This window comes from Protopterus annectens, chromosome 8.part1 (assembly GCF_019279795.1).
Source record: "Protopterus annectens isolate FY-2018-M chromosome 8.part1, PAN1.0, whole genome shotgun sequence".
NCBI lineage: Eukaryota > Metazoa > Chordata > Ceratodontiformes > Protopteridae > Protopterus > Protopterus annectens.
Window position 1 is genome coordinate 437281116 of NC_056742.1, and position 72089 is coordinate 437353204.

Here is a 72089-nt window from a genome sequence, read left to right on the forward strand (position 1 = left end):
CTATGCTGGATTTAAACCAAGTTTCAGTTACAGCAAGAATATCAGGTTTGTGTTTTGCAATCCAGGCATGTAGTTCAACAGTTTTATTTCTTATGCTTCTAACATTTATGTCAGCAAAAGATAGATTCCCATGGTTGGGGGTTCACATTTGTATGATTAGAGTAGTGTGGGAAAGAGAATTGTCCTGATATTCATTGTGATAGGTGGATCCAGGATATGAGTGAATGTCTCTTTCTAGAAGGATTTTAGTTTATCAGGGCACTTTTTCAACTAATTTTGTTTTGGTTTGAGTTGAAATAGAGTTAAAGAGTCTATATTTGGAATAAAGGTGGGGGGTATTAAACAGATTTGGTGTGATGTGTAGAGAGTGTAGGGAGCAATATGAATAGGTGGTTAGGACAGAGTTGGAGAGATGTTTAGAGCTATTATGCAGTCATAGTGGGATGAAAGATGGCCCATTAGCAACCGAAGAATAGACAATGAGTTGAGTAGTGGCACAATTAAGTAACGGGATCTGTATGTTATAAATGGCAGGCAGTGGGGAAGTGAGGATCAAGAAGGAAAATAATAAGTAATAACTAATAACATAATAATAAATAATGACATGATAACAGGTAATATGGTCTGAGAGTAGCTTATGCTGATCTGCATTGGAGTAAATGGAAAATAACTTGTGCCAAATAGGTAAACTGGGTGAATAGTTTTTTGTCTGTGGTGTAGAGGGGAAATGACCTAACTATAACCTGATAAGCCTGGTAAGATTAGTAACACACTACAGGGGCTGAGAGAGGAGAGGGGAGTGAGTGAGTGGTTAGTGCTATCATATATGTGCCCTGTGCAGGAATTGTTGAAAATCATGCAACAAGATGGATATCTGTTCCTTAGAACCACAGTTGTACATTCATACCATGTCTGAAAGAAAAAAGTCATGGAAATATGAGCCAGCCAGGGAGACCATCACTCCACATTCTGTTTCACTCTCTCTCTCAGCATACAAAGTATATGGGACTGTACACCTGAAAAAGTGTTGAATCTACCAGATGGCACCCTGCAACTGCTGGTCTACACAGGAAGGGCTTAGGTCCTGACATCTTACAGGATGAAGGCCCCCTCCCATGCACATAGACCTCAAGCACTGGTAAGTGATGAAAATGAAAGAACCTAGTGGGAGATGAGTACAAATCATTACATGGATCTTGAGGGCCAAAAATACAGTCTTACTGTAGCTGTATAGGTTTGTATTGCACTGTCTATGTTTGTATTATATTTTCTGTGTTTGTTATATTGTTGTTTATTACATCATCTGGTGAGCTATATCTTAATTGTGTTGTATGGAAGTTTTCTTTATAGTCATTGAATATATAAGATAGGCATTATTTTCTTCCCACGTAATCTGAGAGAATTCATTCATTTGCCTGTATAGAAATTACACCTCTGGACAGCACGGTATATTAAGCTGACAAGTATTTAGTGTCTCTCCTTGCTCTCATTGTAAACTATCACCTAAAATTGTTACTTCTGTCGACTTGCATGCTGATACTTTTAATATTATAATACACATTTCTTGTAACTACCTATGGCAAGTGACTGTTATAGTACAAAGAACAGGAGTATATAGGTCTTGGTTTATTAGTTTTATACTGTTATAAAAATACTTTATGTAAGTATTTCAGAAAACAGACTATTTAGTACTGTACCATATATGTCTAATTGTGAGTCATTAATTGCTGCTTAAATTGATAGTAGTGCCAAAGGCATAAGTGTTTTGCAGCTACAAAAATCTGGGTTAAACTGCGTTACTTTCTAAAAGTCTCATTTACTTACTAGCACATTTGTTCACTGTCCTGTACTTTCCGGACATACCCTGATGTCTTTATAAAGGTGTTTCTTAATCATTTCCAAAGGACCTTGGGGAGCAGTGGTGAATGTAGGGGAATATTTGTGTGTATTTTCTTAATCTACACATCTCTTTCCAATATTAATCACAGTTAAAGTTTAACTTTTCCCCTTTTCTCTGCTAACCATGCCTTACACTGCCTATTTTCTTCTCTTTCAGCTGTAGATAGTAAAACTAAATACTTATATAGTGCATCGCCATCCACTTTCCTGAAACATTGACAATAGACTCGGTGAGACCAGTCATCTACAATCAAGAACACCCACACACATACACACACAGTGAAAAACAACATTTAAAGTATGATTAATGCTCAACTCATATAATCATAATCTACTGATGGACTCTCTGTTTAATGGATTTAGCTATCTTACAGTGTGCAAACTACTAGAGGGCTGCAGCCCTTTCCATTAAAACTAAATCAATATAAATTCTCTTCTACCCAGTAGGTACTTAGCTAACAATAGCATATACTGCCAATAAAGATTAGGAAAATATATTGATTAAGCACTCTGTTTCTTACAGTAACACCTCATACCAGGTAGAAAGTCTGAAAAATATCTTGTGTTATAGTCCCTAGAGAAAAAAAAATGTATGTCAGTCTCTTAACTTAAATCAAGCTTAATAATACAGTTCACCTCAATATATTGGCTAAGATAGTCCTGTCTACTGCTTTCTTTACCATCAGAAACATTGGTACAAAATACCCTTTGCTTGTGGTAGGTTAATCTCTGTAATATTGCCTTAAGAAGCTTACCATTCTTCTAAATGCAGATCCACTGATTGTTTCTCTTGAGAATACAATTCTCTGTGAGTGGGCTCCACTATCCTCCCCTACCTTACTCCCATTTCCCACCCACCCCCACTACACCTACATTAATACTTCCCAACCGACTCCCACATTTTACAATTAACCAGTAACAACGTCTATTAACACCTCTCCATCCTCCATATCTAGTAAAACTTCTACCTGTCTAATAGTCTTGCAACCTTCAATAATACACTCTAACCACCCTAACCACCCTAACCACCCTAAGCATACATCACACAACCTAGCAGTACCACACTACAACAAACGCTACTGCCACTATAATGAAGTGCATGACATATCTTACATTCCTTTCAAGATCAAAAGTTTCATTTGAAAAAACCATAACACTACTCACCATTGTCACTTAAATTGATAGTAGTGCCAAAGGCATAAGTGTTTTGCAGCTACAAAAATCTGGGTTAAACTGCGTTACTTTCTAAAAGGTATTACTCATTTACTTACTAGCAAATTTGTTCACTGTCCTGTACATCACAGTCTTCCAGTCCCATTAACATCCACTCAGTTTCTCTCCCACAAATCTACAACCACAACAGTCCTCTAACACACCACATTTCTCAACCATATCTCTCACACTATATCCACACTAACTTCTGAACACACTCCCCTTTAAACACTTAACCTTTAGTAAGTCATCATGCTCCACCTACATACATTCACTTAAAATGGCTAGATATTTCTATATATATGTCTGCATACCAAAAGTGAGCTGGTCCAAGGTGGGGACATCTATTTCAACCCTGGCACAAGCACAAATATAATGTCATAGCCAACCACACCCCTTCAGAACGACACAACTCCTCTCTCAAACCACAACTCATTTCACAGCCTATTTCTAATAAGCAAAAATTTCAAAGCACATGCAATAAGACCCATGATGTCCACACAAGCCTCTCACACTATAACCATGACATACATACAGAAATAACTAATAATAAAATACTCCTCCAGATATAACATAATCAGGTTAAACAAACTAACACAAAGAGGAGGTAGAGTAGGAATATTTTTTTTAAAATACCATAGAAGTAAATCAGCATCCTCAAACTACCCCAAATTTTCAAAACAAAATTCTCACTACCCAACTCAAACTCATTCACAGTAACCCCTCACTTTTCCACATTCCCCTACCAACAACAAAGTACTCTTTAAACTTGATGGTATATCCACTTAAGAAATAAAAAAAATACTGACTATAACTGAAACCGACCACCTTGGCAGCTGACAAATTACCAGCAGAGTACCTCACAGTCTCCATATATAACAATAGATCCATAAAAGAAAAGTATGTACCCACAAAATGGAAAATATCGTACATCATACCCTTACATAAAGGTGGAAATTCTAAAGGCTAACTAACTGCCATCCAATAGCCATACTTCCACTCCTTTCAAGATATTAGAAAAATGTATCAACTCCCAGCTGCTCAAATACCTCACCGACCATAACTTACTCTTCTTGACTCAGCATGGCTTTTGGCCTAATCATACCACCACTATTGCCCTTTTAAACTGTGCAAACACAGTTAATCAACTCTGAAACAACAGTAACCTTGCCTCAACAGTCTTCCTAAATGTATCTAAAACATTTGAAGCTGTCTCGCACCATAAACTAATTGAGGAACTAGCCTCTCTAGGCCTCAATACCCAATCACTAACCTGATTCCAAAGCTACTTACCAAATAGGAAACAAGCCATGAAATGACTACAAGACTATTATGGTTTCTTCTCAGTCACAGTCACTGTCCCTCAGGGACAAGGGCATTATAACCACAGGGTGGGTGGGATGTGAGGACCCCCCCCCAGACTTTAAATAAAGTCATGAACTGTGCCCGCAGATCCTGGCTCTGATTTTTTTTTTTAGTAAAGAATGCTGTGCCTCAGAAAAGGGACATTAAAGGAAAGTGTGTGTGTCCACTTATATGTGTGTGCCCACTTGTCTGCAAGTGTCTGTGAGTGTGTGTATGCAAGTATTTACATGTGCATGTATGTAAGTTTGCAAGTGCATGTATGCGACTGTATGAGTGCATGTGAATATATGGGTGTGTGTGAGTGCATGTGCATATGCAAGTGTGCATGAGTGCATGTATGTGTGGGTTTGCGTGCATGTGAGCATGTATGTGTGGGTATGTATGTGCAAGTATGTGTGTGTAGAGGGTTCAGACTCCTACATAAGGGAGGTTGCTCCAGAGAAATCATGTTTTTTTTTAAACTTTAAAGCATGTGTCCCATACGACTCAACTGTACAGATTTTTGTAGAATGTCCAGATTTTTGCCTCATATTTTTGGTATGTTCCTCATATAGTTTGTGTTTTTATGGCAAATCATTAAGGACTGAAATCCCTAAACAATGACATGCATGTGAGTTTCAGAATTAATTTCCTTCTGAAAATGCACGCTAACACAACACCTGTTATTCTAGCAACTTTTTAAGTTTATAAGAGCAATATTTAAAATTTGTCCCTGCTTTTGGACCTTTGTCCCCTCCATTATTTTAGGCTTTGTCCAGATTTCTTGGACTAAGAGGTTGAGAGGTATTCATAACAATTCAGGGAAAATATTAATTATTAATTTTATTGTTATATTCCTTTTCTAGAGTTAAAGGAAAACTGGCAATGTACAATTCAGCAAATATTACTTAACAAATGCTTAAAATAATACAGTAGAATAGTTCTGACATCACAGAAAAACAAACTAGTCCAATATTCCTATTTCCTAGCTATATCTAAGAGAAAACACAGTTCTAAAATCTTACTTACATCTAGACACAGGCAGTGCTGGTGATGTTGGATATTCTCAAGACAAATGCTCTAATGCTCTCATTCTTCTGTCCTTAAATTGATAACACAGTACCACTGATTCATTTCAGATTACATCATTTCTTTCAGGTTCCCAGGCTAACAGACTCTCTGAGGTTAATAGCCCCTTTGATCTTGCAACTGGTCAGGAACCAAAGCAATAAACAAAATTATACATGCAAATTCTAGCCATAAATCCTGGCCTCAAAACAATAGGCAGAATTCCTTCATCCAGACATATTGGCTATGAGTTTTGCCATCAAAGAATTCACTTGTCAGCTTTGTTACAGCAGAGTGGACTGTTGTTACATTTTTGCAGTTCCACATTTAACACCATTTTTTCCCATTTAAGAAAACAAGCCTTTGGCTTATATTAAAATTTACAAATGACAGAATTATCTGCAAAATTCTATGTGGCTAGGCTGGCAGCCTTCACCTATCTTTAAACACCCCCCCTCCAGGGAACTCAAGTTAGTTTTTCAAGTGACCCTTAAGAAACATTGTTTGAGAGGGTTAGGTCTATCTGAATATACCTTAGCCCATTCCCTGTCTTGAGAGCCCACCTGCATTGGCATTGCTAATCCCACTGTGGTGATGCACTGACATATATGTTTGCAACCCTAGGCTCCATCTTAGCAACTTGGCATTTTGCTGGCTGGCTCTGTGTAACCATGTTAGGGGGTTGTGATCTGTCACTACAGTAAATTTTCTTCTGTACAGATAAGGCTGAAGTTTCTGCAGTACCCACACTATGGTTAGACATTCCTTTTCTACAGCTGCATAGCATTCCTTCCTGGGTTGGAGCCTACAACTGAGATAAACCACTGGGTGCTCTTCTCCTCCTGAAGAATTCTGGTAAGTACAGCCCTCACCCCATGGTTCAAAGCATCCACCTGCACAACAAATGCTTTGCAGTAATCTGGACTGGCTAACACAGGGGGTCCTCCCAAAGCCTCCTTAAGCTCCTGGACTGCCTGCTGACATGCTGGGGTCCATACTACCTTATCTGGCCTGTTCTTCCTCATCAGGTTTGTGAGGGGAACAGCTATGGTACTATAACTGGGGACAGACTTTCTGTAGTACCCTACTGTCCCTAAGAATGCTCTCACCTTATTTTTGGTAACAAGTGCAGGTCATGCCTGAATGTCTTCTACTTTGGCAGGTTCTGGCCTGATCTTACCACTCCTCAATCTATGTCCCAGGTAGGAGACCTCTACCATACCCACCTGACATTTGCTGGGCTTAATGGTCAACCTTGCCCTCTGTATTCTGTCCAGCACCTCCCTGACATGCTGAAGATGCTCTTGCCAGGAATGGCTGTAGATGGCAATATCATCTAGGTAAGCAAGGGCAAACCCTCCTGCTCCTGCTAGGATATGATCTACCAACCTCTGGAAAGTAGATGGGGCATTTTTCATCCCAAAGGGCATCTTTGTGAACTCATACAAGCCAAAAGGAGTCAGAAAGGCTGACTTCTCTGTAGCACTGGCAGTCAGGGGCACCTGCCAGTAACCCTTGGTAAGATCAATGGTGGTAAGATACTTAGCCCCACCCAGCTGCTCTAGGGCCTCATCTGTCCTAGGTATGGGGTAAGCATCTGACTCTGTGTGACTATTTAATTTCCTGTAGTCCACTCAGAACCTGGTGCTGCCATCCTCCTTTATCACCGGCATCACTGGGGAGGTCCAGGGACTGTTGGACTCTTGAATCACCCCTAGTTACAACATCTCCTGTATCTCCTCTCTCAGAGTCTATTTGACTCTCTCAGGCATGCTATAAGGGGACTGCCTAATAGGTCTTTGAGGTCCTGGATCAACCTGGTGCTGCACCAGGTGGGAACACCCTGGTTTCCCAGTGAACATTTCCCCAAATTCCTGTAACACTTCTCAGATTTCTCAAAACCGGGTAGGAGATAGCTGCTGGGACATTGCTAACCCTTCCACTGAGGTGTCAGTCCGAGCCTCACTGATGACATCAGTCACCAGATCTCCCTTAGACGCCTCCTGCAATCCACTGAATATACTCAGCACAAGGGCCTCCCTATCATGGAAAGGTTTCATCATGTTAACATGGTACAATCTGTGCCCCTGCCTTCTGCCTAGCAGTTCCACCATGTAGGCAACATCACTTACCTTTCTTTCCACCTTGTGGGGTCCCTCCCAAGCTGCCTGCAGCTTTTTGTGTCTGCCAGGAATGAGAACCATTACCTGCTACCCTACAGCATACTCGCTAGCTTGAGCATTCCTTTCATACCACACCTTTTTCTGTTGTTGGACTTCTGCCAGGTTCTCCTGGGCCAAGACCATGAGTTCTCTGAGCCTTATCCTGAGGTTTAGGACATATGCCACAACAGAATCCTTGTGAGCTTCATACTCACCTTCCCATTCATCTCAAATTAAATCTAGAGGTGTCTCATCCTATATCAGCAACTCAAAGTGTGAAAAAATCTGTAGATTCCTGGGGAATCTCTCTGTAGGCAAACAACAGATGGGGCAAATATTTGTCCCACTCCCTCTTAAACTGGTCTGCAAATGCCCGTAGCATGGATTTGATTGTAGAGTTTAACCTCTCAATAAGATCATTAATCTGGGGATGGTAGGAGGTGGTCTTCACTTGCTTCACCCCACTTCCACAGACAAGCCAGCAGGTCTGACATGAAATTGGCACCTCTGTCAGTCAGTATTTCATTTGGGAAACCTACCTGCTGAAAATCTCTAACAAAGCATTTTCCACCTTTTCTGCCTCAATGGATGACAGAGCCACTGCCTCAGGGTATCATGTAGCATAATCCACTACCACTAGGATATACTTTTTCCCTGTGAAACTTGGGGTACTCAGAGGCCCCACAATATCCATAGATACCCTCTGAAATGGCTCCTCAATCACAGGCAAAGGCATCAAATGAGCTCTCACCTTGTCTCCTGCCTTGCCTACCTTTTAGCACTGCTCATAGGTCCTGCAGTACCCTGTTACATCTCTGGAGATTCTAGGCCAATAGACATTCTGCATAATACATCTCTTTGTATGTTTTATGCCCATATGACCTGCAAAGGGACTATCATGGGCTATGGCTAGAAGTGCCAGATGGTAGGCTCTAGGCACTACCAACTGCTGTACTCTCTCACCTTCTAGCCTCTCTCAGGGGTTCACTCTCTATACAGTAACCCTTTGTCCCAGTGTACAGAATCCCCCTTCCCTAGAGAATCAGGTGCCTCACCAGCTACCTGCCTCAGGCCTTGCAATGTAGGGTCTGAGAGCTGAGCCTGTCTCAACTCTCTCTTTTTAACCCTTCCCAGCTCCTCTTCCACAAGAAGTCTGGCATCCTCTGACAGTGGTGCCTCACTGTCAGCCTGGGCACTACTACACAGCTCTAATTTTGTAGTCACTTTGTCCAAGGGAACATCAGTATCCACAAAGAGCTATGGCTCACATTCAATCTCACTGCTACAGAGTAGCCCCTTCCTTGAAGTAACCACCTCACCAGTCCTGGTTGCAAGTATGCAGTCTGTCTGGGTCTCCCTCAGGCTACCAGACCCACATGGTTGTCTCCAAGCCTGACTGCATGTAACTGCATAAGCACATGATACTGCCTCATCCAAATCCTTCCCTATCAGGGCATCTGCAGGATAGTAGCTTGGTACCCCTGTTGTCTCAAGACAACCTACTATTGGCCTTTTGTCTTCCCCACTTACTGGCTCCCTCACCTTTTGTTCCTCACCTTGCCTCCATGGACATCTGTATGCCACATGGCCCCACTGGTTGTATTCAAAACATTTAACCCTAAGTCCTGGACATGTACCTGGACTAGTGGCTTCCCCTGCTACTGGCAGATTCTGTTGAGGCAGACTGTGGTGCCCACCATGGGTTCCTTTAGACCCATGAGCAGTACTAGGGGTCTCTTTCTTGTGCGGGAATGCCCTGCTTGCTAGGTGTAGGTCTCCCTTCTTCCCCAACTTATTTGAAGTAGCACATTGTCGATCAGCTAACCAGATCCTCATGTCCTCAGGCAAAATGCTTAGGGCTTTTTCCCTCACCAAAAGGTCTTCCAGCCCTTTAAACGTGATGACCTGACATCCACTCACCCACCTATGGAAATAAGTGCTCCAATTCAGCAACATATTCACACACACTTTCATCAGCCTTACATCTATGCTCACAAAACATTTTCCTATACATTTCAGGTGTTAGCTTAAAACATTCTATCAAGTTATTTTTAAGAGCAGTATAATCAAAATGTTCACAATCAACAAGTTTAGACAACACAGTTACAGCTTTACCATGGAGTAAGGGGGTCAGAAACCATGCCCAGAGCCTTTGGTCAACATCATACTTTTTGCATACCCTCTCAAACATATGAATGAAACTATCAAAATTATCCCACTCTTTAAACTGCGGAAGAAATTTACTGAACTTTTGTGCTTCTGGGGTCCAGTTACTCCCTTCCCCATTACCTCCATGACTCTGATCAAGAGTCAGCATCTCCTTATCATGCTGCCTCTGCCTCCCCTTTTCCTCAGCTTCCAGGCATAGCAGTTTCTCATTCTACTCAGCCTGCAGACATCTCAGTCTCTCAGCTGCTTCTATTTCCAAAATGCCTAGCCTCCAACTTAAGTTTCTTTAGCTCCAGATGGATTTTTAAGTCCTCTGCAAAAAGGTTGAGCTGTCCATTCTCTGAGGGTGGTACATTTCCACTGCCAGTCTGATCGTCCTCCTGGTTGCTGTTTTCTGATGCAGCTATGACCAAAGCTGCAATCATGTCTGCCTTAGTGAGGTTGCCATGCACCAGTCCCCTAGCCTGGCATATCTCAGCCAGCTGGCTGCTTGTCAGCTTTCCATACTCATCTGATGACATGTTGCCTGCTCTCCCTGACTAACTAAGCTAACAAAAGAAATAAAACAATTGTGATCTGAACTCTGAGTATTCACTGCATGGCTGATTTAGAGCACAAAACACCCTCATTGATCACTGTACACAAGCTACATGAATTCACTCTACCCACACCACTACAAGCCAATTAGTATTTGCTAACCAATTAATATGTGGTGTGGATATCCCACCACTGCCAAACAATTAATATGTGACACCCGCACATTGGCACAGCAATCAAAGAGCCTCAATCTTCACCACTAACACCAGTGAGGAGCATTCATATGAGGAAAGGATAATAAATACACACACAGAAAAGTACAATTTTCCTTAAGAGCACACAGAGATCACAGTCAGTTTGTGACTGGTTTCTCCCTTTCTCTCCAGGTCCCCAATAAGACTCCCCACTGGCACAGCTATAGGGTCCAGATCTCAGCCTAGTGGGCAAGCTAAAGCCTCCAGCACCCACTCCGTCCAGCCAGTGCTTTATGTCCCTGCCCAAGTAGCTGATACACACACACGTTGAGATAAGAGTTTATACAACCACACAGACACTCCTGGGAAGGCTGACACAGGTTCTCCAGCTGTGCCCCTTTTACCCAGACTATATGGTATAGATCACTGCCACCACCCAGCTAATATTTATCAGCTACTCAAAGGCCCTTATGAAAGGGTGTCCAATTATTACTGTGCACTATTATTATCCAAATGGTAAGTACAATCTAACAGTCAAGACTTATTTGGAGTGACTTGGCACAGTATCACTATATACATGCAATGTACTCTTAGAGCTTAAATTATCTCTACACAAAACAGCCACAGTTGTAAGTTTTAAATATATTTAATAAATAAAAAACACAACAGAATACTTCTTACTACACAGTGCTAGTCAAGAGTCCAGAGATCACAGGAAAATGCTTAAAGTAATACAGTAGAATAGTTCTGACATCACAGACAAACAAACTAGTCCAATCTTCTTATTTCCTAGCTATATCTAAGAGAAAACACAGTTCTAAAATCTTACTTACATATAGACACAGGCAGTGCTGGTGATGTTGGATGTTCTCAAGACAAATGCTCTAATGCTTTTATTCTTTATTTCCTTAAATTGATAACACAGTACCACTGATTCATTTCAGATTACATAATTTCTTTCTGGTTCCCAGGCTAACAGACTCTCAAAGATTGATAACCCCTTTGATCTTGCAGCTGGTCAGGAACCAGAACAATAAAAGAAATTATACATGCAAATTCTAGCCATTAACTCTGGCCTCAAAACAACAGGCAAAATTCCTTCATCCAGACATATTGGTTCCAAGTTTTGACATCAAAGAATTGACTTGTCAGCTTTGTTAAAGCACAGTGCACTGTTGTTACATTTTTGCAGTTCCACATTTAACACCATTTTTCCCATTTAAGAGAACAAGGCTGTGGCTTATATTAATATTGACAAATGACAGAATTATCTACAAAATTCTATCTGGCTAGGCTGGTAGCCTTCACCTATCTTTACAGAGTAATTGCTAATACATATTTTGTTATATTTCAAAGATCATTAATCATAATTCTTAGCTAGCAGAAGTTGTTCACATGGTTTGCTTTTTTTTATATAAATGTATGTTTGCCTGTGTCTTAAGTGGTAACTCAATAAAGAAGTTTAAATAAGTTAATTAAGCAGCCTTTGGCACCACAGCAGGCAGGCAATTTGCCTCGGATGCAAGCGGGAGACTCTGCTGTGGCCAAGCTGGTTCCTTAGACCACTCTTCTATTTCCTTAGATCCCTATGGTCTGGCAAATACAGTCACTATGTACTGGGAGTTGACAATATTCTCTGCAACTGTTGAGCTTCCCTTAGTGGGCAAGGGAGAACCACTTTTGTTGCTGTTGCAAGAATGGGCAGAGAAAGTGCCCCTGCTTAACTAGAATGGTGTGCCCTTACCTGAGGAAGCTATTGATACTATTAAAAAAATGTGTTTGCCTTAATTTTCCTATCACAAAGAAACAGAAAACTAAACTTGTAGTGTCTCCTGCTCCTTTAGTTTATTAAGTCTTGTACAAACTATTGACCTTTCTTATCACGTGATTTCTGGTAAAAGAAAAAAATGATTCCTCTTTTACTGAAGAGATTCAAGAAATTAAATCCAGACAGGAAAGTGATGGAGCAGATACATTATTTTTCTTCTTAAAATTCTGATTCAGACTCACTGGAGTGCATGTTAACTGAATCTCCCTATCAGTGATTCTCTTTCTCCTAGACAATTTCAAGAATGTACAAGTATATTCAGCGGGAGAACACTGAGGTTTCTCAGACTACCAGAAAATAATATCAGTTGTTACAGAAGGACTTTCAAAAACTTTTACCACTTTCCAGGTTCTGTCATCTCTGGGAGAAGTATGTGTCACTGCCTGCAATTTCTCTGATACTCTACCTGCTACCCCTAGAAGAGGCAAATAGAATGTATAAAGTTCCTCAGTCTTTTCATTTTTTATACAGTCTTCCCAAACACAACCCAGCAGCTATAGCTTTAGTCAATCCAGCTGCTGCCAAACATTTTAACTATAATCTAAGTTTGGGGGAAAGTATTTGCTTCTGCAACTTTAATTCTTAGAATTTTGAATTTTCAGGCTCATATGTTAAAGTTTATTCTGACTAACTGAAAATATGAGGAATGTTTTATCTGCAGTTCCTCTCTGGGAAGAAAACTCTACTTTGTGTATTTTTTCAGGTTTCTACTCAGTTAAAGTGCGTTTATGACTGTAGATACTACATTCAGTGAGGTCGCCACTGGTACTATGTTGGGGGGTTTGCCTGGATTCATTCTCAGAACCTCTTACAGGATGTAAAAATGAGTGTGAATGACCTGAGACATACCTCCATGGACTACATGAAAAGAGACATGGAAGAGCTCTCTGATCATGTAGCCCAGGCTGGTATGACCCTGACCCTGAGTAACATCCTGCCCTCACCAAGAATTATACTGCAGTATAAAGAAAAAATGATCAATTTCAACAATTGGCTAAGCTTCTGGTGTCATTCAAAGGGGATCCAGTGTCTGTCAGCCTGGGACAACATGCTTGACAGGCCTCATTGCTTCACAAGAGACGGCTTGCACCTGTCACCCCTAGGCTTTTGAATATTGGCCAAGGCTCTTGCTGCCCCCATAGTGCCTTTTTTAGGCAAGGCTCAAAAGTCAAACCCACCTCCGTAAACAGCACAAATAAAAAAATGAGGGTTATGCTACTCAGTGCCAGGAGTTTAAATCTCAAAATGCATGCACTCGAAGCATTCCTCAGTATGGAGAACGTCATCTGTGCAGTAACTGAAACCTGGTTCAAGGCTCCACAGAGCACCCCGGCACTACCGGGCTACAACTCATACCATGCATTTCGGCCACAGAACATGGACTGAAATACAAAAGGAGGGGGTGTATCCATATTCATCAAGGATACCTACACCTCCAGGTTAATGGTGCAGCATGATACCTCCAAGATCATCCATGTGCAACTAACATCAGACAAATCTGCAATGCAAATTGTGGCCTGCTACAGATCACCCTCCATGACCCAGGACCACCACTCCACCTTTCTGGAGACACTGGAAAACATGAAGGTCCTACCGAACACCCTGATATTGGGTGATTTCAATTACCCTACCGTTAACTGGGAAAACTGCTCAAGTACAAGCTCCCAGGTCCAGCGCTTCCAGGAATTTATCAACTCAAATGCCCTGGATCAGCTGGTAAACTCCCCTACCAGAGGTGAAAACATACTGGACCTGGTCATCACCAACATGGGCGACAGGTGTTCCACACCAGAGGTCAACCCATCACTGGTTAGATCAGACCATAAACTAATCACTCTGGATGTCCACACCCCACCACCACCCCCAACTAAGGAAACCACAGTAAAAAACTTTTCTAAAGCAAACTTCACCTTACTTAAGACAGAGGTGGTAAGTTTCACAGCACCCACGCTAAAGGATAATGCTGCCCAAGATGCAGAAACCTTTGCAAATGCACTCTATGAGCACCTACAAGGATGCATGGATCATGCCATCCCTAGCAAAACCAAGACTCACTCCCCTAAGAGAAGAAAACCAGGTCTGGTGGACCCATGCCATAAACAGGCAATACAATAGAAGGAAGAAATTAGTTCAGAAAAAAGCAAATCTCAAGAAAGAAAGACATCCCTGATCAGTATCAGTAAGAAACTAAGGTCCCTCATAAAATCCTTCAAGGCTAACTTTGAAAGAAAAATAGCCAAGGATTTGAAAGATAACCACAAAGCCTTCTTTAGCTATGTCAAGAATCTAAATGGCAATTCACAGATATGCTCTGAGCTAGTGCAAAATAGTACAAAATATACTGAACCCACTGATATTGCCAACATCCTGGCAGATAGATTCAGTGCAAACTTCACCCCCCTCTCACCCCCAAATGGGCCCACAACAATACCGGAAAAGTTTAGTGTCCTGGAAATCACAGATGCACAGGTGAAAACAGCCCTTTCAAAAGCCAAAAGCACAGCATCAGTGGGGCCAGATGGTGTCCCAGGCTGCATCTTGCATGAACTACAGAACGAACTAACCCCCCACCTAAACACACTGTTCAACCTCAGCCTCTCCACAGGCTACATGTCCATAGAATGGTGCACAGCAACGGTTATTCCACTCCACAAAGGAGGGGCCACAACTGACCATGGTAACTATCGCCCCATAAGCCTGACTAGCCTGGTCTGCAAGGCTATGGAGCGCATCATCATGGAACTCATTAACAAAGACATTGGGAACCTCCAAACACTTGACCCGACCCAGTTCAGCTTTGTTAAGGGCAGATCATGCCTATTAAACCTGTTTGACTTCTTCGAGACAGTCACCAAGGCCATAGATGAGGGGAAGGTAGTTCACACAGTCTACCTTGACCTCGCCAAGACTTTTGACACCATTCCCCACTCAGGAATTATAGAAAAACTCACCAGGCTGAACATAAACCCCTGCGTCACGAGATGGGTTGCCAACTGGCTTACAGACAGAACTCACACGGTAAGAATAGTGGGCTCCAAGTCCGACTCTAAACCAGTTACAAGTGGTGTCCCACAAGGCTCAGTCCTGGGACCCCTACTGTTTGGCATATACTTCTCAGAAGTACAGGCAAACACAGGAGGACTATGGCTAACCAAGTTCACTGATGACTGCAAACTGGGAGCCATAATTGACTCACTGGCTGACACAGACATTCTCCAAAAGGGCCTTACTGAGACAGACACTTGTTGTCAAAGTCATGGTCTCAAGCTAAATGCCAAAAAATGCATAGTCATCCCGTTTGGGAAAAACAAAACACCCATAAATTACCACATAGGTGGCAGCCCCCTTAATACAGAAGAGGTAATAAGAGATCTGGGGACGCAGGTAGATAGTAATCTCTCCATTGACAATCATATTGCCAAAGTAGTTAGGAAATCCTTCTATATAGCCCATCTAATTACTAAAGGGTTCGCATCTAGAAATAAAAAGGTTATAGTGCCCCTCTACTCATCACTCATCAGACCCATCATAGAGTACAATGCCCCGTTTGGGATGTACCTCACAAGCCACTTCCAACAGCTGGAAAGACCACAAAAGTACCTCACCAAGAGGATTACTGGTCTCAAACATATGTCCTATGCAGCCCGACTGGAAAAACTCTAGCTGTACTCAGTGGCATATCGCTTACTCAGAGGTGATCTCTGCCTGACTTACAAAGCCATATCCAACTCAGAATTAATGGACATGCTCCACCTAAAGAAATCCAAGTCACTGCGAGCCACTCACTCTAATGAGCTAAACCTCGTCACAACAATAAATAGAATATGCTGGAGGGATAGATTCCTGTCACAGAGACTCCCCATGCTTTGGAACAAAATTCCTAACTACATTAGGCAGTCACTACATTAGAGAAACCTTGACTAGTGGATGGGTAACAGAAAATACACCCCTGGGATCACTTCATTGGCTCTTCTTGACAGAGGCTCAGTTAATTAATCAATGGGAGGCAAAAGCTGACACACTCTGGCTAGGCTTATAAATGCACTCAGGCAGATAGCCTAGTACCTACCTATGAACCTATGAACCTATTAATGCTAAAAAAGAATACACAGCTGATGCTTTTCACCTGTACAAACTCATCAAACCAAAAGCAATCTATTCACATTCTATCAGATAACAAAATAAAAATAGAATATGTCACACATGCAGAACTCCTTGGAGTAATGCTCTGTGGTAATCTCAAATACTACCAACACTTACTCCTAACCATCAGTAAAAACAAACTGGAAACTAGGATTCCTCTACACATTAGGAAATTAATGACTAATAACTCCAGAAAAACAATAGCACAGACATATCTGCTTCCATCCCTACCCTTTGCATCACTCATCTTTACAAATCTTAACTTAACCATCAGTAATTAACTATTGGCAGCCTATAACACAATTGCAGAATTTTCTACAAATAATCCTCAAAAAACTCACCATTGCATAGCACTTAGAAAGCCTTAACTGTTTAGAACTTAAAACACACTTCAACTAGCATCACAGCAAATAAACTAAAAACTCCCCAGATAAATGCACAGATCTAAAAGGAATATTATAACTCTATACCAGCAATTGAGCCCTAGGATCCAACAACAAATCTATTCTATCCATCATAAAATCAAATAGAGCAGGAGACTCTTTAACTAGGGAGCAAAAGTCACCAATGAAGAACCAGTGGAGGCAGTTGAGGTTGTTGCAAACAGGACCGTTGAGGTTGCAGAGGAAACTGTGTTGAGGCAATATTCTTAAACAGGAAACTAAGTTGGAGTCAGTATTCCAAGATGTGTTAACTGTACCTGAAAACATCATATTTACAGAAGACAGAATTAGGCAATACAATAGTTGGCTGCAGTCATGAAAAAGGCAAATTTGCATGGGTCCAATATGGGGAGGTGATCTTTTAATGGGACCACTTCTATGCCACGGCCAGATTTTTCTGTAGCCCAGAATGGACAGCAGTGTTAAGAACTAAGCTAGAAAAGTATATCCCAAAATAATCATACAATTAAAATATTATGGAAGGGGGAAGGGAATATCATAAATGCAATGTGGAGGGTAAGTATTCATGCAGTAGACAAAAAATACAGGACACAACAGAAAAACATATGTAGGTTAGTCACAGTAAGACTGTGTAGGGTTATAGTACATTGCAAAAAATATGAGTAGGAAGATTGGAAAGTTGGAAGCAATACTGCAGGAAGAGATGAGAACTTTGCCATTATCATGGAAACATTGGTCATGACAAGAGATAGTGGGGCACATGTAGGGTTTTTGTGTCATTTCAGGAAAGAACGAGGTGGAATAGCAGTCTTCTTAAAGGAGGTCATCAAATGTGGGGTTAGACAGCAGGAGCTTCATCCCATAAATCAGCCAAGAGAGCAGACTGGATCAGAACCAATGCTTTGTGTCCTGGTAGTTAAAGTACAAGAAAATAGCACTAGTATATTAGGTCTTGGATTTATCAAGGGTGGAGGACAAATGACCATACAGGAGGATAAATGAGTGGATGTAGAGGAAGATGGTAATGCTGATGAGGATTTGAACCTACTTGGAGGAGGCTTGGAGATTCTCATTTCCTGAGTAGAGAGAGTGAGAGATAGAAGAGTGACTTAAGAAATAAAGTCTTGGAGTTGCAGCCAACTTGTAAAGGTTGACCAGAAAAAATAAAATTCTCGGTATGATCTTTACCAAGACAGTGAGATTAATGGATGTTCAGGAGAAGACAATATCCCAGGAGGGCTTCTAAATAGGCTGAAACATGAACAATCAGGGCCTCTGGAATTATTATTTAACTGTAGCCTCCAAACAGACTGTTGCCTCATGAATGGAGAAAGGCAACAGTCATCCCTCTGCACAAAGGGCATCTACAGACCCTGGAAACTACAGACCCATAAGTCTCACTAGTCTTATATGTAAAGCCATAGAAAGAATTATCATGGAGATGATCAATAGAGATATAGTAAACCTGCAGACACTGGACCCAACCCAGTTTGGTTTCGTCAAGGGCAGATCATGTCTACTCAACCTGGTGTACTTCTTTGAGAAGGTCATCAAAGCAATGGATTAGGGAAAAATCATTCATACTGCCTATCTTGACCTGGCCAAGGCATTTGACACAATACCCCACTCAGGCATTGTTGAAAAACTCAAGAGGTTAGGTACAAACCCCATATGTTACCTGATGGATAGCCAACTGGCTCACAGACAGGACCCAGCAAGTTAGAATTGGGGAGTCCACCTCTCCAAAGAGGCTAGTCACAAGTGGAGTTCCTCAGGAACCAGTCCTTGGACTGTTCCTTTTTGGCATTTACTTCTCAGAAGTCAAGGCCAATGTCAGTGGTCTATGGCTGACTAAATTTGCAGATAATTGCAAATTAGAAGCTTTCATTGAATCTCACACTGACACAAATGTTCTCCAGGAGGGGCTGACACAGACAAATAACTGATGTCAGAGCCATGGACTAAAACTAAATGCCAAGAAATACATAATAGTATCCTTTGGAAAGTCATCAACCCCTGGTAACTATCATATTGACAACACACCCCTTTAAGTTGACCCAGTAGTCAGGGACTTAGGGACACACATAGATAGTAATCTAGCCCTTGATCATTACAGGTCTACAGTGGTGAGGAAATCATTCTATGTTGCGCAACTTATAAACAAAGGTATGGCATTTAAGTCCAAGGAAGTCATTGTTCCGCTGTATTCGGCATTCATCAAACCTATCATTGAGTACAATGCACCCTTTGGCATGTACCTAACCAGGCATATCCAACAACTGGAATGTCCGCAGATGTTCCTCAATAAAAGAACACAGGGCACAAGTAATATGTCCTATGCAGACCACCTCAAGGCCTTATGCCTGTATTCTGTCTCCTACAGGCTTTTGAGGGGAAATCTATGCCTGGCATACAGGGCATTGTCAGACCCCACTCTGATGGACCTCCTGCATATCCACAAAACAAACAGCACCAGAATTACCCATTCTAAAGACTTAAACCTTGCCTGTGATATAAATAGGACCTGCTGGAGAGATAGGTATGTATCCCAGAGACTACCCCATCTATGGAACAGGTTCCCCATTCATGTGAAGCAGAGTTCCTCTCTAACCTGATTCAAGTGCAACTTGGACTATTGTATGGGAAACCATAAATTCATCCCTGGTTTGGCACTTATGTCTCTAATGCAAACAGATAACCTGTAAATGGTTCATCTCCCAGGGCCATGGTTACACCTATCAAGGGTATCAGAACTTGTCAGAGATTTGGGATGCATGGCTAGGCTTTAAAAGGCCCTTGTGGTCATTAGCCTAGTAAACACCTATGAACCTATGAATCTAATCAATGAGGATAAGGTCACTTTGTGATTTGAAGGAGGTAGTAAAAAGAATCTGGATGATAATGTCTAATTTTAATGGCTTAAACTGTGCTAAACTGAAGGACATAATCAAAGATGAGCTACAAAAGAAGGAATATATTTTTTTCTATGTGCCTTTGTCCCATGCCTTCTAACCAACAAGCCCCCCCTGTGCTGAATATACTCAGCTATTACCTTATCTGGAAATTTCACCTGGATCAGGGTGAAAGCTGTCTGAACTGGTTGTTGGTCACTCAGCCAACCATAAGGTAGTTTATACACTCACTGGTACCCCAGTGGCCTGATCCCATCCCCCAGGCAGAGGAACATGTGAGTCACATCACCACAGAGTCACACAATTTCTCTTTCATGCAAGCGTATTCTTCTACCCAGTCTATTTGAAGGCTACCACCAAGTAGAGCCTTGGATGACCATTTGCATCACCTCCCCTTCTCTGAGAGATTTTGGCAGTGTGCAGCAGGCTCTGTCCTATAATAGATATGCTCAACTTCCTCTGACTACTCCATCAGGCAACTGAGCTACTAATCATTCTGTGGTCACCTGGATGGCCGTCCTGGATTTATCTCTCTGTGACATGAGAACTGGCTAGGGAAAGCAGGGAGTAAACTGAGAGAGTAAATAAACTATAAGAAAAGGTAAAGAGTAGAATACAGGTTTATGGGAAAGAGTTTGAGGGAAAGATAAAAAGGCAAAAAAGTACAATGTGGCTTCATATAAATGTGACTGTAGCAATTAGAGAAAAGGCATAATATGCATAAGCTGGAAAGAAGGATCATAGATGACTTAAGAGTTACAGAACATTTTTTTTTCAGAAGATAGAAAATATGATGGGGACAGCAAACATGCAAAATAAGATGGATATGGCAAAAAGCAGTATGTTTAGTTTTAGACCAAAAACAATGGATGTTTGATCAGTGTCTTACTTTATTTTTTATTTTACTTTGTTGTGTTTAGTCAAAATAAATGTAGATTTTGTTTTGTAATTTGTTTAGGTGGGCTAGGTTGTTTTGGAGTTGTGTGTGTGTGTGTGTGTGTGTGTGTGTGTGTGTGTGTGTGTGTGTGTGTGTGCGTGTGTGTGTGTGTGTGTGTGTGTGTGTGTGTGTGTGTGTGTGTGTGTGGGTGTGTGTGGGTGTGTGTGTGTGTGTGTGTGTATACAGTATGTGAATTTCTACTTTATTATTTAGCAAATGGCATAAATATGCCAGGTTTAGGGAAATGTCCTTGCCACCAGCAGCATGTATATCCACAGCCAGATCATTCCAGGTATGATCACTGTTCTCCCAGTTTGATGAATGCCTTGGATAAGTACCTAATTTTCTGAATCTCAGAAACTGGCCTTCTTCATAAGCTTGTAAGCTGACTTATCTGTATGTTTCTGCTTTGCCTGCCATTTAGACATTGATCTGTAGGTATGGAAAACACTGGTATGCGCATCATAGTCAAGTGTACTGCACAACTCCCCTGCTAACACTGTTCTATCCAGTGCCCAATACACATCTATATCAGACGGTCAAACATTTAAAGTGAATAACTAAACGTCGATCACTAAAATTCGCACTCACAAAACATCGAATGGCAGATGGCAGTTTCCACTCACAGAAACAATGTTGTTGCCAAATGAAAAACTTAAATAAATAAACACAAATGAAGTGGGGGGCTTTGTCACCCACACCCCCTGAAGTGGAGGTCTGTGCCCCCTACACCTCTCCAACTAAATATACCAACTCAGAGATCGCTCCACATTAAAGAAAGGGCAAACTCCACACAATGGCCAAATGACTTGTTTCTCTGAGTGGAAACTGCCGTTCACGGTTTTGTGTGTTTGATTATCAGTGATCATCATTTAGTTATTCGATTAACTAAATGATCAACTAATATAGACCTCAAAATACACCATATGGCTTGTGTATCTTGTATGCCTATTTCTCTAACCAGGCAGTGCATCCAATGTCAGTCAAATAGCAGAAAGGAACAAATATCTCCATAGTCAACGGGTCTTAAAACTTTGAATGTTATAATGTCGAACCCATTCGATCAAAACACCAGAAAACCAAACAGTCAAAATAGCAAATTTTTTCCCAGGGAAAAATTTGTTGTTCCGACAAACATACACACAACACAAGCACACCAAAATAAATAATACACACACATACACTTCACAAAACTCTACACTAAACCATACATACACCACTAGCTATCCACTTACCTTAACCCAACCCTAACCCTAAGGTCCCTAACTATCGCACACTCACCTTACCTGCTCCCTAATCCTAAAGTCCCTATCGCACACTCACCTTACCCACTCCCTAACCCTAAAGTCCCTATCACACACTCACCTTACCTGCTCCCTAACCCTAAGGTCCCTATCGCACACTCACCTTAACTTGGTCCGTAACCTTCTCCACAATTGAGGAAATAGCGAAGCTGCAGAAATGGTCCACCAAATACTTTCCCTAGGAAAGTATTCAATATTCTGCAGCTTCACTATTTTCAGCGTTCGGTGCATAGGGTTCAATATTATAACATTCAAAGTTTTAAGACTATGATGTTATAATATAGACCCAGTGCAACAGCTGTAGTATTGCAACTCTAATGGATAACATCAGTGCAAGCTGGCATTGGTAAAAACAGCTTGATAAATGTGGTGGACATATAAGATGCACAATGTCCAACTAGTTTAATACTCAGTTATTACAAGCCCAAGCTGAATGACTTAGAGAGGTGAACTGAAAAAGTACAGCTGAATGTGTTTCCCTTTAGGCTTCACAATACCCTGCATAGCAATTATCTATCCTACAAGTACTTCTCCATTTAAGTCTTGTCATAGTTAACAAAGCAGGTATTGGTACCCTGTAGTTTAATAAGGTTTGCTGGAAAAGTTGAATCTGACCTTGTTTAAATAATAAAAAAGAAATACCAAATGAAAATTGCAGCCAACTGGATAAATTTTACTTCTTTACTTTACTGGATCTTCTGGTACTATTCTCGCCTTCAATGGAATAAATTATTTTACACAAAACCAGTCATTAAATACACCAGTTAATTATATAATTCAACAATTAAACAATTAATTAAATTGAATAATTTGTTAAAGAACTTTTTCATTTATAACAAACCAATATTACATTTTAATATAAACATTATAACTTACAATGTTAAATTTCATATTTAAATCTCCAAATTCATATTTAAATCTCCAAATTCATCCCATTTGGATACAGGGTTTTATAATTTACTATAAAATTTGATTCCATTCTTAATAGTTTTTTCTGAAAATTGATGTTTGTCCCCCCACCCCCATCGGGTTTAGCCAAAATACTAAAAATTAGATCTGCACATCCACCATCATGATACTGATGAAAATGATCAGCTACTGGACTATCCAATCTGCCATTCCTAATGTCTCCCAAATGTTCCATAATCCTCAATTTCACCTTTCTTTTTGTTTGTCCTATATACAATCTTTTGTTCTCACAATTCACAATATTCTTACAAACTTTACACCGTCCACAGGCAAAAGCACCTGCATTATTAGCTCTGTCCCTCCTGCCCTTGTATCTAACCAACTCCTTTAAATTATTACACCTACTGTAGGAAAAAATAATATTATTGGGTATTATAGTTTTTAAAAAATCATCCCCAATAACAATGGGCTACATGTTTAACACCATTCTTTTTAAAATTTGGATGGTAGTGAAATAAATGGCATTAAATATAATGCCATTGATTAATTGCAATTCTTTTGGGGTAATTTATATAATAGGTTGCAACTGTGAGAACAAAAAATGGTATATAGGACAAACAAAAAGAAAGGTGAAATTGAGGATTATGGAACATTTGGGAGACATTAGGAATGGCAGATTGGATAGTCCAGTAGCTGATCATTTTCATCAGTATCATGATGGTGGATGTGTAGATCTAATTTTTAGTATTTTGGCTAAACCCAATGGGGGTGGGGGACAAACATCAATTTTCAGAAAAAACTATTAAGAATGGAATCAAATTTTATAGTAAATTATAAAACCCTGTATCCAAATGGGATGAATTTGGAGATTTAAAATATGAATTTGGAGATTTAAATATGAAATTTAACATTGTAAGTTATAATATTTATATTAAAATGTAATATTGGTTTGTGATAAATGAAAAAGTTCTTTAACAAATTATTCAATTTAATTAATTGTTTAATTGTTGAATTATATAATTAACTGGTGTATTTAATGACTGGTTTTGTGTAAAATAATTTATTCCATTGAAGGCGAAGGCCGAGGTACCAGAATCCAGTAAAATAAAGAAGTAAAATTTATCCAGTTGGCTGCAATTTTCGTTTGGTGTTTCTTTCTTGTTTAAATAAAACATGTTTTCTTGCCTCTCCACTTCATCTTCATTAGCACGGTAGGGCTCAGTGGCTTCTTTCACACTTATATTTTGCAAATTCAAATGTCTGGTCATAATAGTTTTACAAATAAGGGCTCATGCATGCTTTGCTTAACAATAACAACATAGTGGTTCGCCCTTCAGGCAAAGGGGGACAAGTAGTAGTGTTAGATTCTAAGTATTACTACTCTGAAATGTTATTAATATTGTCAGACATCAATGTCTACCAGATTGTTTCCCCTGAAATTGTTTACACCATGCAAGAACGTATTTATAGAGCCTTATATGAGAGTATGCAGATGGATTTGATAACTAAAGAATTGTTTGACTTTTTTCAAGTTTTGAAACCTTTAATTCCCAGGATGCATGGACTACCCAAAATACATACAGACCCTATACACCCTAAGTTTAGACCTATAGTGGCTGGAGCAGGCTGGCTCACTGAGTCAATTTCAGTATACATTGATAAACAACTCAAACTAGTTATAGAAGAGTGTCCTACCATACTTAAAGAAACTCAACATTTTCTAACAGATTTATATGGCCTGTGTGGGGGGTCCAATCGGTGAAAAGTTTGATTGGCTAGTAATGTTAGACATTACTTCTCTTTTTACCTGCATACCCAAATCGGAAGGGCTGGCTATGGTTAAAGCCTCCTTAGAGAGACATGGGAAACATGAAAGGGGTCAAACTGATCTTTTGTGCACATTACTGGAAATAGTGTTGGAAAATAGCATCTTTTCTTTAAGGATGTGTGCTAAAGGCAAGTGACGTGGCCGGAGTAGCAATGGGCACTAGTTGTGCCAATGTGTATGCTAATCTAGCTATGGATGAGTGGGAACATCAATATATACATTCTAAGGGAAAAACACATATAAGGATATATAGGTGATTTGTAGATAGCCTATTTATTGGTTGGAGGGGCAATGAAGTAGCGTTGGACAGTTTCTTTCAAGAAATGAACAGAAGTAGCAATTTTTTGCATTTTATGATTAAGAAATCCATGAAAGAAGTAGATTTTCTGGATGTAACAGTGTTGCAGAACACTGTAGGGGTTGCTACGAGAATGCATAGGAAAGAGTGCTATCACCTATAGTATTTATATAGAAATAGTACGCATCCACCTTACATCTTTTCCAACACTGTGAAGAGGCAAGCACTAAGATTATCTCGCCTTACTAATCATGATGATGATTTTCTTGTAGGTTTAATGCATCTAAAAAAAGAGTTTGAAGGGAGAGGGTATAATGAGAAGGAAATTGACTTAGCATATGAACAGGTGAAGACAGAAAGGCAAGGAAGAGGGAAGCCCTACTATTCAGACCCTGTTAGAGACAGGGATGGACAAGAGGGGAGGGTACAAGGATACCTTTAGTAATTTCTTATACACAGGATGTAGGTCTTGTGCGGAGTATTATAAACAGGAATTGGCATATTTTACTGGTGAATGAACAAACCAAAAAGTGTGTAGGGCAACGTCCTAAATTTACCTACAAAAATAAGAAAAATCTTAAACAACAGTTGTGTTATCCTAGACCACGCACCTTATGTGCGGAGTTGGGAATGGGTACCAAAAGTTGTGGTAATTGTAACTTCTGTGAATATATGGACCAATCAAGGTTTTTTAGACATCCTGAAACCTGTTACCTCTGAGAAATTAGAACTTGGGCTAATTGTAATACTAAGAACTTAATATATTTAACTTATTGTGTCAAATGCTTCAGGTTCTATGTTGGCAAAATTAACCGCCAATTGAAAGACTGTATTAGAGACCATCTATATTGCACTAGAAGGGGAGAGGCTTATAGTGCATTAGCCAAACATACTTTGTCCATGGGCATAGATCACACTTTTTTGTTTTAGGTACTTCAAGTACAAACAGTTAATGAGAGGTTAGATGATAAAGTGAACAACACAGAGTTAGCAGAATTAAAGTGGATTTGTAGGCTTGGGGCCCAGAGGGAGTATGGATTAAATGATTCAGTACCCCTTAAACCTGTATTAAAAAACAGGAATATTGATAAATAGATTGTTTTGTGTAAATATGTTTTGATACAATAGTTTTTGTTTTATAATTTTTATATTTGTTTGAAAAGTATTATTTTTGTAACTTCCTAAACATTTGCTGCACCAGAATTTTAACATATAGGTATAAAGTTTTTGAATTATTATTATTAGGTTATTTAACAATACTTGCTACTCTGTATTGATAATATGGTCTGTATCTTTAAATGTTTTGCAGGGAAATCAGTTCAATTACTTAACTTAAATGGTATATAAATGGACTGCTTTTATATTTTTACTGTGTGTCTGAGGAAGTAATATTTTATTACGAAAGCGCTTACACAATAAACTCATCAAAGGACTTTTATCCTTGTGCCTGTCTCCCTGATTTGGGTTTTGGATTTGGTTATACTTAATTTGGATTTTGCTCACATAATTTTGGGACATTTTAAATTGGTACCCTGCAGTTTAATAAGCTTTACTGGAAAAGCTGAGTCTGACCTTGTTTAAAGTAAAACATGTTTTCTGTTTGAGGCAAGTGTCGATATTTGAAACAAAATTGCCTCTCCACTTCATCTTCATTAGCAAGGTAGGGCTCAGTAGCTTCTCTCACACTTATATTTTGCAAATTCAAGTGTCTGGTCATAACAGTTATACAAATAGGTGCTCAATGCAGAACTGTTTCTGAACTGGTCAATTTCTGCATTATGCAGAGTGTCCAAACTCCATGATAAGATCTTTGCAGCCTTGTGCACATATCAGAGCACCTGTGGTCAGCACTGCATATGTATAGTTCAGCTTATGGCTCTGGGGGAAAATCTGTAATTCTAGATAACATAAACTGGAAGTGAGGTCACTCTAATGCATAGTTCAATAGCAGCATATACAAAAAAGTGGACTACCATGTTTTACACCTCAAAGTGCTATGTTCAGACATTGTCATACATGACATATATCAGTGGTGTAGCTTGGAGGGAGGAGGTGTTGCTACACTGAACATTCCCTACACTAACGGAAAGGAGCCTTCCTCATTTCGTTTTTTTTCAAAGACATTGCCTAAACAAAGATATTATATATATGTTTTCTCCAAAAGAAAGCATGTATTCTTTTTGTTTAGGTAAAATGAAACAGGCCAGCCAGGTAATGCTGACCCTGCACAGCAGCCCTCAGAGGCTTCATTTCCTTTTATAGTACCTACCCAAAGAATGTTGCTTAGTGCCAGAAGTCCATGGCATGAAATGGTAGCATACTCCCTAGCTGTGGAAATAACATAAGTGGAGATGACAACAATTCATGGTACAAGTCAAAGCACATACCCCCCCAACGCACACCTTGAAATATCATGCTGAAAATAAAGAACTGCTCTTCAAGGAAATCTCTGGGTAATTTAATTGGAATGCTTATAAACCAAGGTCTTCCATCTTGGATAGGGTATGTACTGGGGGGGGGGTTGGAACATGGAAGTTTTGAATGAGGAAAATTTACTTTTCCTGAAGTAATTCCTTCAGTGGTTTGACCAAGTATGCACAATCACTAAAAGGGAACATTTTAGCAGTGATCCCTTCAGTAATATGTGAAAGTATGGACCAGCACTAAAATGAAACAAGGAAACATTTCACCAAGTGATCTCTTTAGTAGTTTCATCAAGTGCGGACAAGCACCAAATTGAAAGTTTTCCTCAAATGATCCCTTCAGTAGGTCTACATTAGTTTCACCAAGTATGCACAAGTACCAAAATCGAGCACTTCCCCCTATTGATCCATTCAGTAGTATGTTCAAGTATGCAGAACCACTAAATATGAAGCAGTTCCACCAGTGATTTCTTCAGTAGTTTTACCAAGCATGCACGTGTACCAAAATGAAACATTTCCCCCAGCGATCCCTTCAGTAGTATGTCAAAGTATGCGCAAGTACCAAAATGAAACATTTCCCCCAGCGATCCCTTCAGTAGTATGTCAAAGTATGAGCAAGTACCAAAATGAAACATTTCCCCCAGCGATCACTTCAGTAGTATGTCAAAGTATGAGCAAGTACCAAAATGAAACATTTCCCCCAGCGATCCCTTCAGTAGTATGTCAAAGTATGCACATGTACCAAAATGAAACATTTCCCCCAGCGATCCCTTCAGTAGTATGTCAAAGTATACACAAGTACCAAAATGAAACATTTACCCCAGCAGTGATCCCTTCAGTAATTTCATCAAGTGGACACAAGCACCAAAATGAAAGTTTTCCCCAAGGGATCCCTTCAGTAGGCCTTCAGTAGTTTGACCAAGTATGTACAAGCACTTTACTGGCACTAAAATGAAACATTCCCCCCCTGTGATTCCATTAGTAGTTTCAACAAGTATGCACAAGCACCAAAATGAAACATTTCCCCAGCGATCCCTTCAGTTGTATGTCCAAGTATTCACAAGCACCAAAATGAAACACATACCTCAGCAATCCCTTCAGTAGTTTTATACCAAATATACACAAAAAGCAAAATGAAACTTTTCTTCCAGCAATCCTTTCAATAGTTTCACCAAGTATGAACAAGCACCAAAATGAAACATTTCACCAAGCGATCTCTTCAATAGTTTCACCAAGTATGAACAAGTGCCAAAATTAAACTTTTCCTCAAACAATCCCTTCAGTTGGCCTACAATAGTTTCACCAAGTATACACAAGCACCAAAAGGAAACATTTCCCAAAGTGATCCCTTCAGTAGTATGTCCAAGTATGCACAAGCACTAAAATGAAGCATTTCAACCAGTGATCACTTCAGTAGTTTCAAGTATGGACAAGCACTAAAATGAAACACTTCACCACGTGATCTATTCGGTAGTTTTACCAAGTGAGCACAAACACCAAAATGAACTTTTCCCCAAGTGATCCCTTCAGTAAGTCTTTAATAGTTTGACCAAGTAAGTACAAGCACTTTACTGACACTAAAATGAAACATTTCCCCTAGCGATCCCATTAATAGTATGCCCGATATACACAAGCACCAAAATGAGCCATTTACCCCAGTGATCCCTTCAGCAGTATGCCCAAGTATGCACAAGCTGTAAAATGAAACATTTCCCCAGTGATCCCTTCAGTAGTATATCAAAATATGTACAAGCTCTGAAATTAAACATTTCCTCAATCGATCCCTTTGGAAGTTTTACCAAGCATGCACAAACACGAAAATAAAATGTTTCCCCAAGTGATCCCTTCAGTAGGCTCTCAGTAGTTTCAAGTATGCACAAGCACCAAAATGAAGCATATACCTCAGCAATCCCTTCAGCAATTTTATACCAAGTATGCATAAGAAGCAAAATTAAGCTTTCCCACCAGCAGTCCCTTCAATAGTTTGATTATGTACAAGCACTTTACTGACACTAAAATGAAGCATTTTCCCCAGCAATCAGTTCAGTAGCATGTCAAAATATGCACAAGCACCAAAATAAAACATTTGCACAGTGATCCCTTCAGTAGTATGTCCAAGTATGCACAAGCACCGAAATGAAGCATATACCTCAGCAATCCCTTCAGTAGTGTTATAGCAAGTATACATAAGAAGCCAAATTAAGCTTTTCCCTGGCAATCAATTCAATAGTTTGACCAAGTAAGTACAAGCACTTTACTGACACTAAAATGAAACATTCCCCCTGTGATTCCATTAGTAGTTTCACCAAGTATGCACAAGCACCAAAATGAAACATTTCCCCAGCGATCCCTTCAGTTGTATGTCCAAGTATTCACACGCACCAAAATGAAACACATACCTCAGCAATCCCTTCAGTAGTTTTATACCAAATATACACAAAAAGCAAAATGAAACTTTTCTTCCAGCAATCCTTTCAGTAGTTTCACCAAGTATGAACAAGCACCAAAATGAAACATTTCACCAAGCGATCTCTTCAATAGTTTCACCAAGTATGCACAAGTGCCAAAATGAAACATTTCACCAAGCGATCTTTTCAATAGTTTCACCAAGTATGCACAAGCACCAAAATGAAACATTTCACCAAGTGATCTCTTCAATAGTTTCACCAAGTATGCACAAGTGCCAAAATTAAACTTTTCCTCAAACAATCCCTTCAGTAGGCCTACAATAGTTTCGCCAAGTATACGCAAGCACCAAAAGGAAACATTTCCCAAAGTGATCCCTTCAGTAGTATGTCCAAGTATGCACAAGCACTAAAATGAAGCATTTCAACCAGTGATCCCATCAGTAGTTTCAAGTATGGACAAGCACTAAAATGAAACACTTCACCACGTGATCTCTTCGGTAGTTTTACCAAGTGAGCACAAACACCAAAATGAAACATTTCCCCAGCGATCCCTTCAGTAGTATGCACAAGCATGAAAATGAAGCATATACCTCAGCAATCCCTTCAGTAGTGTTACACTAAGTATACACAAGAAGGAAAATGAAGCTTTTTCTTCAGCAATCCCTTCAATAGTTTGACTAAGCATGTGCAAGCACTTTACTGACAATAAAAGGAAACATTTCTCCCAGCGATCCCATTAATAATTTCACCAAGTATTCACAAGCACCAAAATGAAACGTACCTCAGCAATCCCTTCAGTACTTTAACCACCTATGAACAAGCACCAGAAACATTTTACCAAGTGATCTCTTGAGTAGTTTCAAGTGTGCACAAGCACTGAAATGAAACATTTCACCAAGTGATCTCTTGAGTAGTTTCAAGTGTGCACAAGCACTGAAATGAAACATTTCACCAAGTGATCTCTTGAGTAGTTTCAAGTGTGCACAAGCACTGAAATGAAACATTTCACCAAGTGATCTCTTCAGTAGTTTCAAGTGTGCACAAGCACTGAAAGAAACATTTCATCAAGTGATCTCTTCAGTAGTTTCAAGTGTGCACAAGCACTGAAATGAAACATTTCATCAAGTGATCTCTTCAGTAGTTTCAAGTGTGCACAAGCACTGAAATGAAACATTTCACCAAGTGATCTCTTCAGTAGTTTCAAGTGTGCACAAGCACTAAAATGAAACATTTCACCAAGTGATCTCTTCAGTAGTTTCAAGTGTGCACAAGCACTGAAATGAAACATTTCACCAAGTGATCTCTTCAGTAGTTTCAAGTGTGCACAAGCACTGAAATGAAACATTTCATTAAGTGATCTCTTCAGTAGTTTCAAGTGTGCACAAGCACTGAAATGAAACATTTCACCAAGTGATCTCTTCAGTAGTTTCAAGTGTGCACAAGCACTGAAATGAAGCATTTCACCAAGTGATCTCTTCAGTAGTTTCAAGTGTGCACAAGCACTGAAATGAAGCATTTCACCAAGTGATCTCTTCAGTAGTTTCACCAAGTATGCACAAGTGACAAAATGAAACTTTTCCTCAAACAATCCCTTCAGTAGGCCTACATCATTAGTTTCACCAAGTATACACAAGCACCAAAATGAAACGTTTCCCAACGTGATCTCTTCAGCAGTTTTACCAAGACTGTACAAGCATGAAGGATTTTTTTCCCAGTGATCCCTTCAGTAATATGTCCAAGTATGCACAAGCACCAAAATGAAGCATATCCCCAAGTGATCCCTTTAGTAGTATCAGTTAATCAGAGACAAAGCCATAATACCTAGGAACAAAATAATATATATTTTTTTAAATAAGTATTTTAACACTAATCAGATGCTTTTGTTATTTCAAGCCATGATGGATGTACTGGCAGGTCAGTCTCAAACACACCTGAATTGAAACTACAACATCTTTACACTATTTAAATCACTGACATTGTTTATGTTACATTGATCACATGCATATCCACATGCACACATTTATATTTCAGCTTCCCCTACTACAAAACTGCTGCTACGCCACTGACATATATTAGGCTGTTCTGTCACTGGTCACATAAATGAGCTGTTTGCTATTGTGCAACAGAAGACACACTTAAAAATGGGTGAGGCTGTGAACTCCTACCCTCCGTCATTATAGTTTATTGTGTGCTGCATAATGGCATTTCAGAGAGATAGCAGTGGTACTTTCTGAGCACAAAGGTGCTGTATGGAGAAATCAAAGATATTCTACCACCTATTACACCAAACTTATAGGTAGAGGCTTCTGGAAAAGGGCAATGAAGGCCCTCAGCACAAAACAGAGTCCTGGGATAGCTTGGGCAGGCATTAACACATGAAATCAAGATACCCATATATGGCGGAACAGTGGCTTGTCTGCATAGTGACCTTAACAGATACAATCACTACCTCCTGAGCTGAGGTTAGAGTAAACCCACCATCTATGTACTGTAAGAAATCCCTGGCTTCCCTCCACATGCAAACTGTCACTGTATGCTATGTACCTATCTATGATACTCCCATTTCTTCCTTTTCAGACCCTGAAGCAAATACAGAAAATGTGCAGTTTCCCAGGAAGAGACTGGAATGCCTTAACACTGGGGTCAGTACACTTGATACAGGCAATATAGATGTGTATGCTAACAATCTGGTCACCTATAGCTATAGTAAGGAAAGGTATGAATTTACAGAGTTGCCACATTATCAAGTGTCCAAAGTGGTATTTTAATTATGGAAATGTACAATTTTGCAGGACAAACTATACCTGCAAGCAGGGAAAAGAATTGTATTTCTTTTTGCCCGCATAAAAATTCAGTATTGTAGAATGACAGTTGTTTTTGATGCATCATACAATATCAAGGTGTTTCAGATGCAAAAATAAATATTAATCCAAGTGCAACAGGAATCTAAGGAAATGTTTGTTATACTACCGTTTAAGGTAATTTGTTGGTTTCCTTGTTTGCAACTGCCTCCTTAGGGATTGTCCTGCATAAAGGGAGATAGGTAGTAACTCTTGTTTTATACAGCATTGGCACATAAACTGTAAGTTCAATACTCAGAGGTAGTACGATGGATGGTTGATGATATGTATGTCTGTGGTGCATGTTTTTGTGGAACTGTACATGTAACTCAACATGTTGGCATGTTTAACTACAACTTTCAAACAGATTGTGCAAATGGCTCAGCACCCTGAGCTTTGAACTTTCTGAGTACAGTGATTGTTGTGGTTTGATTTCTCTTGATTGTATATTCTGGTATCACATGGAATTTCAAGTGAGCATTTATTATCATTCTGAGCAGTGTGCCTTCAACATTGTCATTTGAGCATTTGTGTGAACTGCATACTTTCTTTTTTCTTCTTTAGTTCTCTGACACACTCAATTACTGTGTTTTTGACTTCAGCCTTCAGTTTACTTGCAGAAGTAACAACACACATTCCAACCTATACATCTGAATTGCCTGTGGCAATGGTTGTGGATGCAATTCCCGCATGAGTTGTATAATGCAACATCGATGTTACTTTGTGGTAGGTGTTTCTTCTTCATTTAGCTATAATACACACAATGTGATCAGAGAATGGATATAATTTAGTTACATTTTTCATAGTATCTGTACTTCATTCTCTGTCTCCTACCATCTTTCTTTTTATTATGTACATTTCTTTTGTTTTCTGTTTTGCTTCCTTTCATTTATTTTCCACTTATATGAAGCAGCTAAAGCATCCAGAACTGCTGCCATTCCTTCAGTAATGTGTGAAGGTGCAGCTGGTGACAATAACACCACTGCCACCCACAACATTCCATTCCTTCAGTAATGTCTGAAGGTGCAGCTGGTGACAATACACCACTGCCACCCACAACATTCCATTCCTTCAGTAATGTCTGAAGGTGCAGCTGGTGACAATAACACCACTGCCACCCACAACATTCCATTCCTTCAGTAATGTCTGAAGGTGCAGCTGGTGACAATAACACCACTGCCACCCACAACACTGGTGTCCAAGGTTGCCCAGACATTTCCTTATCTCCTGCAGAAACTGCATCAGGCACTATAATCAGCCCTGCACCAGACAGTGCTGCTGTTTAACCAGCCAGTGGCAGTGACAGTAGAGGTGACAACTTTGTCACCCAGTGGCAACTTATAGAAATACTGTGTGAGGGGGGTCATCAACAGGAGGCTGGATGCCCACATCAGGCAGTTAGAGTCATCTCTCTGCAATGTACTGGCTCCACCATCAGAGTCAGGCTCAGTGACAGGAGATCCCAGGGTGGAGGATAAACTCTCACTAGGTTGCAGCTGGCAGGGAATGCAGCTGCACCAGCCATCCTATCCTTCATCCTGGTGTTCTCCTCCATTTGTATGCCTATAGCCACACCTGTTTGTTGTGCAATCCATCCCATCACCTTTGTTTTTCCTCCGTGTGTCTGATGTCTCCTACATTCTGTTCCTCCTCAATGGTGTCATTCTTCTCTGTCTTCTATATTTGTTAGTGTCCCCTGCTACCTACCCTGACCTGTTTACCTTCCTCTGACGTACTTTACTACATTTTCCAACTTATCTTCTCTTCATGTATATAAAATGGATGTTTGAGCCACAAAAAAGAAAATCCCTCTGCTTCCCACTTCCATTCTGCCCATTCTCGAATTTTTCATATTCTATTATAGCCTTTGCCTCCCTTTCCACAACTTTCTCATGTTCCCATTTCCAACCTTTATTTCTGTCAAAAATTAGATCACACAGATGGATCATGGCCCTTTAAGACTTCCATGTTATTTCTCCTTATTGTTGTTTCACTGAGTGTGGGATCACTCAGAGCCTCATCAGTGCACAAACACTACTTGTGCTTCTATTTCCAGCAGCTACAGCTTCATGCTGCATGTTCTTGCAACCATCCATGCTGAGTCCTTCACTCCGTGTCCCCTCACTGTATTCATTTTTAATAAGCACAGGGCCACATTGCACACAGAAGGTGATCTCTGGTGGATTCGCTGTAACTGCCATTTTTTTTTAATCCCAGGGTATTTATTTATTTGTTTGGTAGGTGTTCGAACTATGGGTCCTTCTCATAATTTTTTAACTGACACCTCCATCTCTCTTTCATATCTGTATATATCTGCCTAAATATCAATATACAGATAATACTTGCATATATAATGAAATCTCACAGTGAAAGAGAAATCCTGAAAAACTCTACTTAGTAAACAGTAGCCACAGGTTTGTATGAAGCCCGGAACTGTAAGTCAGACATTTTACAACTATGCTACCATGTTGCCTGACTAACTGACAACGTATCTAAAAGGGTTAAGATAGCTAAGAAAAGGCATGCTTAACAAAGGGTAGATGAAACGAGAACAGTGCTTTCACCATTCAGGGTTATCCATCTGAAAGGGTTATAGTGACTAAGACTGTTACCATTTTCAATCTGCTTTAGCCATGTTACACAAACCATTCGGTCAGTCAATGAACATTATACGTGTATGGCACATTTGAAATCCACAATAGTAGAAAGTTAAGTGGGATGCCTAGAGAGCTGGGAGTGATTCCAATCACAGATATTCAATTTATTTAGTGTTTGGGGGACCTTCAACCAAATATATACCACTATTATAATATAGGCGAGGTGAATTTGAATATTACAGTGATTGTGATAGCTGGCTTTGTTCAGCTACATTTCACTGTTACTTGTAGCTTTCTGGATAAGTAAGGATTGGAGATAACATTACATGTTCACTGCACCACAGACTATCTTTGGGGGAGTATTCAGGTAATAACCTAATTACTTAGAATTGGGCACTATAAATTTAAAAGTAAAACAAAAGTAAAGAATGTGGAGCGCTAATTTGGGTAGAATGACAATACTGCAGATTCACTCTGAGTTACTCATGGCTTATAGCAAGATAGTCACAGAGAGGTGTTACTGAGAGAAAAAAATAGAAATGCAACCTATAAAATTCAGCTAATATCATGCACTAATCAGTTCACCTTAACCCACTAAATCATTTCATTGCATTATTATTTCAAACAGTTTTGTTTCTATTCTTGCTATCTTGGAGATATGTATTCAATGTATTTAGATAAAGATGGTAAATAGTTGAAAGAGATGTTGGAAATGAAAGTAGGAACCCTTAGACATGTGTAACAAATATGTCAGATGGGCACATTTGGTCCAACTGATAGGTCAGAATAGACGCAGTGTCCATAGGTATGCTGTGAAGACCAGAAGCTCATAAAGCACATGTGTTTAGAAATGTCAGTGTTCCAACTTTTCACAGTAGGAGAGGATAGCTTTGGAGACAACAGGTACAGACTTAAATAAGGGTAGTTATTATGGTGGTTAATTCAAAATAGTACTAGATATGAATACTAAATGGGTAATGCATAATAGAAAGAAGGGATAAAGGTATTGAATTGCTATGTTAAATTGATAACACTAAGAGAAGGTATAAATGTATTGGGGTGACTATGCTAAATGGATAACACTAAGTAGAAAGAAGGTATAAAGGTAGTGGGGAGACTACATTCATGTAAAGTGCTCCAGTTAAGGATTGTCTGCCACATGGACTATTGCCCCTGGCTAGCCAAAGGGGCAGACCAAGAAAGTATCTCAGTAGTCAAAGCCTGTAGTTAAGCATTTATGAAAATACCAATAAGTGGACAACTCAATAAAATAAGAGAGTGCTAAAGTTAAAAACAATTTTAGAGATACTAGGAGGGGATAAATGTTAAAGGGACTAAAATACAGCAAAAAAAAAAAAAACTTAGCAACGTTACTAGGGAGGTCACTTGACTCATGTGATAAACAGCTGAGAGTAGAGTCAATTATATAATAAGGATGCCAGATTAAGAAAACTCTAAACATTGCAGCAAACAGGAACCAGTTCATGAGAAGAATTAATTCTATTAAGGAAAATGTAAGCTACAAAGAGTAGAAAATACCAACAGGTAATAAAGGCAAGTTAACAATCAATACGGCTGGGCCAAACGTGTATCGGTGTGCTTAAACCAGTTATAATCTGTTAAAGTTTACCGCTACTCTTCCAAGCACACAAATCTGTAAGAGTAAGCACACCAAAGGTATAAACTACGTAAGATAGTCAACAGTGAAAAGTAGGTTCATAGATTAGTACTAGGCTAACTGCCCTTGTAAGCCATTTTAAGCCTAGCCAATTATCCCTTGTGAGATTCAAACCCTGTACCTTGTGTCTGTAAGGCAAACACCTTAACCATAAGGCCATCCTCCCAACCCCTGCAAGTGCTACAGGAAGAAAAGTGGAGAGGGATAGGGGAGGATATATTGAATATGAATAAAAATATAGCAAGCAGTAAAGATAACCATATTAAATGGTAGCAGTAAACATAGTTCTGGATACTAAAAAATATAATCTGATTCATAAGCCATCTTCCTTTTCTGTCCTTATGCATCACAAATTTTATTACATTAATCATATACTGATATTCAACATCTATTGAGGACTGTTGTAGCTGAATGCCATTAACTCGACTCAAGGTCTTCAGTAACAGTTACAAATGCAGGAGTTGATATGACTATGGAATAAAAGAATCAAAAATGAATTGCAGACACTTCAGAAAAAAATGCACCATATTCCATCAGGTATGTAGAACTACCATTGCAGAGCAGCATCCCTAGAGTTAATGAGCAGTATGAACACAGGGTTTCTTATGGAAGGTGTTGGGGGATTAGAGTGGGGATAACAGAACGGTAGTAGATTTTTCTCAAAAACATGAGAGGAGATCAAATGCCACCGGGATGGGAATAGGGAATGACTTAGTAAGACAAAATGGTGGGTAGAGAGGAGGAAGGCTCTGTGCAAGTGCTACAGGAAGAAAAGTGGAGAGGGATAGGGGAGGATATAAGTGAGACAGTCCTGGAGATGTGAGGCACTAGGGTGTTGTAACCCCCCTCCCCCCAAGTTCCGTCTAGAGCTCATAATCCAGGAACAAAAGAGCCATTAATTTCACAGTCTAGATTTGTAATTTCTAAAAGACAGAAATAAATAAGTTAAAAAAGGGCTAAGGAACAGATTGGGTCAGAGGGAAATGTATATGAGGAAGGACAGGAACTTACTGGAAAGACACACAGAGTCTTGGGAGTAGGTGAAAGACAGAAAGTGCTGAAGATTGTCTATGGATGGTTGAATGGTGTAGAAAGCCAGGTGACTTAGGAAGAAGCAATAGGGGTCAGAAGACAATACTCTGAGCCCTAATGAGGTTAAAAAGGTGAGAGGAAAGAGTGTATGACTCAGTTATCTAGTAGACAATAAAAGGATCAAAATTAAAAGGCATGGAGGAAGACATTGCTAGTGTTGACATACTAGAAGAATTTATGCTGTCCACTGTTTACCTGGGGATTGCCATTAATGAAGCTCAACATTTGTATATCAACTTTTGCAGTATTTTGACCAGAGGACTGTATTAATTATGGGACAAAAATGATCGGGGAATGAAAGAATATTAACTATTAAAAGAGGTGTTTGCTGTTTTCCACTGGGATCTGGGTTTTACTAGAGCAGATGGACAAACTAAATAGAGAAGCCATGAACTTGAAATACAGTTTGAGGTTTCTTTAGGAATTTGGTGTTTACATTTAAGTTGTTATGGGAAACTGGCTGAGAAAGACTCTAAAATGTAACTTTGGTAACTCATCATGTTTAAAATAGTCTTTAATTTCAGTGTGTGAGGGATTAGAAGGAAGGAATGGCATGAGGTATTTGAGTTAAAAATGGTATTGAGGTTGGTAGCTGAATTGGTTAATTAGAAAGATTTAGTATAAGGTATATGAAGTATTTTAGTATTTTAGCTTGAAAGGTTTTTGCCAAAGAGATTTATAATTTCAGACTAATTAGCAGACTGGATTACTTAGTAACAATTTTCACCCATTTTTAAGTTGAGGTGATTTAACTTCCTTGTGTCTATTCTGTCTAGATGTTTTACTCTGAAACATTGATGGTTATTAATTAAATTGGTAGGGTTCCCTTATTTATGTTTTTTTCATCCTTGCCTGGACCTGCTGTTTGAGGAATTAGGTTAACCTGGGCCACTGAGTCATCATTGTTTTGTATCATATACTAACCCCCAGATTCATGAATCCTCCGTGTAAGACTTAATAAGTCTTACTCGGAGGCTGCAGTTGAACGGTATGACATCAGCGTGCCATGAATATGCATGAGGGCACGCTGATCCAAACGTAAGTCGTACACGGACCATGTAAGAAAGCAGGGGGCATGTCTGACTGCCGAGCAGTCTAAATGTCCACGCCCATGCAAGTGTTTGAAAAGTAAAAGCAAATACACAAGAGCGAGTCTGCTCAACTGTCCTTGCACCCAACACCACACTCCCGGACATTGTAAACCCCCATCACAGTTATAAAAAGTAAAAAATTAATTTTATTTTTTTTTAAATTCCTGAAATAGCTGCCCGTATTTGCACGTGTGTGCGCGGGTGTGCCCATTGCTTAGCTAGAGTTAGCAATTCTGACATGGAAGAGCATTAGAAAGAATGTTTATGCAAATTACACCAAATAGCAACAGCATAATGGTAGAGCATTCGCACAAAGAAAAGGCATTCACGGTTCGAGTCCCACCACTCCCCTTTGTGTTTATTTTTAAATCAGTATATGAAATAATACCAGACAAATATGTGTAAATAGTAGTAAAACGCAGTGAAATGGCCAATGTAACAGTGAACAAAATAAATATTTCAAATGATCCTGATATATAATTGCCTGCGGTTAAGCAACACTTCACCCAGGGCAATAGAGTTGCCCATAGTTTAATAACGGTTAACCAAGCGCAGTAGAGCTGCCCATAGCAAAATAGCACTTTAACCAACACAAAACATTTTATATTGATAACTTCATTGAGACCTGGTAATTGGTCAGCCCCTAAAATTAATTGCCAAAGGGCTTCCTTTTGTTCCAATCTGTTATTTACATCTGTTTTTTTGTTATATAAATGATTTCCATATGTACATATTTTGAGATGTTACATATTTACAATATAAAATATTGAGAGACATAATATATTCATGTATACAATTTTTTATGATATGATCTATTAGATATATAACAGAAAACAGTTCCTTCCTTTAATACACACTGTTATGTACAAATATCTGATGTAGTGGTTGCATGTTTCAGGTTTTTTAGAATTATGGATGATTTACACCATTAGGTAGTCCTTATGGTGTTTAGATAGTGGGCATTGGACAGGCTGACAATGGTTTTTGATAAACAAAGCATTATGTATACATTTTATATTTATATACTTGTATTATATCATCAATTTTTAAATAGATTTTTGACACTTCAAATGAATGTTTTCATTCAAATAATACATTTCTATACGAATTTTTAGTTATGAATTTAGTTATTGAATATATGTTTTTTCATTTAAATATGTCTTGTCACATAGATTAAGTGTAGTAAGTAATAGCTTTTTACATACATTATATTGCAAGAGTATTTATGTAAGGTATAGTTTTATATTTTCTTATATATATTTTTATATACATTTGTACTGACATTACGAAAATTCATTGACATGATATTAATTCCTGAGGTATTGAAAAGTGACATAATGTATTAATTAATTGTATGGAAGTGTTTTTGACATCATTTCCTGTATAATCTATTTAAAAGACAAGAGTTTGGGAGGGCTCTTGTCTTTTCTGAAGAAGTTCACGTGTTAAAATAAAAGTGGATGAAAGCGCTAATTTTACATTGCCTTTTTTGTGGCGTTACACGCATTTAGCTATCTCTTGTCTTGTTTATCTCAGTTATCGGTTCAGTCCGTGTTTTTTATCTTTTGATATGTCTGGAATAATATCTCTGCAGGCACTGTCATATAGAATAAGTGAGTGAGCCTTTAAAAAGAGTGTTCTAACCTATTAATAAATGTATATGTCTTGAACATGTCTGCCATATGCACCGTTAAAACAAATAAAGGAGTGAGCTTGTGGAAAGTGTGCAATGCCATTAATAAAGGTCTAAGACCCAGATTGTGTCTGTGTCACAGAGTTTGAAATACTGTTGTACCCTTGCATTATACAAATAGTACTGTTTGAAAAAGTGCTGGCAACCCAGAGTTGTGCAGTCCCATATAAAGTGGGTGATGGAAGTGCTAGTAGCTGTGAAGCATATATACAGTCTGCAACAGTCAGTTACTGGCTGGCATGCATAAGTAAATCTGACACATGTGTAGCATGTTATTTGTTCCCCAGAAATGTGAGTGTGTGTCAAGAAATGCAGGGTTCTGTACAAATCAAAGTGAAAATGTCATGTGAAAACATCCCAGATATGTAGATAAAGAAATAGAAATGCAATCAAGAAATATGTAGCAGTAACATCTGCATCCTGGACAGTTAGCATGTCAGATATAGGTCAGGCATATATTGAACTAGCCAAACCCATTACACAACCTAATGTATGGTGGCAAGTGTAATAATACATGTAGGGGATATACACCTGCAGTCACTAGGAATGTAGTGTAGACTAAAAGGTAATTATAAGATGTTAACCAAGGTTTTTGTCTACACCCTACTGTATGTGCATAAACCATGCAATTCCACACCTCAGTGGGTACGTGTAATCTTAAATATTTGTTGGGACATATGTCCTATTGTTCTATAAATATTTGCATTCACCTTGATGCATGTGCCCTGTTTAAACACCACAATCATGGTGGCCTGTTGCTACCAAACATCCCTGCATGCTGTTGGAATATCCACTGTGGTTCAATATATGCATGTGTTATGCTTGCTGTTCAACTGGTGGAACCTTGGTGTGTTGGGTTAATGGGAATATTACTGCATGCTGTTACAACTAATCTGGAATGCTGTTGTTTATGTTGTAATTAAACACACCTAATCACAGAACGTATGGGAAGGCCGGTCCCAGTGGACCCACCTGTCCCTCCTCAGCTGGCAAGTGCACCTGGCACCAACAGGTCCGGTGCCCAGCCCAGGCTCCCCTCCTCTGTTTGTCCTGTGCCACCTTTGGGTGGAAGCGCTGCAGGGGATGGGACTCATCCCCCATGCAAGCGTGGGCGGAGAACAGCCACCTGTCACCCTTCAAAGGGTCCAGGTTGTGGTGCGTAGGGAAATCCAGCGTTCAGTCGCTGATCCCCTATGCCAGCTTGAGGTGAGAGTGGCACATCTCATGGGTGAGCCTGCCCATCCTACGCAGCCCCCAGCACAGCCACCCTTGGGGCTCTGAAGGTACAGTTGTGACTGCCCATGGGTGGGAATCTCAGTTCCACTGTTACCATCTGTGGGCTCATGGGCTTGCGATTTCCAAACATCCGACCCCATCAATTGTGTTCATCCACCCCATGTGTCATACACCACCCCTGTATGCATCTTGTCTGTCTTGTCTGTTTACCTCCCCAACCTACCTCCCTGGACATACTTACTTTCTCTACCTCACTTCCCACTCTCACCTTAAAAAAAAAAAAAAAAAGGGCAATCTGTACCCACAAAAAAATTACGCCCCATACATAGCTGCCCATTTCGCACACATGTCCATTGGACATGTAAACTGATAATTATAATTAGCAGTACAACATACTTTGTTGTCCTCACCCCTCTCCCAGGGGTAGAAGGTTTCAAATATCACTCCAAATTTATTGCATATGCACAGCTGTTGCTGGTAAAGAAATGGGCAGCTATGGACCTTCCCTACACCCGTCCTGCACATCCCGAGCTTGTTTACCTACTGTATGTCCCTCTTTGTTCCCCATTTTTCACCACTTTCCTATCTCCCCATTTTCTTTTCTTTCAAAGAAATTAGCTTGGGGTTAGTGGGAGTAAGCACTTTTAAGCTGTAGTAAGCGGGTTTAAGCAAGTGTGTGCATGTGTGTGCTTAGATAAGTGTCACGCAAACCCATGCAAACCCGCTTACAACTGCTTAAAAGTGCCTTAGTCACTCTATGGCAAGGCCCTTGTTCTGCTGAGCAGCAAAAGAAAAAACCTCTGCCAGTCTCAAACACCAGACCATTGACACAAGAGACTGCATAAACTACCACTAAGCCACAGCAGATATACAAATAACATGGTTCTGAAATAAATATATCATGCATTACAAAGAGGGAATGGAAATGGAAATTAGGAATGGTATAACACAAATCCTGTTCTGTGGGTCTTTACCAGCAGTGGTTGTGGAATTGCATGACATGACTGTGAAAGGAGAACCAGCCATCCTAGCAGGGAATAATGTTACAGTAGCACCTTACAAACACCACACAGTATCAGACCAGGATTAATACTGGCCACAGGAATACAGTGCAATAACCACATTTGTATGGAAGTAAATTGTGTAAGTCAAAAATAAAGTGCATACTCCCATGTATCCTGTGTCAGCATTTGGAGGGGTGAGTACATGTCTACACTGAGAAGTGTGTACTGGAAGCAGCAACATTCAGGTTTGAGTACAACATGCATATAACTGGCTACTACCCTAGCATCAGATAAGAGGCATATACCAACCTTCAGACTGACACAACGGTGTCCAGAGCAAACAAGCATGGGCCCCACCTTGGAAAGCTGAAAGGGCTAGGCCTGCCTAACCTAGCATTTTATAGCAGTGGGCTGCAATCACAGTGAGTAATACAATCACCACACAGCAGGCTGCATGCAATTACTGAATGGTGGGCAGCAATTGTTGCAGAGGCTGTCACATGCACAAGTGCAGATACCTAGAAAAGCAGGCTGTACCTGCAGTCCACACATGCAATTCTATCATTGCAGGTGCTGGGAGATAGAGAGAGAGAGAGAGACACTGACACAGACACAGACAGAGACAGAGACACAAAAGAAAGAGAAACTGAGACATAAACTGAAATAGAGGGGGAAAACCCAAAACAAACAACCAAAAAAAAAAATAATAAAAACCTACAAAACCGTAACACATGGAGCAGGGAAATACAAAGGTAAGGTATGTAACTCACATGTATGTGTTGGCATGTAGTATATGTTCCTGAAGAGTACTCTACACACTGCAAATCATCCATGTGTGGCAGCAGTACGTATCTATCTGTATCTGCACATGTGCATAGGGCAAGGGACGTACTGCAACTGTTAGTGAAGGGTGGACAGACATCTGTCATTGAAGGTTGATATGTGCATATATCTATGTAGGTCGTAGTGTGTGGCCTAGAAAACAGCATGCAGTGCTGATATATGTCATGTGGTGGTTAAATGCTGTGGGACTGATTTGTCAGATCTGCTGTGTTACAGCCAGTGAGGCCTGCTAATGCTACATGGGCTGAGGACACCCACATGCATTCTGCACAACACTGTGCAATGTAATCACATAACTGTACATCCCTCAACTGTCACATAAGTGATATCCCCACCATGAAAGGTGGACTGTACATGTGCCTATATGTACATCCATGTGTACAGCAATGGATGTGTACATGTATGTGTATAGATATGCATATATATATATATATATATATATATATATATATATATATATATATATATATATATATATATATCCATATATAGAGAGAGGGAGAGACAGAGAGACATGAGGTTATATGTACTGCAACAGGTGTGTGGTGACCAAGGCATGGACTGTAGACAAGTGTTGATACTGCAGTGCCATTCCTTCTTTCCAAAACACTGTATCCATTAACTACCACATAGGTAGAGATCTACTGAACAGTGAAGGTGTAATAAGGGATCATGGGACACAGGTGGACAGTAGCCACCGCTTTGATGAAAACAGTGCCACACTACACTTGTAATCAGTCTGTGTGTTATGTGTCATGACAACAGGTGTGCCATCTATAGAAATATAGGGCAGTGTTCCGCTCTACTCATCACAATGCCTTGTGTGGTATGTACCTCACATGACAACTACACCAGATGAAAAGGCCACAGATATAACTCCCAAAGGGTAATACTGGCTGCAAACAGATGCCCTATGCAGACTGACTCACAAAACCACATCTATACTGTATTGCATACTGGCCACACAGAGGTGACCTCTGCTGGACATACAGAGGTATGTCACACCCATAGCTGGGTGACAACCACCATGGCAACATATCACAATCCCTCGGGGATACACGCTCTAGGGCCCTAAACCTTGTCAGCTCACTAAACAACACATGCTGGAGGGATAGGTTCCCATCTCAGAGATATGCCATACACTGGAATAGACCACCTAGCAATAGCAAACAAGGCTCCTCATTAGCAGTTGTCATAAATACCCCTGATGATTGTGCGGAGATTGGTAATACACCCCAGGAAACACCTTTGTGGTTCTGGATGGCAGGGGCAAGTGAAATCAAAGTACAAGTGTGTCAAAGGCCAGGGTAACATATGGCTAGGCTGCCATAGGCCCTGGGGCCAACAGCATATTACCTACCTACGACACTATGCACTCGCACATGTACTCAATGCAATACCTGCTATGTGAGGTTGAATAAGTGTAACGCTGAATGTGTACAAGGTCTGTAACGGTGTGATAGCTTAGTGTGAAGTTGTATCTGACATGGTAGTGTCTATCCTAGCTGTGAGGACAGCAAATGATGTGTAATGTACTGTTAGCAGACATAGTAGTACGGCATATGATGTGACGTAGTTCCTTGTTGACGAATGTGGTGTCTCATTGTAGGCTAAAGCAACACATGTATGCTTAGTGAGTGGTACTGCTGGTGAATCCAACTCCCATATGAACTGTAGTACTACCTGAAGCTGTAGGCCTAAACAGCACAGTATGGTGTGTGTTCACATTGCTTGGAAACACTGTCATGTGTGTTTCCTGTAGTCTGCACAGAGGACAAAACTCAGGCATAAGGGTGTGTAAGTAGTGGCACACAGTACTGTATGGTACACAGGTAATGCTCATCTGTGTTGGCATACAGTGGTGTGTTGTATGTTTGTCTGATGTGTGTGTAATCATGCCTGTAGAATGGCTGCAATCATATGTGTGTTACAGGGTATACGTGTATATCCAGCAACATATATACTCTGTTACAGCAGCATGCCACCTATAGTAACAACTGTACACATCTGTTAGGCAGGGCTATGGCATCAATGACTAGGGTGGTTGACTGGTACTACTGTACCTGTACCTGTACTTTACATCCATTGCAATGGATGACATCTCTGTTCGTGCATTGGTGTGATGTAAGGCAAGTACAAATATGACTCAGTCATTGTCCATGCTTGTGTGAATGACCTGAGACATACCTCCCTGGACTACATGAAAATAGACATAGAGGAGCTCTCTGAGCATGTAGCCCAGGCCGGTATGACCCTGACCTTGAGTAGCATCTTACCCTCACCAAGAATGATGCCACAATATGAAGACAAGATGATCAATTTCAACAATTGGCTTAAGTGTTGGTGTCATTCAAAGGGGATCCAATGCCTGTCAGCCTGATATGACATGCTTGACAAGCCACGATGCTTAGGGACGGCTTGCATCTGTCACCCCTGGGCTTTCGGATATTGGCAAAGGTTCTTGCTACCCCATAGTGCCTTTTTTTAGGCAAGGATCAAAAGACAAACCCACCTCCATAGGTATCACAAGGGATAAGAAACTAAGAGTAATGCTACTCAACGCCAGAAGTCTAAACCTCAAGATGCACGCACTCAAAACTCTCCTTAGCATGGAGAACATCAATATCTGTGCAGTAACAGAAACCTGGTTCAAGGCTCCCGAGAGCACCCCAGCACTACCAGGTTATACCTCATACCATGCTTTTTGGCCCCAAAACTTGGACCGAACCACAAAAGGAGGGGGAGTATCAATATTCGACAAAGATACCCACACCTCCAGGTTGGTGGCACAGCACAAAGCATCAGAGACTATCCATGTGCAACTAACTGTGGGTAAAACTGCCTTCCAGTTTATAGCCTGCTACAGACCACCCTCCCAAACACAGGAGCCCCACTCTGCCTTCCTGAGAATACTGGAAAATATAAAGGTCTCTCCAAACACCATTATATTGGGCGACTTCAACTACCCAAACATAGACTGGGAGCATTACTCTAGCTCCAACACCCTAGCCCAAAGGTTCCTAGAATTTATAAACTCAAATGCTATGGAACAACTTGTTACCACTCCCACAAGAGGGGAAAACATACTGGACCTGATCATCACCAACATGGGGACACTATGCTCCAGACCAGAAGTGTATCCCTCACTGGTAAGATCAGACCATAAACTAATCTCACTGGATATTCACATCCCGACCCCACCCCCTGCCCAGAAAACCACAGTGACAAACTTCTCTAAAGCAAATTTCACACGCCTCAAAACCAAGGCGAAATCCTTCAAAGCCCCCAGGCCTGTGGAAATTACGGCCCAGACTGCAGAATCCTTTATAAACGCATTCTATGAACACCTTCAGGAATGCATGGATCATGCAATCCCAAATAAAACCAAGATCCAATCCTCCAAAGGCAGACGTCCTGTCTGGTGGACCCCAGCCATAAACAAACTATACAATAGAAGGCAGAAGCTACTACATGATAGAGCAAAATCCCAAAAAGGGAAGGCATCTCTGATCAGTATTAGCAAAAAACTACGGGCACTCATAAAATTGTCTAAGGCCAGCTTCGAGAGAAAAATTGCACAGGACACTAAGGATAATCACAAGGCTTTATTTAGTTATGTTAGGAACCTGGGTGGGAATTCCCAGATATGCTCAGAATTAGTCCAAAATGACAACAAAATACACTGAGCCCACAGACATTGCCAACATCCTAGCTGACAGGTTCAGTGCAAACTTCTCCCCCCCTCCCCACCAAAAGGGCAAATATCTATCCCAACAGAGTGCTGCCCCCCTGACATCTCAGATGCTCAGGTAAGAGCCGCCCTCTCCAAAGCAAAAAACAAAGCATCAATGGGATCAGATGGTGTCCCAGGCTGCGTCCTACATGAACTCCAAGAAGAGCTAAACCCAAACATAAAACTACTGTTCAATCTTAGCCTTACTACAGGATATGTACCCAAAGCGTGGCGTACAGCAACAGTGGTCCCTCTCCACAAAAGTGGTGCCTCAACGGATCCTGGAAACTATCGCCCCATAAGCCTGACTAGCTTGGTCTGCAAAGCTATGGAAAGGATCATCATGGACCTCATAAATAAAGATATTGGGAACCTACAGACACTGGATCCTACCCAGTTTGGCTTTGTTAAGGGCAGATCCTGCCTCTTAAACCTGGTCAATTTCTTTGAAACAGTCACCAAGGCAATTGATGAGGGGAAGGTGGTCCACACAGCCTACCTGGACCTCACAAAAGCCTTCGATACAATACCCCACTCGGGCATTATAGATAAGCTCACCAGCTTAAATATAAACCCCTATGTCACTAGATGGGTTGCAAACTGGCTCAAGGACAGAACCCACATGGTTAGAATTGCTGGAGCCATGTCAGACTCCAAACCAGTTACAAGTGGCGTCCCACAAGGCTCAGTCCTGGGACCTCTCTTGTTCGGTATATATTTCTCGGTGGTACAGACCAACACGGAAGGACTGTGGCTGACCAAGTTCGCAGATGACTGCAAACTGGGCACCATAATCAACTCTCCAGCTGACACAAGCATCCTCCAAAAGGGCCTCATAGAAACAGACAACTGGTGCCAGAGCCATGGCCTCAAGCTAAAAGCCAAAAAGTATATAGTCATCCCCTTTGGCAAAAAGTGCGCACAAATTACCACATAGGTGGTAATCCATTAAGTACAGAAGAAGTCATTAGGGACCTGGGGACCCAAGTTGATAGCAATCTCTCATTTGACAACCACGTGGCCAAAGTGGTTAGAAAAACATTTTATATAGCCCACCTAATCATGAAGGGATTCAAATCTAGATCAGGGGAGGTCATCGTGCCTCTTTACTCATCCCTCATTAGGCCCATAATTGAGTACAATGCCCCTTTTGGGATGGACCTTACCAGACACCTGCAGCAACTGGAAAGACCCCAAAAGTACCTCACCAAGAGGATCAAAGGGCTCAAACAGATGCCATATGCTGCCCGGTTAAAGAAACTCCAGCTCTACTCAGTGGCATACCGCCTGCTCAGAGGCGATCTCTGCCTGACATATAAAGCCATGTCCAACCCAGAATTAATGGACATGCTGCACCTCAGAAAATCCAAATCCCATCGAGCTACGCGCTCGAGAGACTTGAACCTCAGCACTGAAATAAATAGGACATGCTGGAGGGACAGATTCATAACCCAGAGGCTCCCTTCACTCTGGAATAAAATCCCAGTCCAGGTTAGGCAGAGTCCCACATTGACTCTCTTCAAGAGGAATCTTGATGAGTGGATGGGAGATCGTAGGTTTACCCTGGCTATCACTTCTGTGTCACTGTTAGACAGAGGCACAGTATACTAACCTCAAAAAAAAGGCATAGCAAAATTAATTTAAAATGGGTGGCGAAAGTCAAACACACTCTTGCTAGGCTTATAAATGCCCTAGGGCAGATAGCCTAGTATGAACCTATGAACCTATATACACCCCTGCCTTGAGGTTGTGCAATGTGTCACAAACAGTGTGTCGGGTACTGTTGCATTGTGGTGTGATATATAGAGTGTGCCAGGTACTGTTAGTTAGTTGTGGCCTGAGAACCAATAAGCAGTATTGAACGTGTGTAACCTCTGACAGACAATAGGATGGTATATATGTCAGTAAAGTGATATCTGTGGTTAAAGGTGTAAAGTGTACCACAGGACTCGCTCACACATATTGTTCATATCTTTTTCAGCCAGATGGCCCACCAACGCAATCCATCGTACACAGCGGATGAGGAAGAGGTGATACTACAAAGCCTATTGCAGCAGTACACTATGCTGTTCTCCAGAAGCAGCCAGCACCAGCAGGAGCGGACTGCACTGTGGCAGGAACTTGTTCATCGGGCAAATGACATAGGCATGCATAACCGGACATATGAGCAGGTACGCCATCACTGCAGTGATTTAATTAGACATGTCCGGCGGTGTGCGTCTGATATCAAAAGACAACAGCTTGCCACAGGTGGTGGGGTGGCCATTCATCCCCCCTCACCAGAGTGGAGGAGCTGCTCCTAAGCATGGTGGCTCATGGACAACAGCAACATCAACCACTGACATGTGTTGTCATGGAGGCCGGAGCCACCCAGCACGTCCACCTGGAGCAAGCATATAACATGCCCTATCTGTAGACGACAGTTAACTGTATTGTTAGATTATGTCTACATGAGACGTGTACTGTGTGTTTAGCAGTTCTGCTGCCTGGTGTTGTGCAATACTGATATTCTGAATAATATCTCTACACCTGTGACTGTTGACTGTTGTTATACTGCAGTTTAGCATACCCACTGTAGCAATGCATCAGTTGTGGCCACTGACGAACTCTCTCATATTCTCATAGGTCCCTCTGGTCTGACAACAGGGCAGCCGATCCATGCTGGTGAGTGTTTTATAACTGTAATGTTGGTAATGAAATATGCATGTCACAGGTGAGGCGTAGGCCATGTAAACGTAACACACCTACGCATAATGCATGTCATGCATGCTTGCTGTAAGACGTTGCACAGCTCAGTAATGTCAGTAGCTGCCTCACTGACATGCAATACACAGAGCATAAGACACAGTTGTGGCAACCCCGTACTGCACATTGGATAGGCATAGTTGCAACACCTGTACACAACATAACATGTTTATCATACGCCGTACACAAAGATATGCTACATATGGTGTAACCACACACCTGCTATAAGGTTACACCTCAGTATCCCACATGTCATCCACACACACATGATGTACCTCAGAAGTAGAGGCCTATCATGGGGCTGTGCAACACTCCTCAACACATAACAAAGTCATGTTACGCAATGCTCCCTATTGGGCACCTCATACACCCATGTACAAATTGGCTGTGTAATAGTGAACGTAGCCACAGCACTACAGTTCAGTTACAGCATGCTAGGCGGTGGTCTGTCACACAGTAGTAGCCATGAATGACCACTAGATGCATGATGATGATGATGATGATGGCACATGGTAGTACACCCCATCCAGTTACAGTGACCACAGTACTACACATAGCGGTCTTTGCTTTGCACCTCATTGTTGTGTGTGTGCAAACATATGCACCTATACACAATATGCATAGCATGTCGTGCGTGTGCTTACATATGCCAGTATACACAATATTCACAGCTGTCACCATCTGTACAAAGAGTCACATATATGTCCTGGAATGCTATTGGGTCTGTAGGTCACATGACACACATTGGGTATGTGTGGTGTTTAATGTTGCAGTCGTATAACATGCCATGTCATGGCTGGCAATGACATATCTGCAATATGTCCCACACTCACCATAACCACTGTACAATGGCCATGTCGAGCATTGGGATTCCTTCACGTCTACATGCACCACTTATCCCATGTCTGTACATTGCATGCATTTGCTACACCTGTGCCTACTATTATTTGCTATGGACACAGACACTGTAAGCAGACATGGCAGTCTATGTGTCACACAGGTAACACATGCAGCCATGGTATGTATACCATTGAGTGATGATGCACAGGACATTGCAGAGCAGATAATACTTGCACAGCAATGTTGTGTCCATGTACACATTGTGTTCCAGGGTGTAGACAATCACTGAACAACTACACACATGCATCACAGCCATGTATAATGTCATTAAATGGGGCCACCTACACTTGCACTCCATGGTCTTGAGCAACACATATTCTGCATGCTGACACTTGTGAGGTGACTGTTTGCCTTGTGATACTGTCACCCACCTTCACCCACTATTGTGTATGTGTTGGATTGCTGGTGTGTGTGTGTGTGTGTGTGTGTGTGTGTGTATGTGCTGTGGTGAGCAGTTTATTTGTGTTCATGTGTGCATGTGTGCATATGTTCATGTGTGCATCTGCATGTGTGCATGTGTGCATGTGTTCATGTGTGCATGTGTGCTAACGTCATGTACAGATTGTGAAGTGTGTTTCCTGTCTTCCTTCCACAGGTGCTGAGTTACGGGTGTCTAAATGCAGCAAGGAACCTGAGGTCACTGCCTCTAATAATGGAGATGACGAGACATGTACTGTGACACAAGAAGGTCTGTCAGGGTCTGTTGTTGGTCCACCAATCGACAGTACACAGCGTTCAACCCCATCTATGCGCACACTCATACTGCCAATACATCCCTCATCACCAATGGCCTTAGCTGAGGGACAGCACACAGTCAGCATTGACCAGGAGAGTGTGGTACTCATGGCACGTGCATCCCCTCAAAGCAGCCATACCAGGATTACTGGAACGGTACCACATAGGCAGATGTCCAGGGGTTCTCGGAGCACCACTGGTTGTATTGCCCCTGGCAGACGTGCCCCCAGGGGTATTACAACCTCCAGTATGTTCCAGGCTGTAATGCAGGCACAGGCATGTAGGGAACAGTACACCCAACAGGGACTAAGGGCGCAGAGGGCCCATTACACTGCTATCAATGACAGCATACGTGACCTTGCTGGTGCCCTCCAGAATTACACCGAGGTCATTGATAGCCATTGGAGGAAGACATTAGATGTCCTCCACAATGTGTTAGCCATGAGTCAGGACCATGTGGGACAGATGGGAAGCCGACGCAGATGCATGCCAGCAACAGCATCAACTGGCAGTCATCGCGGATGGACCATGGATCACAGCCGTAGTGGCAGTACCAGCCCCAGCAATGCTGGGGCTGGCCTGTCCATTGACCATCCTACTAGACCACGTGCATGTGGCACTGGCCAGTCCCAGCAGGGACATGGGTCCAGTCATCATACCTCTGCCTCTGATGATAGCACCCAGTCAGGGTTGGTACCCGATACTGCCCATAGCACCCCTGCAAGGCACAGGTACTGTGTCCATGGCCAGAGACAGTGATCTGTATGGCCTAGCAGGTACAGTCTGTGGCTGTCCCACAACCGCCCATATATGGCAGCCACATGGTGAAATTGTGTGTATGCAGACACACACACATTAACCAAACAACTAGGGCTCACACATACACACACACATTACATCAGCATTGGCCCATGCTGTATTGTTGTCCCACACACACACACACACACACACACACACACACACACACACACACACACACACACATGCACACACACACGCACACACACACGCACACATAGACATGTCGATTAGATGGGTCAATGTCAGGCTCTGGCAAACCAACAACACACCCTGTGCATATGATGACACCTGTGCCACCTCCTGTCATCTGTAACATTGATGCAGGAATAGGCTAACATGGTTCTGATGCACAGGGTGACATTACAGCAGTGTAGCAATAGTAGCAAGTTGCCAACAGGAAAGTGTAATGATATCCTTGTAGGTATATCTGAGCAGGCATTATGCATCACAGCTCTGATAGTCATTGTAGCATTGTTTACACCAGTGTTAGGTCTGAGTATGTATTGTCCACCCATGTGCCACTTGGCTGAAGTGTACAGTGTTGCCAGCATGTGTTAGTGAGCGGACAGTACGTGTGTGATGTGTGCATTACAAATTAGCAGGTGTAGATCTGTGAACATGGTGTGTGCGCACTGTCTGCATGTACGTGCATAGTGGACATATGGGATGTGCGACATACCCTATTGTACGCATTGTTAACATCTCATGGTATCTTTTGATGGCCAGTATGCATTCTACTACAGATATGTACTAACACGGGTACACGTGTGTATGACATGGGTTGACACTATGCTGTGGTTGATACTGTTGATATCTGTCAATGATCTGCAGTCTGGTAGTATACACCACCTCAACAGCATGACTATAACCAATCATTAGATGATGTCCTGACAAAGGGCACACAGTTGTAGGGAACTCAGTAACAGTTGGATCCTTCCGGTACTATACTATAACAGTAACCAGTGGTATTGACCACCACACGTTCCTGGGACCACACCTGTGTGGCATATAGCCCTCTTAGGTACATGCAAACACACTAGGGATATGTCCATCCACATCTAGAAATGCATGCATTGGCCTACACTGCATTCCCTGGATGGGACACATATCCTACACAAGGGTATCATACAGACAGATACCTGTTGTCCAATACATGCTGTATAGTCATAAGCCGACTTTGGCATAGTCATCCACATTTACTAGACATACTATCCCAACAGTACCACATAGGTGGTAGCCCTCAACATGTATGTCGGGTACCAATGTGTACAGACAGACACATGTTATGTCATCTGTCCCTTGGTATCCACATATCCATAGGTATTGTGGGGTCCATCGGTGTTTCACATAACACATTAGGGGCCTGCATGCATATCCACAGGGCTGTTGTACACCTATAATGACTGTCCATTACTGCCAGTCGTTGTTGTGTATGAACATGTCTGACATATACCCCAGTCAATTACCCTCGCTCACAGTATTCTATAGTACGTGTCATGGGTGTGTGTGGCACAGATGACCTTGGCCACGGATCACTACAGTGGCCGGGCTTGTCGCATACATACATGATCTGAGAAGCAGAGGCACAATCTGTCGAAGGAAACAAATGTATTCATGTAGTATGCAGGCTTCACACCTAAGTACTGATTGAGGTCACATGTAAACATATTTATTTGCCATGCAGATACCCGATGTTTGCAATGCACATACTGTTTTAATCATATGTCATACCGTAGTAAAAGCAAAACCCACACTGCATTAACCGCCTGTGGCACACACACACACAGCGTTTGCAGGATTCAAACCTCTACCTAACTATGTTATGATACTAGAGAGATACACAATAACACGGCGTGCTATATGCTTTATTGGGTGGCTTCTGTTCTCCTTGAATATTTGTAGGATGCTGACATCATCAGACATTTCAAAGAGGGATGTACCCCTTTTAATGTGTTATCCCAGTCTCCAAAAAGGCTACTCCTCTCAAAAGAAATCACACACACCCCCACACACACTGTCAGCGTTTGCAGGATTCAAGCCCTTACCTAACTATGTTATGATACTAGAGAGTAGTACGCATTAACACAGTGCACAATATGCTTTACTGGGTGGTTTCTGTTCTCCTTGAATATTTATAGGATGCTGACATCATCAGACATTCCAAAGAGTGATGTACCTCTTTTAATGTGTTTTCCCAGTCTCCAAAAAGGCTACTCCTCTCAAAAGAAATCACACACACATCCCGCGCTTGCAGGTTTCAAACCCCTACCTATGTTATGATACTAGAGAGATACGCATTAGCACAGCGTGCTATATGCTTTACTGGGTGGTTTTGGTTCTCCTGATATATTTGTAGGATGCTGACATCATCAGACATTCCAAAGAGGGATGTGCCTCTTTTAATGTGTTTTCCCAGTCTCCAGAAAGGCTACTCTTCTCAAAGGAAATCACACACACATACCCCCCCACACACTAACACACACTGTCAGGATTCAAACCCCTACTTAACTATGTTATGATACTGGAGAGATACGCATTAACACAGTGCACTATATGCTTTACTGGGTGGTTTCTGTTCTCCTTGAATATTTGTAGGATGCTGACATCATCAGACATTCCAAAGAGGGATGTATCTCTTTTAATGTGTTTTCCCAGTCTCCAAAAAGGCTATTCCTCTCAAAGGAAATCACACACACACACACCCCCAGCAGGATTCAAACCCCTACCTAATTATGTTATGATACTAGAGAGATACCCATTAACACGGTGCACTATATGCTTTACTGGGTGGTTTCTGTTCTCCTGGTATATTTGTAGGATGCTGACATCATCAGACTGGACATGGTAATGTGTATGCACTTTCTTTTATGCAATCCCAGGAATGATCCATGTGGGTCGGCAGGTATCAACAGCTTGAACTGGACCCTGTGAGTCGCACCTTGTGTGATCTATCTGTGGACACATTGACATCCCTTCATATGTCAACACATATCTATGCACAGGTTGTTGATTTTGTGGATACAACGTGTCTGTGATGATGAAGAGCTATGCAAAGTCTATGTGGGACATGTGTAGCTCTGTTCAGTGATGTATGTCCTGGGTGTCTGCCTTGCAAACAGTGTAGCATGTTTGGGAACCATGATCTGCACATGAACATACCACAGTTGGTAGGGTTGTGTGTTTGTCAGCTTCCAATAGCTCTGTTTATGACTTCAGCCATGATGCACTCAATGGCCTTGCAGATCAGACTTTACAGACTTACTGGACTATACTTCCCATGGTGTGTTGTGCACCCACACTTGTGGGGAGTGCCATATGTTGCTGTAACACATTCAACGGTTCCAGACCCTGTGGAGTGGGTGAGGCTCAACAGACTGTTCAGGTGCAGGCTCTGTTTGTTCTGTAGTGCATGCATGACACATATTGGGAAACAATGTAATCCAATTGCTGCCATGCTTTTGGCTTTGGGGGGAGCTGGTCAGCCATTCTACACGTGATATCTCCTGGTATGATGTCAGGGACTATCATCAGTGGGAGGTGGGTATGTATATATGGGTCTGTCTGACAGGATGTCGGCATTGTCAGTAAGGTACAATTGGCCCTGACTCAGGACATATATGAGTGTACATTACTATTTATGACATAGCTGAAGGACATGTCATGATTCTCAGTCTGGACTCCTTCTCAGCTACTCTTTACAAAACACCAACAAACCTGAGCACTAATCCCGGTTATACTCTTTTGCACACTTAACATCCTACTGGTCCTTTGTGATCAGGCTACAGAGTATGTCATCATAATATACTGGCATGTCCAGGGGTTGGTTTCGTGTGTACTCTCCAGTCCAGCTAGTGAATATTGTGGTTATGACACAATGTCACATCTGCCTCATGTACACAGACAACTCTCTCCTCCTCCCAACACACTCAGATATATGTGAGAGATGCAACAATATTGACATACAAGAGGCTGAGCTCTCTCGACCCATGACTGGCATGGTCTATCAGGTGGTGAAGATAACAACACACACCACATATCAGTCTCACATACACCGATAGTGACAGCAATCAAACCACATTATCACATATACACATACTCGGAGGTTCTACATACACTCTGCCTAAGCAGCAGAGACCTCCAATGCAGACACACAAACAACTGCTACCCCACTACAATACACACATATCACATAGTTCACAATGTCAGTGTGCCACACAGTCACTGCCCTTCGGGCTAAACAACACACCTGATGCACTTGTAATAGGTGACACTTAATGTCAGACACACTGACGTCCCACTCACCAGGTCAAACAAGGGAATAGTCACATTGAGCTGTCTCTCAGGTGCCAGGATCTGCCAGGATCTGCCACATAACACATGCACTCAGGTCTCTCCAAAGCAAGTCCAGGACTGGCTCCATCATTGTCCATGCTGGTGCGTACAACCTCAGACGTTCCTCCCTGGACCACATGACATGATACATAGAGGAACTCTCTGATCATGTAACCCAGGCCAGTATGACCCTGACCTTGTCTAGCATCTTACACTCACCAAGTATGATGTCTCAGTATACCAACAAACTGATCACGTTTAACAGTTGGCTAACATATTGGTGTTATTCAAAGGGGATACAGTGTCTGTCAGCCTGGCGTGACATGCTCGACATGCCACGTAGCTTCCCTATGGACAGCTTGCACCTCAAACCCTTGGACTTTTGAATACTGGCTAAGGCACTTGCTGCCACCATACTGCCTTATTTAAGCGGGGCTCAAAAGACAGACCCACCTCCATAGACATTACAGAGTACATGACACTGAGGATAATGCTGCTCAACACCAGATGTATTACCCTCAAATTGACCACACTCAGGAATCTTCTCAGTATGGAGAATAGCAATATCTGTGCACTAACAGACACATGGTTCAGGCTCCCACATGCACACCAGCACTACCAGGTTATATTTCGTTCCATGCTTTCTGACCACATAACTCGGAATGGCCAACACAAATAGGGGGAGTATCCATATACAACACAGATACATATACCTCCAGGTTGGTAGCACTGTACAAAGCATCACAGACCATACATATGCACCTAACATTGTGCAAATCTGCCTTTTGGTTTATTGCCTGCTACAGACCACACTCACAAACTCAGCAACCACACTCGTCTTTCCGAGGAACACTGGACAATATGACGGTCTCCCCAAACACCATTATATTGGGTGACGTCAAATACACACACATTGACTGGGGGTAGTACTCAGGCCCCAACACCCTCGCCCAACAGTTGCTACAATTTGTAAACTCATATGCTATGGCACAACCGGTCACCACACCCACAAGAGGGGACAACATATTGGACATGATCATCACCAACATGGGGACTCTATGTTCCACACCTGCGATATACTCCTCATTGGTAAGGACAGAACATACTTTATTTCACTGGAATCCATATCCCGTCCCCACACCCATCCTGAGTAATCTTGGTGAACTTCCCAATAGCAAACGTCACACTTCTCCATACCACTGTGGTATCCTTCAGAGACCTTGGGTCAGTGGTAAGTATGGCTCAGACTGCTGAATCCTTTACATACACATTCTATGGACACCTAGTGGACTGCATGGATCGTGCTATCCAAAATAACACCTGGACTCACTCCTCCAATGGCAGGGGACCTGTCTGGTGGACCCCGGCCATTAATACACTATACAACAAAAGGAGGAAGCTACTACATGATAGAGCACAATCCCAGACAGGGAAGGCATCTGTGATCTGTACTAGCAGACAGCTACAATCACTCGTGTATTTATCTCAGGCCCGCTTCTAATGGAGAATTGCACCAGACACATTGGACACTCACAAGGCCTTCTTCAGTTAATTCAGGTACCTGGCTGGACACTCACTGATATGCTATGTGTTACTGCATACTGACAGAACATACCCTGAAACCACAGACATTGCCAACATCCTGGCAAACAGGTTCAGTGCAGATGTCTCCCCCCATCCCCCCTAAGGAGGTACTGTCCATCCCAACAGAGTGTAACCTCCCTGACATCACGAATAAACAGGTGAGTGCTGCCCTCCCCACAGCGGACAACACAGCATCAATGGGACCAGACAGTGTCCAAGCCTGTGTCGTACACGGCCTTCATGACAGACGTAATGCTCACATTATGTCACTGTTTGATATCAGGGTTACTGCAGGATTTGTACCCATGGAATGGTGTACGGCGATAGTGGTCCCGCTCCAGTGAATACTGCCACAACAGACCACAGACAATATCGGCCTATAAGGCTAACTAGCCTGTTCTGCAAAGCTATGGAGCGTATTGTAATGGGACTCATTCACATAGATATGGGAAACTGACAGACACTGGGTCCTACACATTACAGCATTGTTGTGGGCAGATCTTGGCTGTTGGACCTGTTTGTATTCTTTAAACAGTTACCAGGTCCATCAGTGTTGGGATGGTTGTCCACACAGCCTGCCTGGACCTTGTACAACCCTTCAACACAATACCCCACACGGCCATTATGCATACACTCACCGGCATCAGTATCGACACATATCTCACACAATGGATTGCTACCTGGATCAGGGATAGCACCCACATGCTCAGTGTTGCAGGTGCCATGTCTGACTATACACGAGTTACACATGACATCCCACAAGGCTCAGTCCTGGGACCTCTCTTGTTCAGTATATATTTGTGTGACATACAGGCTATCACAGGAGGGATATGGCTGCCCATGTTCGCAGATGACTGCAAACTGGGTGCCATAATCAACTCTCCAGCTGGCACATGCATACTCATACAGGGTCTCACAGAGATAGGATGACTGGTGCATAGTCATCCCCTTTGAGAATGACAACATGCCCACACATCACCACATAGGTAGTAATCCATTACATACGGTAGTAGTTGTTACGGGTTTGAGGACATGACCTGTTCATACTCTCGCCTTTGACAATCACATTGCCAAAGTGGTTAGACAGTACTTCTACATAGCCCACCATATCCCACATGGTTTCACATGTTGATCATGTGTGGTCATTGTGCCCCTATACTCATCATGACCATGCTTGGTTACTATGCCACATTTGGGATGTACCTTACCCGACACCTGCAGCAACTGTAATGGCCACAAATGTTACTCACCAAGCAGATGTAGGGACTCACACGGATGCCCTGCACAGTTCAGATACAGTAACTCCAGCTCTACTCAGTCACTTACCACCTACACGGATGTGTTGTGTGCCTGTAGTTTAAGGCAATATCTGACCCAGAATTAATGGACATGCTCCACCTCAGGATATCCAACTCCCTTGGAGCTACACACTCCAGGGACATATACCTCAGCACAGATGTTAATAGGACATGCTGGGGGGACAGATTATTATCCAAAAGGCTCCACTCACTGCGGAGTGTAGTCCCAGTTCTGCATAAGCAGAGCCACCCACTGACCACCTACAGGTGACATCTTGGCAAGTGGATGGGTGATCGTATGTGTACCCATGGGATATCTTCTGGGTCCCTGCTAGACAGAGGCACAATACACTAAATGTAAATGGGCTATCTTGTGTGACCTACTATTCACGGGCACAGTGTTCTGATTTGACTGGGTTAGCAGCCAAACATACTCTGGCTATGCTTGTACATGCCCTAGGGCAGATAGCCTAGTATCAACCTCTGAACCTATGATAATGTTCATGATGCACAATGTTTATTACTCATACTCTTTGCAGGTTTTTATCCTCTTTGCTTTCCCACTTTCTATGAACCGCTTAGGTATCTGCAGAACATATTTGATTATGACAGGGTTCCACTATATTATATACGTGTCTGTTGTCATATAAGTGTGTGCACAGGGCAGATTGCTAGATAGTGAGAGGTTCCTGGGTTAACACATGCAACTGCCTGATATGTGTGGCCCACTGCTGTACTCCAACATGGCCTAAGTGTGTGAGCATGCCCATTTCAGACTGTCAGTGTTCTGTTGCCTGACATTTGTCTCATGTATTCAAGTGTGTAAGCATGCCCAGTGTGACCTTTCAGTATGTTGCTGTCTGAGGTCCACTACATTTGTTGATGTATGTGTACATATCCATTATTAACATTTCTATTGTGTGTGTTGAAAGTCAGGTTCTCTTCTTACTGCAGGACTCACCTTTGTGTAATAACTCAACAGGGATTATGCTGTGCCTGCAGGGTTTCCTTGGAATACTTTGGATAGACTTATCAACATTTCTTCATACATATTAACCACTGCAATACTGTCATGGTTTAGTGGTTCAGTACTATAACTATAGTGCACAGTATCCTGGGTTCAAGGTCCATCACTGCTTATATTTTCATACTGAGCAGACCAGACTGCTTAAGGGCCAGTAGAGAAACTATGAGCATGTTGGATTTTGTTCAGCTATGCCCTGCGTAGACCCAGTTTGTCCAACATTGCTCAATATTAACTATCATTGCTGGACGTTGGCCAATATTACTCAACATTGACCACATTTGTACTACTTGGTGTGTGCGATTTTGTTTACATATACTACATGGTGGTAAATGCTGTTTAGCACTGCTTTATATTACTTAACACATGGCAGTCATGCCTCAGGTGTTGATGCAGGTCTGCCTATGTCAGATGCACATACTACACTCCCTATACATGTTTGAAAGCAGGTAATGTCAACGTAGGCATCCCTTTTACAGTATGTGCGGGTCAGAGAGAGGTATCATTTCCAGAGTTCCTACTGAGCCAGTGTATGTGCTATGCGTTGCCTCTTTGCCAAGGCCAAAGCATACTGGGTACGCCTCCTTCTGCCTACTCGGGCAGGCTCAGGTTGTTCCTCATCCAAGTCACGCTCTGCCTGTGATGGCCTTGGCAATGGTGGGGGGTTGTTTGGCCGGGCCTATGCTGGTCCTGTTGCAGCTGTTTTCACAGGATCATATTATGTAGCATAGCATATACCATGACAATTTGGGTACATGTAGATGGTGAGTATTGCAAGGCTCCACCAGATGTGTCCAGGCACCGTAACTGTGACTTGAGCAGCCCAAACACATGCGCGATTACATTTCATGTTTGTGCGTGTGCCTCATTATGGCATTCCTGTTCAGGTGTGTGTGCATTTCTGATGGGTGTCATCAGCCACGGCACCAGTGCATAGCCAGCATCCCCCACTAGGTGTCCATGTGGGATGTCCCCATTGGAAAATGTCTGGTACAGCTGCGTCAGGTGTCAAATATGGGAATCATGGTAGCTTCCAGGGCAGCCAGCACACGCATTCAGTATTATGCCCTGGGCATCACACATGACCTGGCAGTTGATGGAGGGGAAGCCCTTGCGGTTGAAGTAGACCCTACCCTTCTCACCGGCTGGTGCTTTGATGCATATGTGCGTGCAGTCTATTGCACCCACTACCTCAGGGTATTCCACTATTTGTTGGAAGAGATGCATATTGCTGGCCAACACCTCACAGGAATTGGGGAAGTATACATGATCACAGACATGTACTGACATGGCATCCGGACTCTGGTACAGTACCCTGGATGCTGATGCCTGTGTTATCCCCATTATATCACCAGTTGGTCTCTGGAAGGTACCTGTTGCTAATATTCTTAGGCCAACACATACCTTAGTTTCCACTGGGATGGGTTCCCCTCTGTTGGTTCTGTGTGTGAGGCGTGGCCTGCACAGCTCAACAATTTGCTGCCAGAGGTCTCTGTCCACTCTATAATGCTCCACTATCTCCAGCTCATGTAGCCCCTGGTAGGTTACCCTGGGCCTGTACACTCTTCTACGTCTCCTCACTGTGGGTTGTCCAGCAGCATTTGCATTATCACCACCCTCAGCATGTTGCATATGTCACCTTATAACAGCAATGGCAGCCCCTAACATGTTTTGCCTCAGTACTGCTTTTTCAGTTTTCACTTCTGTTAGCTTACTGCAGTGTTGCAGTGTCTCTTGCGAGAAACATAATGGACTGTTGTTTGCAGAGATTTAAATGCTGGGCTGGGCTGGGCTAGTGTTCTGCCTGGGTAATTGCCTGATTCTGATTGTTTTCACCTGCTAGCTCTGCTAGTACTCCCTGGTAACTTCCCTACTATTTGGCGTGCTTCCTGTTTCCTTTCTGTTTCCTGAGGGGCTAGCGCTGTGCACACAAGCGCAAACACGCGCACAGCAGCTCACATGCACGCACACATGCTTACATGGACTACAACTTGCTTATTCTTGTTAAAACACGCGCACACCAGTGCAAACGGGCTTACAACTGTTTACACAGCTTTACATATGCTTACTCAAGCTTGCACACGTGCACACACGTTAACACACATGCACACTGTCTTACTCGGGTTTACTGGCATGCACACGTGCGCATGCACGCTTAGCAAGAAACCTTGGTGTTATCTACGGCATACACCTTCCATTTCTTGACTTTACCTAGCCTACCTGTTGACACACCTCTTTCAGTAATATGTAATTGTCAGCTGACACATGCCACTTTGCTCCAATGAGCTTCACTCCTTTCATACATCCCCCCTTGTGATGTGACCTATTTTCTACTCTGTTACTCCCCTTATCCTACTCCTACACTCCACTGACTGTGCTCATTTCCTATGTAAACTTGCAATTCACTATCCTAACTCTCATTTGCTTAGGATTGCCTACTAATGCTTGGTTACATCTCTTAGACTGAGCTTCCACCCTTAGCAACCTCTACTCGGTGGCCATGTTGTCTTCAGCCTGCCATTCACTTGCATTGTAAATTCATTTTAGCTATAACATCCACATTTGTGGTTCTTAATTATTAATTTTCTGGTGTTTAGGGTGCAGCGCGTTTGCGTGGCACTGCACTACGGTTAAACCTCAGCGATTGGGATGAAAAAAAAAGTTATTTTATTTCTATTTTGCATCACTTTCCATTGCCAATGGCCATATTTTTGGCCATTGGCATGCTTCCTCCTGTAAATGCATGCTTTTTTTTGCAGCTGTCATGGCTCCAGTTGTTATCAACTGAGTACATTTCTGCAAATTAACATTACTCCTACTCGGACAGGTTCGGGTTTCCTGGATCGCAAATTTACCTCTTTTGCATAGCTTTCACCTGCAATTGAGGTAATTTGCATATCCAAGCCCTGTCCGTGTAGGACTTGCTTGAAGAGCTCAGTTGCACGCCCCTACCAGCTGTTCCTGGATCGCTCGGTGGACATGTTGGCTGCATGGAGTCTTACTCTACTCTTAGAATCCGTGCAAGCCTTCGTGAATCCGGCCCTAAGTTTTTAATATGGAGTTGTTTATAATTAAAAGACTGAAAAATCAGAAGAAACATTATTCATTTTATAGTTAGACAAGTCAGTATAAAGAGGGAAGGTCAAACAATGGATATTTTTTTCATGGAGAGGCAAGCTATTAACTAACATTGGTGGAGCTTAATGAATTTAAACAAGCATGAGAAAACTTAGCAGTGATTACTGAATGTTTAGTAAGACACTTGGGGATGTATGTCTGTCAGGTAAATTACTAATAATTACATTGGGGAATAAACTGCTTTTTGTTTTGTGTCTGAGATGTTTGGAATTTCCATTAGTTAAGTAAGTCCACAGAAGTGAGTAAGTTCAGCTTGGCAGAACCCGGTTCCAGTGAGGTAATGTTCTTCAACTAAACTTAAATTGTTTTTGTGCACCAGATAGCTAGAGCATCCAAGAACACCTTATATAAATAAAACATGCATATCATATTAATCTGATATAATGTTCATCTTCTAATCTATGCCATTTTAAATATTTCTGCAATCTTTCCATGAATTTCTGCATAATGTTGAGTGACAGTGAATTTAATCATGCTCTGTACCTCTTGGATTTCTGTTCTGCCAATCAATAGCCTACCTTTATAATTTGTAGCAGAATACCCACTGAAAATGTTTGTCCCTTTCCATATACGCAGTCTTCTAGCAAAATATGTAGTAAATCTTCAATTTTCTGCAAATAACACATAACATTGTGCACCTCTTCAGTTGACACCTACTTCTGAAAGACATAGATTAATGCACTGAATTTTGAATTTGTATGTATACTGCATATAGTTTCTTGGAAGATATATCATATACATAGCCTGTATTTTTTTATAAACATTGCACATAAAACATTAGAAAAGCATTTAAATGGAATAATGGGTATCATTATTTGCCCAGAGTTCCCTAATCATTGTCTTAACTTTCAGTATACAGTTTTGATTTAATAGACTTGGCTATATACTGCTTTAAATAAATGTACCTGTATAGCTGAAGCACTTCCTCAACTCATTTCCATAAAGAAGTAACTTGTTCTTTGTTCCCACTAACTATTTTTCTCAGTCAAAGCATCTAAGCAGCCCTTCAGATATGTCTTACAACATCACTATTTTTCTGGGAGTCCTTCAGTGTCATTTCTTAGATATTTCCTAATTTCTTCCTGAGATATTTGACTGGAAAATAAATGGTTAACCTTAACACCCTCTTCAACAATCTATAAATCAGTGTGTCATTATTAGCCCAAGTTTCAACACTATGTCAATAGTGGATGCATTGTAGTTTTTAAAACTTGAATGAGTGGAGGAAAGGTAAGCACAGTCAATTTAGAATTAATTTCTCAAAGTACAGGAGCCATCTAATTTTTCTTGGCTATAATTTCCAAGATCTTTTCTGGAAAAACATTAAGCTAAGATTTACAAGCAAATTAACTAATTCAAACTTCACCTTCTTTAAGTAAAGGGATTTACCTTCATATGAACCATTATATACAATCATTATCTATTTTACATTTATTACAAGATTTTTTCATTGCCTGTTCGATTCTCAGTTAGAGCGTCTTCTGTGTGGCGACATGCATGAATGGGCATTCCTTCGTTGAAGGTTGTCCGTTAGGCCCGGCAAGCCAGCACGTAAAACTCTACTGCCAATCATTAGCAGACCGGAGTTCCGCTGTGGCAACCCCTAACCGGGAAAAGCCGAAAGAAGACAAGATTTTTTCATATAAATGTTTCCAAAGCATATATTTGGCATCTTACAGTGGCAGACCTATGAGCCATGATTAGAAAATCATCTGTATAGCTTAATATTGGATATTTTTTTAATATTAAGGACATCTTCTTCACTGTCATTAATATAAATTACAAAAAGCTAAAGGGCAGGTATGCATCACTGCTTAAATTCACAATCAGTTCAAAACATTTCTGACAAATGGTCCTAGAAATACAATTTTACCCCAGCTCAAGAGGAAGAGCAGAGTAGTTATTACATTTCAATCAATTTCCACTCTCCCTAATCTTGTCTGTGGTTATCATATTGTTTTTGATCACTTCTGACATCATATTTTTAAATATATTTTTCATATCTATTCAAAACATTATTTCATCACCCAAACTGATTGCTGAGGAAAGATATCAACTTACTTTTATTAATTAACCTGTTTTCTGTTTGTGATAAACTACCCACAAATGGGTAACTAAAGCCCAAGATATCTTATCTGTATCTGATTAGCTTGTAATATACATTTCCGAAACTTAATTTATACTGTTGATTGTTTTGGTGTATAAGCAATATATGCATATTGGTGGTGCCTCATATATAAATAGCTGGATCTCTTCATTTTTGCTGCAGCCTGTTGTTTTTTATGTGTAGTTCATTCTTAAGCAGTCTTCATCAACAAGGTTTCAATATATCCTTCAAATCCACTCTTCTTCAGACCAGTCTGCCTGTAAATTTCTATGAAATTTTCCGGTAGAATATAACCCTTTAATATACTTGTGCTCATTTGTTTAATCCTCCATATTTTATTATTACAATTCACTAAATGCATAACTGAACATTAAAGTTCTTTATATCGACCATCAATTGACTATTTTGTAAATTGTTTAGATTACCAGCTTTGTGACAAACATATATAGTTTTGAGGGACAGCAAAAAATAATTCTTCTCACTATTTTCTTTAATACCAGTCTTTGTTTCTCCTCTCAGTTCTGTCGAGGTTAATTTGTAATCAAAGACAGAAGATGATTTAGAGAACATATATGTTAACTCATCATTTTCTTCTTTTATTCCCGATCCATTTATAATCCATAAAGGGTTTGCTATAGCTATTCTCAGTTGTTGCGCCACCTTATTAACAGTATCATCCTAGGTCATTCTACCCCTTCTGTATTTTAAGAACAAGGTCTTCATAATAAAAATGTCCCTATTCATGCATTAAAGCTATCACATATCAATATACTGTCTCTCCCTTCTCTAGTGCAAATCCAATTAGGTCAGCTAATTGTTTCAATGTATGAACTGAATAATAATGTATTACAAACATAGGGGCATGCAAGCATTGAAAATAAATCATTAAACTCACTTTCAGTATAATAACCACGTAACTTCTTGTGGATTATAAACTTACAGATTCAGTCTGTAAAAATCTGAAGGAATCAATATCTATTAACTAAGTCTCTTGCAATATTATGCTATAAGAATTTAAATATCGAATGTAGTCTAAATCCAGTCATTTAATAATCAGTCTAGCTATATGCTGAGTCATTTTGTAGCATACCATTATCGTGATCAATCCTCATTCACTGGACAATATGGAATTCACCTTCCCTTCTCTCCTCCTTGAGACCAATCTGTTCAGAATCTACACCTAGAAATTAAAATCTGGAGAGCCTCATGCAACCATATATCAACTGGACTACAAGTATGCAAGATTTTATCCCATATGGAATTTCTATTAGATTGCTCCTGCGATATTGACTGAGAAAGAGAAAGTGCTTTTAAGCTTATAGTATATTTCATAATCAGCTGTAGGGTATTCAAAGATAGAAGAGAATTTATTTTCTCCATTGATCCCAAGTTGTTTATTCTTTACCCTAAACTGACATTCTTACTTAAACTCTGTGTGCTGCATATTGTAGACTACCTTTGTTCTTAAATTGATCTGTTGCCATTACCTTTCTCTTTGCTCAGTCATCCATATTATTGCAAAGGCTTTATATTGTTATAAATAAACTGGGTCATTTCACGTGATGAAAATTATAACTTCAAACCTAAATCATTCATTTGATTCTTAAATACAGCTGCTATATGTCATCTTTTGAGTCTGTCTCCTAAAACCAGACTATTTACATTTTCAGATAAGATGAAGCTCTCCACCCCCTCTGAATTACAACACAATGCTTCATCTTCTTTTAAAAAAATTATTTCTCTATGACCTGCACACTTGCTAAGTCATGTGCTTGCTTGCCTCTTATCGTCTCTACCGTATTTGTGTGATAAATTAATTCATAAAAGGCTTACGAGAACATTGTTCCTGACCTATCTGCTTGGTCTCTGTTCATTTCTTTATTACATTTAAATGTCATCTACCCAACAGACATCTTATTTTTTCGCATTATTATTAGTTTCTTCTCTAGTCAGCTTCACTAGAATCTCTTTCTATGTTAGTCCCCTTTGTAATTCCACTTCTATAATCCATTTCTTCTTCTTTAATTATGTCTTCACATTCTTTCTTGTTTTACTATCCCTTCTTGTATGCTTATCATTAAATATAAGCTTGTTATAAATACCACACTGTAATTCTCAACATATCTTCTTTTTCTTGCATTGTTTTTCCAGTGATAAAACATACCTGTTCCTTACCTTACAATTTTTTTTTATTTTAAGTGGAAAACTTCTCCAAATTATCTCCATTCCTAGTACCTCATTCTTTTGTACTAAATTCATTATTTTAATTCTCACTGATTGTAGCATCCCCTGTCCACTTCCCACTGAGCATTCTCTTGTTTCCTTAAATGTAACATAGACATATACATTTTCAGTTAGTATACTTCTATTGTTATGCCATCACTCCTATGTTATCTAGTTATTGTTTGGTCTAAAATGCCAAGCTTTGCAGGAGTCTTTAATGGATTTTGAAAATCTTTGCTGAACATTGAGCAGTTCATATATATCATTGATTGATGGACCTAATTAGGTCAGATGGATCTAGTCCCATCCTAATCAGCTATCATATAAAACTAATATAGTTCAACATTTTCCAAAGGATACAGCAAAATTATTAAAAAGATGATCAATGTCTTATAGCTCTGACTTCTTTAATTATTTTCATCTTTAACCTAATACTTCAGTCAAACATTTTGGTTATTGTTTGTTTCCCCTTATTCTTCATGCTCTGTTCCACTGCCATCAAACACTGTATTCTTAAATTATTTATATCCCCTGACAAGCTTCCCTAACTTTCTAAGTTATCAGTTTCAATACAACATAATAGTCTCTCCTCCAACTCAAATTTTCATTATCATAATCCTTATCTTACATGATTTCTGTATGAAGACTTCTTTGTGTATGTTGGTCTTCAGCCTGAACTCTATTGTATCAGATATAGACTGTGGGTAAAGACTCTTTCCAATGTAACACTTTCCACATATTTTGACATCATTAATGTGTTGAAAGTTAGTTTATATCTTAACTCTTCTTGGGACCTTCCTCACCCTAACTTAATTAAGACTGTAAACAAAACTTGCTAAAACTCATATGATACCTGTTGTATATTAGTCATCTCTTAACTGAACAGTGCTTAATGAGGTGTATGGCTTATCTGTCATAATAAACCAACTTCATCATATATTTAAACACTGAACTCAATCTTCATATAATTCTGTACTGATATCACTTGATGACAGATCAGCTTGAACATGTATGTAAACAATGGATGCAATACTCATATATACACTAATAACATTTTTTTAATTAATCAATTAGTAAAGTGACTCAAAACATTAATTATTCATATCAGATCATATCAAATTGAGACCACGGGGCAATTCACAAAAGTATTGTGATGTGTACACCTCCATGTACACATTGTTGTGCCTTTTAATATTCACAAACCACCCTAACATGGTGCTACACAGTACTCTGACATGAAGACATGCAGTACCATATAGGGCCAGTCCTGTGGCCATACTGGATGCTAAAGGACCCAAAAGGAATATTGGCAAACTACTTTACAAACACTCTATCACACTAAATTGGAACAAACTCCCTCTCCATATTAGATCCAACCTTTCCTTTCCCTGTTTTAAAAATGAGCTTAAATCCCACCTACTAAACTTTAAATTATGCCGTTGTATTGACCACACATAGTATTAGTCTCTCCCACTGTATAACCTGTTGCATCTCCTAACTTTCTTTCTTTTTAGTAACTTCTGCTTAAACTAACCTCCTAAACCCTCAGCTCTACTACTATAGCCCTACTATACCCCCTCCCATTCTCCAGACTACCCCCCCACTTCCTATCAATGTCTATACATTGTCCTTCTTTTGAACAATGATTATCTTTTTGTTTGTGTAGTAAATTTTAGTCCACTACAATCAGTGCAACCCTTAATGGTCATAATTTTTTTATTTTTGGTTTTCCCTTTATAGTTAATTTCGTATTTGCAGTGTTGATTTTAATAGTTTTTTTCCTGTATGTTTATCTTTGCTTATCTTTGCTGGGGCTCTTTCCCCTTGGGTCTCCACTGAAAATGAGTTACTTAATATATCAATGCCATGCAAATAGTTAATAACATTTACTTTTTTACAATTATTTTGTATTGTGATTGTTATTTAATATTTGTATATTGTCACTTTATTTTTACTTATGTTTGCTGGGGCTTTTCCCCTCGGGTCTCCACCGAAAATAGGTTTGCTTGAAAACTCAGTTGGACTAACCTGGTTAACAAATGTGAAATAAATAAATAATAAATAAAGAGGCAGTCCATGACTATGTATGTGCTAATTAGCCATTCGCTCTCTCCCTGTAAGCATCACCAAGAGGTCATATACATGCTGAACAAGTAAAGATATTCCTCAGTTGTATAGATCATTATGGCAGTCCCCACCATATCACAGTACTGAATGCCACTAAAAGGTCATGTTCAACTACCAACCATGACTGTGGTATGGAGAAATGGGGCTGGGGGAATCACTAGACACCAAGTATGACTATTTAGTTTAGTGCTTTCATGGTATCAACATCACTACTGGAAATGAGGGTGTGGGGAATCACTAGACACAGAAATACATTATACATAAGAGCCTTTACAACACTGACATCACCACAAGGACTGGGCTGTGAGGGGAATCACTAAACACCCCAGATGATTATTTAATTAAGTGCCTTCTCATCACCTACATTAGTATGGGGATGGGGGGGGGGATCAATAGACACCATGGATACATTATACTTGTGCACTTCCACAGCACTGATATCACCATGGAGATTGGGGTGGGGGGATAGCTAGATGGCAGATATTCTATAAATGTACCATAACTGCACATAAACTATTATGAAGTCCAGATGGTGAGGGTAAGCACATTAACAACCAGGGCAATTACAGGTGCACCATAATGGGACACAAACTTCTATAGTGTTCAGGGTGGGGGGCATTCTAGTTGCCAGGGCAACTATAATTGTGCTGTAACAGCACATAAAATATTACAATTTGTTTGGGGGAGGTGGGAACCATGGGAGAGAAAACAAGTCAAGAGGACAGGTACAGGGATTGTAGAGTGTGTGTGTGTGTGTGTGTGTGTGTGTGTGTGTGTGTGTGTGTGTGTGTGTGTGTGTGTGTGTGTGTGTGTGTGGCTTGTGTTTGAGTGTGTGCTTGTGTCTGCAGGAGAGTGCCTGTGAAGGGGAATGCCGATGCCTACACACACTGCAGTTTACTACTGCAACTTGCAGGTCAGCAATGATCTGCATGTCAGGTTAGTAAGTATGATGCACAGGCATGCAAATTAGCCAATAATGAGATCTTACCTCATTACAGCTAACAAGTGTCTAAATCGCAAACTACTGTGTCATGGGAACAGGGTTTTTCTTATGTGAGCCAAATTCCTTTAATGACTTCACAGACATGTATATATATATATATATATATATATATATATAGATATATAAGTAAAATTATAATTCCTAAAGTAATATGTGATGAATAGATCACCAATATTTTCTAGGTGCCAGGGTGCTAGAAACCTGCACCAAGCACTTTGCATTGAGTTATACTCTCACTGTTGCAGTATAAAATCTTACTACTGTAGATTACAAAAATCAGATTTCT